The sequence below is a fragment of the Phoxinus phoxinus genome (genome assembly GCF_949152265.1).
Source record: "Phoxinus phoxinus genome assembly, chromosome: 16".
In the NCBI taxonomy this organism is placed as follows: domain Eukaryota; kingdom Metazoa; phylum Chordata; class Actinopteri; order Cypriniformes; family Leuciscidae; genus Phoxinus; species Phoxinus phoxinus.
The window spans coordinates 3,388,552-3,460,640 of NC_136891.1; the positions used below are offsets into that span (position 1 = coordinate 3,388,552).

At 36.9% G+C, this 72,089-nt stretch overlaps 4 protein-coding genes and 1 long non-coding RNA gene across 6 annotated transcripts in view; 2 read left to right on the plus strand and 3 right to left on the minus strand.

Moving 5' to 3' along the window:
• Nucleotides 1–607: 607 nt before the first annotated feature.
• Nucleotides 608–2,804, minus strand: LOC306983773. Its single transcript, XR_013794433.1, has 3 exons — nucleotides 2,751–2,804; nucleotides 1,319–1,487; nucleotides 608–859 (listed from the first exon to the last, which is right to left on the minus strand). It is a non-coding gene; the product is annotated as an uncharacterized lncRNA (long non-coding RNA).
• Nucleotides 2,805–6,817: 4,013 nt separating this feature from the next.
• cpsf2 (cleavage and polyadenylation specific factor 2) lies at nucleotides 6,818–37,373 on the minus strand. Its single transcript, XM_079584811.1, has 15 exons — nucleotides 37,076–37,373; nucleotides 36,203–36,359; nucleotides 34,998–35,157; nucleotides 33,873–33,978; nucleotides 31,913–32,042; nucleotides 30,992–31,107; nucleotides 29,787–29,974; nucleotides 28,204–28,494; nucleotides 20,907–21,007; nucleotides 16,988–17,191; nucleotides 16,352–16,504; nucleotides 14,628–14,853; nucleotides 12,607–12,918; nucleotides 9,707–9,841; nucleotides 6,818–7,190 (listed from the first exon to the last, which is right to left on the minus strand). The coding sequence occupies exons 2-15, from the start codon at nucleotides 36,349–36,351 to the stop codon at nucleotides 7,098–7,100; spliced, it is 2,364 nt and encodes a 787-aa protein (XP_079440937.1). The 5' UTR covers nucleotides 36,352–36,359; nucleotides 37,076–37,373; the 3' UTR covers nucleotides 6,818–7,097.
• A 216-nt stretch (nucleotides 37,374–37,589) lies between these two features.
• On the plus strand, nucleotides 37,590–38,734 carry ndufb1 (NADH:ubiquinone oxidoreductase subunit B1). The gene is made up of 3 exons (XM_079584812.1): nucleotides 37,590–37,717; nucleotides 38,354–38,498; nucleotides 38,582–38,734. The coding sequence occupies exons 2-3, from the start codon at nucleotides 38,359–38,361 to the stop codon at nucleotides 38,616–38,618; spliced, it is 177 nt and encodes a 58-aa protein (XP_079440938.1). The 5' UTR covers nucleotides 37,590–37,717; nucleotides 38,354–38,358; the 3' UTR covers nucleotides 38,619–38,734.
• Nucleotides 38,735–40,335: 1,601 nt separating this feature from the next.
• riox1 (ribosomal oxygenase 1) lies at nucleotides 40,336–52,126 on the minus strand. Of its 2 annotated transcripts, none has more exons than XM_079584814.1 (16): nucleotides 51,992–52,092; nucleotides 51,688–51,860; nucleotides 50,796–50,936; nucleotides 50,563–50,717; nucleotides 49,492–49,591; nucleotides 49,298–49,411; nucleotides 48,397–48,503; nucleotides 48,207–48,314; nucleotides 46,860–46,894; nucleotides 46,580–46,758; nucleotides 43,809–43,913; nucleotides 43,576–43,717; nucleotides 42,029–42,149; nucleotides 41,077–41,176; nucleotides 40,913–40,999; nucleotides 40,336–40,804 (listed from the first exon to the last, which is right to left on the minus strand). In XM_079584814.1, the coding sequence occupies exons 2-16, from the start codon at nucleotides 51,757–51,759 to the stop codon at nucleotides 40,736–40,738; spliced, it is 1,635 nt and encodes a 544-aa protein (XP_079440940.1). In that variant the 5' UTR covers nucleotides 51,760–51,860; nucleotides 51,992–52,092; the 3' UTR covers nucleotides 40,336–40,735. The 2 variants fall into 2 exon arrangements, with proteins under 2 accessions (XP_079440940.1, XP_079440941.1); XM_079584815.1 differs by having other exon boundaries at nucleotides 40,499–40,804; nucleotides 51,688–51,768; nucleotides 51,992–52,126.
• Nucleotides 52,035–72,089, plus strand: part of extl3 (exostosin-like glycosyltransferase 3) — a 32,371-nt gene continuing 12,316 nt past the window's right edge. The window contains exon 1 of the mRNA XM_079584813.1: nucleotides 52,035–52,260. The gene's annotated coding sequence lies outside the window, so the exon portion shown is untranslated. The remainder of the gene's footprint in view (nucleotides 52,261–72,089) is intronic.

The following is a 72,089-nucleotide window of genomic DNA, read 5'->3' on the forward strand; positions in this document are numbered from 1 at the left end:
TGTGTGTAGAATAAATGCAGGAATTGAGGAAGGTAACCTTTACTCTCAGACAAACACAGACCACAAAGGTTATTACTCACAGTAAGAGTGCATTTAATCTGCAGTGACGGTGTCGTCGTGATAAAGACGCTAACAAATGGGTTTCTTGTGTCTCTACTGCAGTTTAGGTCAGAAGAACAATGAACAAACTGACTTTGAAAACAATTTCAACGTTGTACCATGGTATTCTTTAACATTACCTGGAGAACAATGCAAATACCATGCTATGTAAACGCATAGCCATTTAGTACCAGCCCTCTCGAACCATGAATATAGCAGTTGTCAATTGTTATATAACATCATTAAGATATTAAATAATTATGATATAATTTAATTACACATATAGTTGTCACGTAATAGAAATATATATGTATATACTTCAAAGAACATCATTATTGTGGTGCATGTAAAGATATTCATAGAACTATTAATACCATAGTAGGTCCATGAATATTTTGACATGCACCACAATCCTGATGTTCTTTATATATATATATATATATATATATATATATATATATATATATATATATATATATATGAAGCTTTTTGTAATTATTTTGCCCTTTTTATTATTGCCCTCTCTTTTTTATAGGCCTATAGAATATTATCTAATATCTACACTGCCATATCTCTCTCTCTCTCTCGCAGAAAAATGTCAGTGTCACCTTACCCATAATGCACTCAGCTCCCATGTTGTATAATACTGATAGAGCAGGGCATAATTCATTCTTCTTCCTGCAGAAACTGACAGCTATTTCTGTACTATCCTGCATATTGCAAACTCCATCACCTTGGGAACAAGCGTTCAGTCGATCATCTGCAGTTCAAGCACATGGTGAATATTATCAGCGGTGCAGCCCATATTTAACTCACGGGTTTAGTGCCATAGCATATGCATGAGTAACTGTACCCAGATATAATCAACAGAATGAGATATGTTCATATTTACATGCTACTCCAATGCATGTCAAAAAATGTTGGTATTTTACAAAAATGGGTAACAACGATGCAAATTTGTGCAAATATCATTGCTCATGTTTTTTTTAAATAATTTGTAGGCCACATTTTTTTTTTTTTTTATCTGCTAAATGATTAAAGGGAAATGAGAGGGATAAAGCGTTATCACGCATGATTCTGCTGACCGGAGTTGAAAATCACAGCCAAGTTTGATAAGCGTCGTTACCAATTCACACATCATTAGCTGTAATCTCACCAACCAACACAAACCGTCCAAATGTTAAAACTGTTGGCAAAGGCGAGCATGCACTCAGATCACCTTCATATCTCTACAGCATCCTGCATCATTTTACTGAGGATTGTGGGTAAATCGATTGAGCTTTGAGTTGGTGCACCATTAAAAGATCCCACACGCAGTGATGTCATTCGCTGGCTCAAAACTACAGTTTTGATTATCGGTGGGCGAACACAACAATCTCACCCACCTGCTAAGAGATAGAAAACAAGACAAGTTACTGAGAAAGCGCTTTGTGCATTTTGAAAAAAAATAATAATAATCTTTCTCTAAACTAAATTCTATAAAGAAAACACTGTTGGTTTTAAATGCCATCAATTAAAGGTCAAGGTTGACGGATTATATATTACGGCGACTGTTGTGTGTAAATAAGCTCCTTACAAACAAGTAGATTATCGTTCATTGTGCCAGTAAATGTAAATGTGTTTGTCAATGTAAAATAGTGTAAGAATGCATGTGGCCAAAAGTGATGTCTGGTCTAGGAAAATTGACATCTTCACCCTTTATTCAAATGTTATTAAAAAGGTGTTAAAAATTTTGTAAGCATACTTTACATTTAAGAAGTGACCGTGGGAAAAGAGAGCTTTATTGGCAGACCTGAGGGACTTATAGCTGAATTAAAATAAATAAGATTAGAAATATAAGATGGGGCTTGTCCATTACGGGCTTTAAAAACAATCAGCAAAATTTTACTGGATTCTAAAAAAGACAGGAAGCTAATAAAGAGAAGCAAAAAGTGATATGATCACGTTTTTATTTTTATTTTTTTTGCACAAGTTAAGCACAGCCACAGTCTGCAAACATGCCAATAAAGATTGGGGAAGACCTAGATACAAAGAATTACAATAGTCCAGATATGTTGAGATAAATGCATGAATATCTTTTTCCAAGTCACTTCAGTTTTCTGTTAAACTGGAGGAAATTATTTGCTATCCAGCATTTAATATCCTCAAGACAGTCCATGAGAGGCTGCAGAGATTTTAATGGAAGGTACAGCTGAGAATCATCGGCATAGAAATGAAAAGAAATCTAATACTTCCTAATGATATTACTGAGCGGAAGCATGTCCAGATTTAAGAGTAATGGCCCCAAAATAGACCCTTGAGGAACCTCACAGGAGAGAGACAGATGATGAGAAAAAACTGGCCATTAGACACTGAGAACTTCCTAGATTTAAGATATGACCCAAACCAGAGACTAGTTATAAATAGTTATGTTTTTAATGTAATCTTCTCCCTTTAAATACTTTGGTCAGTTCAAGAATAATTTAAGCAATTGTATATTGTTTATTTTGTGTCTTTCCTTGTATTGTTTATCTGATCAGTAGCTATGGGATTTAGAAAGTAATTACAAGTAATCCAATACTTTAGAGAGAGTAGTACTACAGTATTCTAATTACACTGTTGAAAATTTAATTATCAAGCAAGTAATTAATCACTTTTTTAGAGTAACTTACCCAACATTGTGAGGAGATGAGTTTTACTGTTTGGTGTGACGTCCCTGTCCCTGTAGTACCAAACATATCTTTAGTTTAGCCCATACTATTTTCTATGTTCCCTTGTATTATTGACTTATTCACTTGTATTAGGCCTATTGCATTATTCACTTGTAGTATTTTTTGTTCTTTATCTGACACTTTAAAACGGCTAAACAAAAATCTGTATTTGACAATTATCGAACTAAATACAATAGAACAAAACAAAAAATTAGCATGAAACAGGATTCAGGAGATTCTATTACAACTCAAACCCAATGTGTTTGTCATTAGCATGCTTGCTAAGGCTTATGGCCTGTTCACACCAATGATGATAGCCTAACTAACTATAAAGAAAACGAGAAATACATCGTTTTAAAAATCCTTCTGAGTATTAAAGAATAGTAGCAGAGTTCACAACACATAAGCCACAGAGAAACGATATCGTTGAATAATTTCAGAACGATTTTTATCGAGCTGATGAACGCGCTTTAAATAAACAGAACGATAATATAGTTACCTTTCCAGTTATCGTTCTTGGTGTGAACGGCCGTAAGCTGTTAACATGATACATGAACATGATACAATGCATTCCGGGATTGTTGAGGAATCATGCAAAACTGTCTCAGAATTTGGTTAAAAGCTTTTAAACAGGTTTTGCGTTGGGAATTGATGCCTTATGGCGCTGAACAGAGCTTATGTCGCCATCTGCGGTCACTACCCCACCAGAGAGCCGATGCTGTGGATGAACGGGTGAACTCTCTCTGTGCTTCGGGAACACAACGGGCTGGTTGTACAGCTCAGCTGTCGGGTCCATTAAAGCCGCAGAGTCAGCATTATGGACGCTAAGAGGATTAGCTGATGGACATTTCTGCCGGTCTCTGTCACTTATCAGAATGAGAGGTGGAGCTGGAATCATGCTCTTTACCGAGGAATCTCACTCGTCTTTTCGAAATCTCTCCAACTCTTTCACAGAGAGGATTATTTACTCCGGGGGACATAAAACACGAGGATGGATGGACAATGTTCTGGCATACACACATGACGTCTATATATTTAAATATCTTTAAAGTAGGCTACAAAACCAATATGCAACAACAGTGAGGAGGTGCTGAGGTAGATTTGTCCGACTCTGCACTTTACTTCTGACGCAATCCACATCTACTATTAATCTCTTACAATGTGCAAATTACACATATATCCTACAAACATTCATGCACTTTTAGTTATAACTTAGCCCTGTAAAGCCTGACATTAAAAACAATAAGTCAATGCTACTATGCATGTATAGGCCTACTCTGTCAAGTGTTTAGTGTGTTTTAATTCATGTTTGTATTTCAGTCATTTTGTGTATTTCTCGTCCAATCCCTGTTTGATACTCACTGATTTGATTTGAGTTTTTGTTCAGGTGTGTCTTGCCAATTATCTCATTAGATCCTTGACCTCTTCAAGTGCTTAGGAAGATTAGAGTTCGTTTAATAAGTTTAACAAAAGTAGGGTTTTTTTTTTTTTGACAAATGTATCCTACATTTATTGAACCTTTTTAGTCAGAATATATACATATAAAATGTGCATGTCTTTTTTGAGTATTATATTTGAGACTTCAGGCTTCTATGGCTCATAGTATGATAAAATGAGAATATGCAGCTCATACTTAAACATTTACATTTTTATGGCCAAAAAGTAAGATAGCTTGTAATGTAGGCTAAATGAGATCTTTACAACAATATAGCAGACTACTTCCATAAAACACAAACATATCAGTTATCATCACTCTATATCTGCAAATAATATCTTAGTAAGATGATAAATGCTTAGATTTATGATCAAAGCTCTGTAGCTTTTATTATAGGGGGGAAAACAATGCAATGCAAGGCTTTAGTAATGTGCGTATTCAATACGACAGTAGGCTTTATGGGGTTAAAGAGCTTAAACACTTCTGCAGTATATAAGCGTATAGGTTATGCACACTCACAGCTGAAACTGAGAATCAGCACATCATTATCATTCTTGTTTTCAGCATTCAGTGCCATGGTCAAATTACCTTAAGATTTCAGCACAAGGAGCTTCATGGATTGAGATCACTGGGATGGTGCACAGCTGGAAGCATCTTCTCAGGCCTGATGATGGGTCTCACACACACACACACACACACCATCTGCGAGGAAGGTTCAACAGATGCCCGGCCAACTGTAACAAGTTGGAGCTTGGTGGATTTCGGGGAAATGCAACCTAAGGCTGTTTTTTTTTTTTATGATTCAAGCAAGAGAAACTCTACTAAACACAGATTTGGATCATCTTGCTTTTAGAGGATTCTGTGCTTTGCAAAGGGCACTAAGAAAAACAAAACTAAGTGCAGACCAAACGGAAATAAAAGCATAATCTTCTGTACCCAGAATAGCACACTATAAAGTCTGATACACTTTTAGTTATTCTGGCAAAATTAAAATGAAGAATTTTTTTTTTTTTACTTTTTACTATGTTACTATATTTAACTGAAACTAAAACCATAAAAAAAAGTTTTTTGCTTGACATAAATTAACTGAAATAAACTTTTTTTCTTATGTAAGCATTAAGAAAATTACAAAATAAACTGTTTGTTCTTTCTATATTAGGATATTGGCTGTTTATTAGTACTATTAGCACATATTAAAGTCTTATTCTGCATGACCATATTCTACCCAAAACCTAAACATAACTACCTTACTAACTATTAATAAGCAGTAATTAGGAGTTTGAGGCAAAATCTGTAGTTAATAGTGGTAATTGGACCCTAATTTAAAGTGTGACCGAATTTCCTAATTCAAATATAGTAGAAAGAGTGAAAAAAAAAAAAATGTTTTTGTATTAATAGTGTCTATTTTGCATAGATATGCAAATAAACTGTAAATATATCTAGGCCATAATGTTTGCTGTGTTGCAGATTTAGTGTTCAAACAGCTGACTCAGGATCAGCCGTGCTGGATATATTTATGACATCGCAGGAAGCTTTGACCCTGATCAGTTATTCAGGTCAAGGAGAGAGGGCATGATGTGGATCAGTCATGAGCTGAAAGACGATATGAAGGACAACAATGCAGTTAATATAAGGACGCAGAGTATATCAGTGTCATCTTTGTGTAGCGTGTTAGAAATAACTTATCCCAGCGCTAGACGTGGCGAGGTCAAGGGCTCGATTCCTATATGATATACATTCATCCACACACAGATGAAACGTAGAGCTCAGAGATTGTTCAGAAGGAAATACCAGCACGCTGCATAATGTGCGGTATACATTTCTTTCCATTGAATAATGGAGAGAAAGTAATTTCAAAATTACGTCAATGCATGTTTAAAGGATTTGTTCACCTCAAAATGAAAATGTCCTGATAATTTACTCACCCCGATGTAATCCAAGATGTCCATGTCTTTCTTTCTTCAGTCGAAAAGAAATGTAGGTTTTTGAGGAAAACATTCCAGGATTTTTCTACACAGAATGGATTTCAATGGCAACCATCTATCCCAATGATGTCCAGATGAACAAGATGTCCAGGACCTCTGGCAGAAAATTAGGCCCACAGAGGAGGCCCTCAAAAATCCTGAAATGTTTTCCTCAAAAAACTTAATTTCTTTTCCACTGAAGAAAGAAAGACATGGTCATCTTGGATGGCATTGGGATGAGTAAATTATCAGGAAATTCTAATTTTGAGGTGAACTAATCCATTAATTCGGTAAGTAGCATTTATTTTTTTATTTTTGTTCCAAGCTAAAGTTTTTTTTACTTTACATTTAATTTTTACAAATATAATGTCTGGTGTTATTTCTGGTTCATTCGTCAAATTGGAAATGGAAGGGAGAGCATTGCATTGTGGGATATACTGTAGTACCAATTATGTTCAAATGTACATTTTGGCAAACGTAGTAGATATTCCATGCAAACAGAAAATTAGCATAGTTTGCACAGCATACACACTGCATATGATAGTGTCCTATTCTGAACAAGCACAAGTGGCTTTAGATAAAAGCATCCAAATGAATAAAGGTAAACACACAAACCCACACTGACAACATTTCATTACGAAAACCGAAGTTTATCTGTGAACAAAATAAGGGTTTAGTAAAAAAGGCTTAACGTTTCTTTGCATCCAGCACTTCTGAACAAAAGTATAGTAGCGACGATTCTTCTACAGTCCAGACAGACGCTCTCATTCTGGGTCACTTCGAGAGAGAGAGAGCATCTGCCATTTAAACGTGCAGGGAAACAATAATAAAATATACACAAGTCAAAAGCTACAAAAGGAAATGACGCGTACGTCTGCCGCTGAATGAGAGCCGTTCAGCACTGAAGAGCTAAACTACAGCGTACTGCTGATACAACAGCTCACGGATCCTGTAGTAGTCATCACAATGGCAGCCTTCCAGACAGATGCGGCCCGCTTCCGTCTGAGAGAGAGAGAGAGAGAGAGAGAGAGAGAGAGAGAGAGAGAGAGAGAGAGAGAGAGAGAGAGAGAGAGAGAAGAGAAAAGAGAGAGAGAGAGAGAGAGAAGAGAAAAGAGAGAGAGAGAGAGAGAGAGAGAGAGAGAGAGAGAAGAGAAAAGAGAGAGAGAGAGAGAGAGAAGAGAAAAGAGAGAGAGAGAGAGAGAGAGAGAGAGAGAGAGAGAGAGAGAGAGAGAGAGAGAGAGAGAAGAGAAAAGAGAGAGAGAGAGAGAGAGAAGAGAAAAGAGAGAGAGAGAGAGAGAGAGAGAGAGAGAGAGAAGAGAAAAGAGAGAGAGAGAGAGAGAGAGAGAGAGAGAGAGATGTCTGTTTTAATATTTCTGAATTTATGATTTCATAAAAATTTGTAAAAATCGGTGGTAATCAAAAAAGGCATAAAACACAATTTAATGAACATTAAATAATGAACATTCTCAGGGATTCATAAAATATACTGCTTTATATTAGCACAAAGTAAATAAATATTAGCACAAGCCCATGAATACTGCATAGATACCATAGTATTACCATCTGATACCAATACTGCACTTCACTGTAAGAACTCAAATTAATTTCCATTTATGGATTTGGCAACGGGAGGTCAACGCCGGGGTCAGAGTTACAGCACGCAGGGAGGCGTTCATACAGAAACAGCTGAACGCTGGAGTCTCAAGATGATTTTACACAAAAAGGAAGCTAAGCGGTCACTTTTTGAGGTAGTTTCCTGATGTACTGTTCCAAAGACTTTAGATATACAAAGACGGTGCGTTCACATCTGCAGTTCGGTTCATTTGGTCTGAATGACTGGTACTTTGTAGCATTTTTCAGCCGTTTTGGTTCCTTTTCACACCACACTGATATTGCTCTGGTCCGAATCAGTTGAGTTGATGAAACGAACCAAAATGCAGTCACGTGACATCCACATCACTCACTGGCCAGATGTGTCTTGAACATATTTTCATAACTGCACTTCAATTGGTCAGATTTAACGTGCGGGGAAATTCCAACAGAACTCTTTGGAAGTAAACAATGAGGAGGAAAATCCGTCAGACAACACGCCGATTTTTACTATGGACACTTTTACGCTGCTTTTACTTACTTTTTACCATTCTAAAAGTGCAAACTGTCAACAAACATTAGTCCTTATCCCATAATGCACAGCGCAGGTTTAGTAAATTTTTCCTGCTATCTTCAGTTTTCGTCGGCTACGCGGGAACCACCGGAACTTCCTGTAAATGCTCTAAAAGTCCGAACCATACAGAAAATGCTTTCACACTAGAAACGAACTAAACCTTTGTTCAGTTTGACCCGGACCGAGACTACCGTAATTTCCGGACTATAAGTCGCATCGGTCAAAAAATGCGTCATGAAGAGGAAAAAAAAACATATATAAGTCGCACTGGACTATAAGTCGCATTTATTTAGAAATGTATTTCACTAAATCTGAGACCAGGAACAAACATTTAATCTGGAAAGGCAAGTTATTCAGCTCCACACTAGCACACAGAACAACAGGCTGAATAGGTGTCCGGTGTGTTAGTGTAACACATTAACAGTTATTCAGCTGCACATTAGCATAAAGAACATATACCTGGGAGGCTGAATAGACTAAACTAACATTAGCCAGCGAGTCCAACAAGTTACCGGTCAGCAAGTTCACCAAGCTCCCGATCTCATTCCTCAACACTGAATCCATTGAGTTCTTCCTCGGTGTCGCTTCTGAACCACTCCGCTAACTAGAGCGCCCTCTCACGGCTGTAGACGGTAATGTTTTCTCTTGGTTCATCTCAGTCAGTATGAATTAATTTTGATATATAAGTCGCACCTGACTATAAGTCGCAGGACCAGCCAAACTATGAAAAAAAGTGTGACTTATAGTCCAGAAAATACGGTACCTCTTTTCATCAGACCAAATTTCATCTGTTTGGTCCGGACCGTGGTCCTTAAAGGCCATGTTGCAGGTTAACCACCACTGTCGATTAATGGGTACTTAAATCACTCAAGATATGTATATAATTTTTAAAATGTCTCAAAAATGGTCTTAAATACCAGTTTTTTACGTTTTTGGTATTAACGTTTTTTTTCACGCAATTCGGTGATGACGTCATGTTGGGGAGAAGAGGAGGAAAGCTAGCCTGATGGCCGTCAAAGCCGATGAAATGCATGGTCCGAGGAGAATGAGTGGAGTGTTGGTGAAGTGTCCTGGTGAGTTGCTATCATTTAGCAACGCAGCAATGAGATAACGACACTTTTTTTTTTACTGTCATTGAATAGCACCGAGTGAAAAATAAACGCGTTTTCTTTATAGTGGCGGTGATGATCATGACGTTAGTTCAGATAAGTAACGGTAGCCTTTGTCATAGTACTGGTAAAGTTTGTCTTTGTCATCTATAAATAGAAGGCATCGTGCTAGCTATATGGGCGTTTCTAAGCGTTTCTCTTCCTCCGGTGAAAATGTTGTTGCAAACGTATCCGATTCCACTCACCCTCCTGACAGCGACCATGTTATTACACACCAGAACTCCTCCCACAAACTCCGCCTGGATCCCTTCACGCAGCAGAACCTGCTTAAAGTCCGACAGTCGAGGCTCGTTGATGAACACGGACTGATGACCTGGGACCTGTGAAGAACACGTGTTATTTCACATGTTACTACCCATGCGTACTCAATAAGTAAGGGATAATGTACATCCAGCTGGCTGTTATTGCAAAACCGTCTGGATGGACATTATCCTGCTTATTGCCACATAACATTTACATTTATCCAAAGCGACTTACATTGCATTTCAAAGTACACATTTACATTCTTATCAGTTCTTGCTTTCCCTGGGAATCGAACCCATGACCTTGGCGTAGCAAGCGCTAACGCTCTACAGTTTGAGCTACAGGCAAAATATGTTTAAATTAGTCTTGTTTTAAAGAAGATATTTGCCAGATTATTGTAGAAGTGAAATAAATTATGAAAGTGAAACAAAAAAAAGATTTATAAATGTGAGTTTATGAAAATGTACAATGTAAAAATATAATTATTTATATTTTATATAATATATATATATTACAAAATATATTTTACTCTAAAACTGCAAGAAAGTTAAAGTCAAAAATCTAAACAAGTTGTGTTCCAAATTTTAGGTTGATATCTCAAAAAAAAATTAGCTTTCAATAAGTTTTTATTTGGGCGCAGTACCAAACTTTTTCACTAGATGGACAGCCAAGCTTCCTACTGACCATATAAGGGCGCCTCCATTTTCATATATGTTTTTTTGAGTGATCTGAACCATAATTTTCATACAATTTATGAAGTAGACATCCTATTCAGAAGTAGAGTGGGTGGTTTGGCAGTATTTGATTTGAATTCAACCTCTAATAAACGCATAAGAAGAGCACATGTGCGTTATAGCTCGCAGTCGCATCACAAATCGAGAATCCATAATATCTTTCTTTATATTCAAAACATTTTCAGACCTTTTATTCTAATAAAATTTAATTGGTGCTATCTTTTGAACTCTTGGCATGAAAACAAACTGAGGTTTCTACACTTCTTTCATGATTTTTCATGTATAAAGGCCTAAACACGCCTAATGAATATGAAATATTCTTGTTGCAAATTGATAAATTACTCTCATTTATTTAAAAAGAAAACAGCCACCAAATAAAACCTGTGGGACGGTGACAGTCAAGGGGTTAAATATTTTCAGCTCATTAATAAACACAAAGCTTCTACAGAGAAAAACAGTTTCGAGCAAGCAGCTTTGAGCCCAGAAGAATGAACAACTTCAAACAAGGCAGGCATTAAAGGGATAATGTACAGTCATAACACTTGTGTTCATATAACACAGCTTTACACCACACACTCCAAATAATGACAGGGACATGAAATGCTGATCTAAGAAGAAACTGTTTTAACTATTTTATAAATCCATTACTTTAAAAATATTACCGTAGCCCTACTAATACGGTCCAGTTATATATTACAGTAAATACAGTCAATAACACAGAGGTGAAAGATCATGGCACCAGACGCTTCAAAATCAAACGAGTGAGAGCACGTCTATCCGCATTATGATTCGAGAGATATGAAAGCAGAGCCGGCCTTGAATACCCGGATGAGCATCATTCATTATTGGGCAATAACTGACCTTGTAATGTCACACCTGACCAATCAGAATCAAGCATTTCAGAGAGCCATGTAATATAACACCTTATGTGTTCACCTCAGAGCCTGTGGAGTGTTTGATGAGATGTTTCATCCTGCTTCTTCAGTCAGCAGATCTATTTTAAACTCTTTTCTCTGATGTCTGATGAATTGTAGCGTACACAGTTTTTTTTAACCTTCATCATGAGCTCAGTTTATCCCAGTTTATATTGTAACTCACTCTCTTTGTTCCACTTAGGGCTGCAGGACTCCTCAACATAAACCCGAAATTGCAGTATGGCAGAGCTAGAATCAAATCGCAAAGGTTACAATTGACCGTTCGCTAAGCCACGCCCCCCAAAAAACGCCACTGGCCAATCGTGGCTTTACTGGCTTAGCAACCGTAACTAGGCGCGGAGGTCTGGCAAGCTTTCGATCGAGGGAAACATGCCGAAGCAATTTTTATCAGGATTTCTTTTTATTTTACAGTGAAATACTACAATAGTAATATTTATTTTTCTGTTTTTATTTTGAAATTGTTATATTTTTGTTAAGTAGTAGTAATAATAACAATTATTATTAGTTCATAATCATTAATTTAAATGTAATATTAATTACCGGTAATATAATTATTATTATTTTATAGCGACATTGATTAATAAAAATCACAAAAGTTTGTAAATCACAATAAATTCAATATTAAATTGCATCGTTTTTTATTTTACAGTGAAATGCTACAATATTAATACATCTTTTTATATTGTAATTGTGCAGCTGTAATGTAAAATAAAATTAATATTATAATACTTTTACACTTCTACAGTGAAATATTAACAATAGCAATATTTATTTTGCTTTTATTTAGTAATTTTATATATTTGTTTGGTAATTATAATAATTATTTGCCAAATTGTGCAGCCCTAAAACAAGTAAAGCAAACCTAGAATTTTCTTAATTTCAATATTAAATCGCAATCACAACTTATCAAAGAAAAAAATATAGATATTTGTAGGGTATATTTTATTTTTTATAGACCTATATTTATATTTTATATTATATTTTTTAAATATAAAAATATATATATATTTGGGCTGCACGATTATTATATTATTGTTTGGGCTGCAAATCGTGCAGTCTTAGTTCAACCTCATTTATTTCCCCTATTTTCTCTCATTTTCTCTAACAAACAAGCTGTAAATCACATGATTTCCACGCTAAACTTCTCCTTATGTAGTAATTGATCTCCCTCACCTCATGAGAAGGCAGCGGCTCCAGCGTGGGGATGACGTCGCTCTCCTCTGAGATTTCCCGGTCATCCTCTCCAAACAGAGTCTTCATGGCCCGCTGGGTAGCAGTGACGCTGGGCTCAGTCGAGAGGTCCGGTGTGACGTCCATGGCCGGTTCTCCATCCTCCGTTTCCTCTTTCGCGTCTCCCATCTCTGCGATGACACCCGTGTCCACTTTTTCCACCCGCATGTCCAGAACGCCGTCGATCCAGGCCAGCTCTGTGTCTTTAGCTCTACAGAACTGCAGTGAGCTGACCAGAGAGTCCTTCAGTCTGACCTACAGCAACATTTAAAGATGCATCAGTCTCACAAGATTTCAGAAGACTGGACACTTTGTGGTTAAAAATTTGAGTGATATGTGATCCTGGATCATAAAACCAGTCATAAGTTGCACGGGTATTTTTGTGGCAATAGCTAACAATACATTGTATGGGTCAAAATTATTGATTTTCCTTTTATGCCCAAAATCATTAGGATATTAAGTAAAGATCATGTTCCATGAAGATATTTGTTTAAATATATAAAACATATATTTTTTGTGAGTGGATGCAGCAAAAGCGCGAACATGATCAACTTTTAAGGCGATTTTCTCAATGTAAATTTTTTTTCACCCTCAGATTTTTCCCAGAAAGCTTATTTATTCAGCTTTTAGATGATGTTGAAATCTCAATTTTAAAAAAATTACCCTTGTGACTGGTTTTGTGGTCCAGGGTCACATATCTAAAGGGAATTATATAATGAAAAACAAGACTTTTTTTCTCTTTTGAAACATTCACAACTCAAAGCTCCCAGAGCATTTGATGAATACATCTTAATATTTTTATATTGAGCAATAAAATTGAGTTTAGCATGATGTCACACTGCAAGACATTCCCCAAATATATTTTATTGTAAATATCGAATATCTAAATAACCTCATATATTAAATGAGAGTAAATTGAATATTTATATTTTTTTAAAGTTAACTTGTTACACCATTTTAAAATTTGTAAAAAAAATAAAATAAAAAAGTGAATTAGAAAGGTGCTTAGAAGAATTAAAACAATAGTATTAGGAATAAAATACAATGTGAAAAGTGGTTTAAAATAATCCAAACATGTTTTCATAATGTTTTCCACTAAATAAAGAAGACATCTAACGTTTAACACTCAGGTTGTGTTCGGGTCATTTTGAATGGAGAGGATTTTGTTTTTCCCAAAAATGCAAGTTAACGTTATCGCATTGGACTAAAATTTAAAACTAAGAATTTAAACAGACTTTTTGTGATAACCTCGATCAGAATCGAGTATTCACCCAGACCATGGTATAACACCAAATATTGGATTCAATCTTTCTCTCATCTTGTTATCTTTCAATTAGCACAGATTTTGTATGTATTTTAGAAACGGACTGATCGTAGGCCTCATTAATCGGAGCTTATACTGGTAAAAAATGAGCATCCATTGAAAACGAATGGGGGATATTGAAAATAAGAGAAAGATTAAGTGTTCATGTTCATCATGTCCATTGTCCCTTTTAAAAATAAAGACCTCGGACCGGTGCGTGTGTGCCGTGGATACATGCACACTCGCACTACCGTACACACACAAATTGACAAAATATAGCATAACGAGAGATTTATAAGCCATTTCGGTAACACTTCAATTTACAGTGTCCTTGTTACATATGTTACATGTACTTACCATAGTAATAACAGTAAATTATGCATAATTACATGTAACTAACCCTCAAACAAATCTTAATCCTACCCTAACCCTATAGTAAGTACATGTAGTTGCTTAATATTACTCAGTACTTAAATATATATTTACACTGTAACAATGACACCTTAAAATAAAGTGTAACCGCCATTTCTTTTGTAGGCCGGACATTTTGGACTGGGAACACCACAAGTGTGACTTTTTTTTGTTTTGTTTTCCAATTTATATATAAATATAGAAAAAATACATATTTTGAAGCTTAAAAACATACAGAGAGAAGTGTTACCTGGTAAATGTGGGTCTCGCTGGTGGCGTCCACCGTCTCCTGCAGTTTCGGCATGTAAACTTTCATTTCTTTCCCGCTGAAGGCCTTGCAGGACTCGGCCAGGTCCTGACTGGCATCAAGCGGGCCGTGAACGATGACTAGCTGTCTGGGTTTCATCTGGTTTATGATCTTCTTAATGGAGTCCCCGTCAGAACGGCCCTCATAATCGATGTACGAGACTCGAGCTCTGAGACACAACAGATGAAGGAATGAGTCTCAATGCTGCATATCTGGGTCATTCTACCAGAAGTATGACCAAGCCATACAATATTCATGAAAAAAATAAAAAAATGATCACCACAACACATACAAAGATGAATTTGACTAATTACAGTAAAATTAAATTTATAGAATAAATAAATAAATTCTCTTTTTTATACTCAAAGATGCAGTTCAGACAATGTACCCACAATTAAACTTGACATTTTTACCAAAATATCAGTTACAGATTACTCTTATTTTAATAATTTCTAACACAAAACAAACATTTATCATGGAAAATAGTAAATGTTAGCAGATATTTAATATTATTCAACTAATTCTATTTTAATAATCTAAAAGCATGTCTAATAAATTTAAATCATAAAACTTTAACAACTTATATATATATATATATTTTTACAATTATATGACCATGTGTTGTCTGTTTTAATTTTCAGAATTTACGATTTAATAAAAATATAAATAAAAAATGGTGGTAATCAAAAAAGGCATAAAAGCAAATTACAATTTAGCCAAATTAAAATGTAACAATTCTTTTTATTTATTCAACAGAGATTCAGTGTTAAAATTAAAACATGGAAGAAAATAGTGTGATAATGCCTTTAAATTGTGACAAAAATGTAGCCCATTTCTATTGTACAGAGGAATGTACTTCTTAAAATAATAATAATTGTAATGCAAATATTTAAATGTTATTTTTAAAGTTAAACTGAACTCTTATTTTGACGGGTTGTCGTGAACTCCTTTGAGTTTCTCTATGTATATGACCATAGTTTTTATCAAATGAAATCATGTCCTCATTTAGTGAGAAAACCAAGAGAGTCACACGTGCTTGAGTCTGTGAGGTAATGATTTTTTTTTATTTTTTTTTTTTAATAACTAAGCTTTGGAATTGGATTAATAATTTGAAAATGCTGTAAGTGTACTTCCATTACATTAAACTCAATATTTTCTCAGCTGATTATGGAGTCTGAACTCAAATGATGTACCAGTTCAGCTGTGCAAATAAACATGTAAGCCACAGAAGAGAAATTCATTAGAGATGGATGAAGGCTTATTAGGCGTGTTATTAAGGACTCGAAATAATTATTCTATTGTTAAAACTGACAGCAGCGTAATGGCAAACACTGACATTTGGGTATACGAGTGTTTGCAGGAAACATGGGTATTTTTTAACTGACTGTAGGATACTCTATGATATTATCTCAGCAGAAGCCTGACATTTTTACTCTGATTTGTGACAATCTAACATGCTGGAGGTAGAGCGACCCCTGCAGGCCACAATCAAGCATGACACATCCTGAACACTGCAGAGGTTTTAAAAAATACATCGAATAAATCCTGAACACTGCCGTAGCAACTCATTTGCTAATATTCATTCAAGTATGAAAGGATTTTTTTCACTCATCTATCATAATCCGTCATTTCACGATGGTCTTGATGTCATGATGTCAAGTCCTCACCTGATCTCCAGTGTTTGTGTAGTACTGGTGCATTTGGTGGGGACGTCGGACAGGTCTTGCTCCATGGGCTCGTCTCCGTTAATCAGTCCAGACTCCAGTTTGCTCTTCTCCTCTTCAGTGGCCTGGAGTTCAGGAACCAGAAAGTCCTCTGGCCTGAGGGTCAGGGGTCAAAGGTCATTCACCAGAAAGTACAGAACATTACACAATAAACAGAAATGAAAGCATTTTGAAAAAAAAAACAACAACAACGATACAATCTCAGGGATTCATAAAATATACTGCTTTTTATTAAATTTAGAGAGAGAGAGAGAGAGAGAGAGAGAGAGAGAGAGAATGTAAATTTTTCTGGATTTATGATTTAATAAAAATGTATAAAAATCGGTGGTAATCAAAAAAAGGCATAAAACATGACCAATTTAATGAACATATTAAATAATCGTAAAATTTACTGCTTTTGATTAGCTTATAGAGTAAATAAATATTAGCACAAGACCATGAATACTGCATAAATACCATAGTATTACCATCTGATACCATTACTGCACTTCACTGTAAGAACTCAAATTACTTTCCATTTATGGATTTGGCAGATGCTTTTATCCAAAGCTACAACGTTTTATAATTTGTCTTGCTCACCTGATGATTTCTCCGTACTCATCCCACTTGATTCGCTCCTCGTGTGTTGGGAACATGGGGTAGGACTTCTTGGCCTGTTTGAAGAAGCTGCCCTTCCTCCCGCCCTCGCCCTTCATCATCAGGTCGTGATGTTTGGTCTTCACCACCACCGGCTGCTCCAGATCGTCCTCCATATCGCTCTCATCGCTCGAGTCCAAGTCCACCCTGACCAGGAACACAGATTGCTGTTACTGAACCTCAAACGTAAAGCCGTGAATCAGATCGTGAACTTGTGATATGGCTGAATGGGATTATTAAACCACAAATGGCTGAGATTACCATCGACGAGGCGTAAAAGTGAAGAAACGACACAGAGAAGTAACATGCTCATGAACTGTGCTTTTCTCAGCACGGTTAGGTTAAAACCAACCTGAATGTATAAATGAAACTGTATATTTTAGGTTTATCCCCCATTTTTAATGACCTTTTTGAATTCAGTAGTTAATTTAAAGGGGTGGTATAATGCCCTTTTCACAAGATGTAAAATAAGTCTCTGATGTCCCCAGAGTGTGTGTGAAGTTTTAGCTCAAAATACCCCAAACTTATTTTTATATAACATGTTAAATTTGTACATTTTTGAGGTTGAGCAAAAACCATAGACTGTAAAAAAATATGGACGTAGTGTCCGTGACGTCACCCGTAGGTTTCTGAAGAGCATTTTTGAAGCCTAAAGTGGGCGGAGCCGGCCGTCGCCATCTTGGCCTCGCGTCACCGCTCGTCACTCCCGGATAACAGAATATGGGCAAAGAGGCGGAGCTTTTGAGCCTGGCTATCTGAAACCACGCCCACCTAGCGCGACGTTATGGAGTTAGCAGGCTTGGGAGCTAATGCTATATGCTACTCACAGTACCAAGTCTGCGACTGCACACGGGCTCGTGCTAAAGTGACACTGACAGTTGATGATTAAAATCTGAATGGCAATTAAAAGGTCCTGTTTTTGCCCTTCGAAATATTGTAATAGTTAAAAGACATAGCTACAAGTGAGACTGTGTATCGCGATTCTGTGCAGCTAAGTTATTCTGCTTGTTGAAAATGTATTATGCAGTAACTTTACAATATTACTCCGAGAGTGTGTGTGTGACCGTGATTATGTGCATGTCAGTCACTCTTTATTACAGTCTATGGTCCGTCAGCGCGGCATCGCTCGTCAAGTTCGTAGAGAGCTTGATTATTCAGTCCATTTTAAATTCTGATTTTGGCCGCATCTCAATTCTCAAATGGGTCAAAACATAGATATATTACCTGTGAAGTTCAAGTAAATGCGCTAGAAATACGCGCTCATTCAAGGATGTGCATTTATTGCATGAACGGAGAAACACACCTGCAGGATTTCATCTGACGGAACATAAGCATGTTATAATCTGTCCAGAGCAACGGCACCGCAGAACGAGTGTAGCCTTTAAATCTATAGACGTTTTTAAATCTGAAAACTCCAAAAAGCAACGAAATTGTCAGACATCACATCCATTAGTGCATGTTCACCGAGGAGAACGACTGGAATACAGCGCTGGCTGTTCTCTCGAACGACACTCGACGAAAAACGGCGGAATCTAAAGCCGTGGGCGAGGTAATGGGTGTATTAAATTATATGAAATAATCCAGAATAAAAGCACAAACACGGCAGAGATGGCAAATTCAGCAGCTGGAATTTGCTGAGGTGAAGTGACGGCTAACCGGCTAGCATTTACATCAGCGGGACTCCACCTGTCGCTCAAAAGTGGACACACCCTTAATTTTGCAGAACTTTAAATATCAATCAACTAAACGGGTGAGTTATAAAAAAATGCACCCCCCTCACAGTTGTTATGAAGGGCAAAGTTAGCTTTATAGACCAAAGCCACAGAGAGAACCAGGCTGTAAACATGTTTTTTTCTGCTGTAAAGTTGGGCATTTTAACACGGGGGAGATACAGATTTGACTCCCTTCTGCAGCCAGCCTCAAGCGGCCAGTCGATGAATTGCCGTTTAATTCACTTCCGTGTTGGTTTCAAGAGAGAGACAGGGAGGTTGCCGCTTGGCAAAAACGCACCGTTTTGTGTCTGTCCCTTTAAATGCAAATGAGCTGCTGCTCCCGGCACAAGGGGCGGAGCTTCATCAGCTTGCACTCACACACACATGCACTGAAAAGTTCAACAACTTTTAGCCTTTTATGTTTAAACCGGAGTCAGACAATGATGGAGAGACTCAAGAAGAAGTGACAACATGTAGACAACATTTCTGAATGGTTACTTGATGAATTTATGAAGCTTATGTGTAGTTATCTTCTAGTCATTGATTAGCATATTCTGTCTTGATAATCTATAAATCGTGTTCAGGGGGCGGGGTTTATGTAAATTCTAGGATTGGTGGTGTCACTAACCCGGGAGGAATGTCGTGTAGTTCCTATCAGCCGTTTGTTGTAGTCCTTTCTAAAAACTATTTCTTTAAAAGCAAATATCTCCCTTTGCTTTGAACTTTGAGCGTTGTAACTTTGCAGATGTTGTTTATGATCAAACTGCAACATTACACACTAACTAAAGTTAGAAAAGTGAAATCATAATCAACCACCCCTTTAAATAGTTGCGTGATTTTTTTAAACGCAGAATTATTCCGTATAGTCTCTTAATTAATGTGGGGTCACAACTGACTGTATAATTACTAGTTTTAGACAAAGTATAGCATATTGCATGACATTATTAGGACATTTCAACTTTATATTACAACAGTATAATAAAACCGTAATAGACATATGAATAATAATAACATTATTAATTAAATAAAACAATAATAGTTGTAGATATGAATAAATTGTTGTTTATATAATAAAAAATATTGTGTACTGTGATATTTTATTAATATGAATATATTACATATGTAACAATTCACGATTGTAATCATGTAAATAAAAAACAAAGGTCAATGTACACTACCATTCATAAGTTTGATGTCAGTACGGTTTTCTTTTAATTATTCAGAGCAAGGATGCAATAAATTGATTATAAATGACAGTAAAGACAGTTTAAAAATATTTCTCTTTGAAATAAATGCTGTTCTTTTGAACTTTCTATTCATCAAAGAATCTTAAAAAGACAAAATGTATCAGTTTCCACAAAAATATGAGGCAGCACAACTGTTTTCAACATTGATAATCAGAAATGTTTCTTGAGCATCAAATCAGAATGATTTCTGAAGGATCATGTGACACTGAAGACTGGAGTAATGATGCTGAAAATTCAGCTTTGATCACAGAAATAAATTACATTTGACTATATATTTTCACATAGAAAACAGTTATTTTAAATTGTATTAATATTACTGTTTTTACTGTATTTTTGAACAAATAAATGCAGGCCTGGTGAGCAGAAGAGAGTTTTTCTTTCAAAAACCTTTTAAAATCTTACAGACCCCAAACTTTTAAACCGTAGTGGACAATATAAAAGAGAACTGGGTTATTTTTCATTCAGCTCACTTGTTTTGGGTCCAAATTGGTTCTTTTAAGGAGCATAAATGTGTACAGGCATTTGCAACAGTGCGTGGGTAAGATATGAATTAATTTGGAGAAAAAAAAGCATGTTTTGCTCACCCTGATCAACATGAGAGCTGCTGTTTCAAAGTGAGTTTATTCCTTTTTAAGTAGCGGCAGCGAGGATGCTGAATGTTTAACATAACTTTTTGACCCAATCGTGCAGCTCTAGCGTGAATGATTCATGAAATATTTATAGCTATAGATTTTTTTTTTTCAGCGAGGATCTGTCCTTTGAATATTTGCAGAGAATTACCCAGCCTACACTTGATAAATAATGCTGAAAGAACGACTTGGTTTGATAAGCAGTGCATTCTGGGAGAATAAAAGCAGTTTTTCATTCTGACAGTATTTTAGTCACAAACTCATTTCCACTCACTCTTTCGCCTGCTCCAGTTTTTTGGCAGCTTCTTTCTTCATTTTCTCTTTCTCCAAGTATTCCTCTAGTTCTCGCCCTTCCAGTCGGCAACGTTTTCTTATCTGGTTTAGTTAAAGAAAAGAAAAAAAGCTTAAAACACATACAACACACAAAAATGTAAAAATCAAAAGCACTACAGAAGAATTACCAATCACAAGATCTGCCAAACATTTGTGGGATCTAATCGTTGATATTCAGAGATTTGTCTGAGAGAAATAAGCAAGCTATTTACGTACAAGCAAATCAGATTCAAATCAAGTTGTAGTCGTCTTTGGTAACACTTTACAAAAAGGTCTCATGAATAATTCAGTGTTTATTAGCAAAAGTCAGTGTCTTCTCATAGGATAAGGCCACACAATCTCATGAATAATTATTAGATGTGTCATTGTACTATAGTTTCGCCATGTTGACACGATATAAATATTAAACAGACTAATGTTAACAAATAAGACCTTATTGTAAAGTGTTTTTTTGTCACACTTTAGTTTAGGGTCCAATTCTCACTCACAATTAACTAACTATTGCCTCAATAAAATTACTGCTTGTTAATAGTTAGTTAGGTAGTTGTTCAGTTTAGGTATTAAGTAGGATTAAGAGATGCAGAATAAGGCATTGATTATATGACTCCGATTGGCCATTGTGTTCACATGCTTAACATATATGACTCCGATTGGCCAGTGTGTTCACATGCTTAACATATATGACTCCGATTGGCCATTGTGTTCACACGCTTAACATATATGACTCCGATTGGCCAGTGTGTTCACATGCTTAACATATATGATTCTGATTGGCCATTGTGTTCACACGCTTAACATATATGATTCTGATTGGCCAGTGTGTTCACACGCTTAACATATATGACTCCGATTGGCCATTGTGTTCACACGCTTAACATATATGATTCTGATTGGCCATTGTGTTCACACGCTTAACATATATGACTCTGATTGGCCAGTGTGTTCACATGCTTAACATATACAGGGAACTACACTGCGACCAAAATGGTCGCATATGCAACCTTTTGAAATGCCATTGCGACCCTAATTTTTAATGGGTCGCAAATGTATCACTGATTATTTTTGTACCTTATGTTTTAGGCAATATGCTATGATTTACTATGAGCATTTATTAACAGAAATGTGTATTTTAAGAATACGTTTTATAACGTGCTCTGAGCATTCAACACATAAAGTTGGCTTCAGCCCCGCGACTTATAAAGAAATCGGGTTGATGTGCGCGTTTATATGTCACACGTTTCCCGCTGTTCGCGCATAACCATTCTCCTCTATTGGCTCTTTATTTGTTTTAAACGGCAGACGTAATATTAATCCGTCACTGGTCATGATTTGGAGACATTGAGCATTGAACCGTTTTGCCGTGCTGCTTATATTTATCACGCAGTAAAAATGCCCCTCCTCGCGGCCAAAACCAGTCGTCTGTGGATGAGAATCCAAAACAATTAGTGGGATGTTGTCCTGCTTCACTTCACAGGCGCTGAGTGACATGAGAATTTTAGAATGACGGGACACTCATTTATATGACACTTTATTCAACAGGAAGAACAGCTCGTTCCGCGCGTCATTGTACGCGCAGTCCTTTCAGTTTCGGTTTTCAATCCGATCAAGTGTTGACATGTTCTCTCGATCGCATTACAAAAGGAATAAACCACCCCTTTCAATCCGATCGAAATTGCATTCGGATCGAGCTCAATCCGATCGATTAAGGCGTTTACATGAAGATCTTTTTAGTCCGATTATAAGTGTCCATGTAAATTGAAGCTTCACAATGACAGTATGAAGCACGCGAAATGTATAGACATGTACATATCCTGTGACGCAGCAGCACTCCCCACTGCATTTCGGCGTCAAGCAAACAGAGCAAGTGAGGAATCTGAATTGATAATTAAGTTCAATGTAGCTTATAATATAGCCTTATTTGTGGCTTATTATATTTCACTTAATTGTGAAGTAGACACGCATTTTTGTATTATCTTTAATACTGAATAGTCAATAGCTGCTGAAAATCTATTATTATTTTATGGATTATATTTATTTTATTTTAAGAGTTCAGGAGTCTGCCCATCTGTGGCAACCATAGCATGTTGAAATCCAAAAGAAATTAATTTAGCACATTATTGTGTACTGTATTTTCTATTGCAGTAAATCTATCCCAACCAATGTTAAAGAAAACAAGGCGGCATGTGGTTTAAAAGATGGAAAGTAAAATAAAAAACACACCTGTATGCAATACAGTTTCATTATTGTTCATTATTATCCAGAGCGGCTTACTATAAATAATTTGTGCGACCAAATCATGTTTTGCGCCAGTAACTGAAAAAGTTAGTAGCGCAAGTGCCACCAGTGGAAAAGGTTAGTGTAGTTCCCTGATACATGACTCTGATTGGCCATTGTGTTCACACGCTTAACATATATGATTCTGATTGGCCATTGTGTTCACACGCTTAACATATATAGCCGCGTTTCCACCGAAATTACCCGGAACAATTTGTCCCAGGAACTTTTTTCCCAGGAACTTTTTTTGCCCCAGACCGGTTGCTTTCTGCGTTTACACCGCGGTCTAAAGTACCGGGAAGATTATAAACTGCGCGCGTCTGCTCCTCCCAGTCTGCGACGCACAGTAATCAGTTTTGAGCGCCACATTTATAATAAGTATGGAGGAGATTAAAATTGTGCTGCAGTTGTGTTTGTGATGTATTGCGGACATGAATGTGAGATGGCTGGGACGAACGCGCAGAAAATTTCCTGTTACACAAATACGTAACCTCGTCGTCGGTCCAGCTGTGTTTAAAAAAAATAATTAAATTCCATATTTGCAGACGGACAACTCTCGCGCATGAAGCCACGAACCGCAATAGATTTATAAAAATGCCGGTTAAAATAGAATGCTGCGTGGAGTCATCCAGTCAAAATGTGGCGTGAACACAACCAATCAGCATGTTCAGCGCACAAGTCCCACCCCCGAAAGTTCCTGAACTTTGAAAAAGTACTACCTCGCCAGCAGGGACTTTCTGAGGGGGAAATATTTACCCGGAACTTCATTTAGACCCTGGTTCCTGCGGTGTAAACACACCGAGTACCACCCCAAAGTTCCTAGTTCCTGGGGAAAGTTCCCGCGGTGGAAACGCGGCTTATGATTCTGATTGGCCATTGTGTTCACACGCTTAACATATATGACTCTGATTGGCCATTGTGTTCACATGCTTAACATATATGACTCTGATTGGCCATTGTGTTGACATGCTTAACATATATGATTCTGATTGGCCATTGTGTTGACATGCTTAACATATATGATTCTGATTGGCCATTGTGTTCACATGCTTAACATATATGACTCTGATTGGCCATTGTGTTCACACGCTTAACATATATGATTCTGATTGGCCATTGTGTTCACACGCTTAACATATATGACTCCGATTGGCCAGTGTGTTCACATGCTTAACATATATGACTCCGATTGGCCATTGTGTTCACATGCTTAACATATATGATTCTGATTGGCCAGTGTGTTCACATGCTTAACATATATGACTCTGATTGGCCATTGTGTTCACACGCTTAACATATATGACTCCGATTGGCCATTGTGTTCACATGCTTAACATATATGACTCTGATTGGCCATTGTGTTCACACGCTTAACATATATGACTCTGATTGGCCATTGTGTTCACACGCTTAACATATATGACTCCGATTGGCCATTGTGTTCACATGCTTAACATATATGATTCTGATTGGCCAGTGTGTTCACATGCTTAACATATATGATTCTGATTGGCCAGTGTGTTCACATGCTTAACATATATGATTCTGATTGGCCAGTGTGTTCACATGCTTAACATATATGATTCTGATTGGCCAGTGTGTTCACATGCTTAACATATATGATTCTTATTTGGCCAGTGTGTTCACATGCTTAACATATATGACTCTGATTGGCCATTGTGTTCACACGCTTAACATATGACTCTGATTGGCCACTAGTGTGTTCACATGCTTAACATATATGATTCTGATTGGCCATTGTGTTCACACGCTTAACATATATGATTCTGATTGGCCGTTGTGTTCACACGCTTAACATATATGATTCTGATTGGCCATTGTGTTCACATGCTTAACATATATGACTCTTATTGGCCATTGTGTTCACATGCTTAACATATATAATTTTGATTGGCCATTGTGTTCACACGCTTAACATATATGATTCTGATTGGCCATTGTGTTCACATGCTTAACATATATGACTCTGATTGGCCATTGTGTTCACACGCTTAACATATATGATACTGATTGCGCTTAACATATATGATTCTGATTGGCCATTGTGTTCACACGCTTAACATATATGATACTGATTGGCCATTGTGTTCACATGCTTAACATATATGACTCCGATTGGCCAGTGTGTTCACACGCTTAACATATATGATTCTGATTGGCCATTGTGTTCACACGCTTAACATATATGACTCCGATTGGCCAGTGTGTTCACACGCTTAACATATATGACTCTAATTTACACTGGCTTCCAGTCACATTTAGGATTGATTTTAAAGTATTATTACTGGTATATAAATCATTTAATGGCCTAGGACCTCAATACATTGCAGATATGCTCACTGAATATAAACCCAACAGATCACTGAGATCATTAGGATCACATCAACTAGAAATACCAAGGGTTCACTCAAAGCAAGGAGAGTCCGCTTTTAGCTATTATGCCAGCCGCAGCTGGAACCAGCTTCCAGAAGAGATCAGGTGTGCTCCTACAGTAGCCACTTTCAAATCCAGACTCAAAACACTTCTGTTTAACATTGCATTTACTGAATGAGCACTGTGCCGCTGTTCGTCCGACTGTTTGCACTGTATTTTATTTTATTTTTTTAGCTTTGCATTTACTGAATGAGCATTGTGCCACTGTTCGATATTAAAGTTTTAGTCTGAGAAAGAGCTAAGAATGTGAATGCTGGGCTAAGGAAAGTGAAAAGAATGTGCAAGTAAATGAAAGAGAAAAGAAAGTTGATACAGGGAAGTCGTAAGAAGATTGAAAGAGAATAGAAAGTTGATAGATGGTAAGTAAGAAGATTGAAAGAGAAAAGGAAGTTGATAAATGGTAAGTCATAAGAAGATTGAAAGAAGATTGAAAGAGAATAGAAAGTTGATACAGGGAAGTCGTAAGAAGATTGAAAGAGAAAAGGAAGTTGATAGATGGCAAGTCGTAAGAAGATTGAAAGAGAATAGAAAGTTGATAGATGGTAAGAAGATTGAAAGTCGAAAGAAGATTGAAAGAGAATAGAAAGTTGATAGATGGTAAGAAGATTGAAAGAGAAAAGAAAGTTGATGCATGTAAGTAAGAAGATCCTTTTAAAAGAAAGATCTATAATAGCTACCGGTCGATATAAAATACGTCCGACTGTTTGCACTGTATTTTTTTTTTTTATTTTTTTTTTCCAAACTGTGATTCAGGAAGATTTTATTAATTTTTAGGGCTGTCTGATTGGAAGAGATTTTGAAGGGGAACGGGAGAGCTTCACTCCGACGAGGCGAGTGAAGATTAGCTATACTATGGAGAGTATAGAGGTTCGCTGTTTGTTTAAAACAGCAAAAGTGAAACGTGCTCTGTGGGGGCCCAGTGGGGCAATACTGGTGTGGTACACCACCCCAGCAGAGGACGTCCCTGGATTAGGTCCAGTGGCACCGCAAACCTGCTCAATCGCTTCCATCTCAGATAGGGGTGATTATTAATTATCAGGGCTGTCTGATTGGAAGAGATTTTGAAGGGGAACGGGAGAGCTTCACTCCGACGAGGCGAGTGAAGATTATCTATACTACGGAGAGTATAGAGGTTCGCTGTTTGTTTAAAACAGCAAAAGTGAAACGTGCTCTGTGGGGGCCCAGTGGGGCAATACTGGTGTGGTACACCACCCCAGCAGAGGACGTCCCTGGATTGTAGGTCCAGTGGCACCGCAAACCTGCTCAATCACTTCCATCTCAGACACGGTTTTAATTATTCTTATTTCTTTTGATTATTTTAATTTCTTCTATGTAAAGCACTTTGAATTACCACTGCTTAGCTTTGCATTTACTGAATGAGCACTGTGCCACTGTTCGTCCGACTGTTTGCACCGTATTTTATTTTCTAAACTGTTTTAATTATTCTTATTTCTTTTATTATCTATGTAATTATTTTTATTTTTATTTCTTCTATGTAAAGCACTTTGAATTACCACTGTGTATGAAATGTGCTATATAAATAAACTTGCCTTGCCTTGCCTTGCCTAATTGGCCATTGTGTTCACACGCTTAACATATATGACTCTGATTGGCCATTGTGTTCACACGCTTAACATATATGACTCCGATTGGCCAGTGTGTTCACACGCTTAACATATATGACTCCGATTGGCCATTGTGTTCACACGCTTAACATATATGATTCTGATTGGCCAGTGTGTTCACACGCTTAACATATATGACTTTGATTGGCCATTGTGTTCACACGCTTAACATATATGATTCTGATTGGCCAGTGTGTTCACACGCTTAACATATATGACTCTGATTGGCCAGTGTGTTCACACGGTTAACATATATGACTCTGATTGGCCAGTGTGTTCACGCGCTTAACATATATGACTTTGATTGGCCATTGTGTTCACACGCTTAACATATATGATTCTGATTGGCCAGTGTGTTCACACGCTTAACATATATGACTCTGATTGGCCAGTGTGTTCACACGGTTAACATATATGACTCTGATTGGCCAGTGTGTTCACGCGCTTAACATATATGACTCAGGTTGGCTACAATGATCAACGCTTCAAAACCATGTTGTAAATAGACGCCCTTTACCGAGCGCTTACACAGATACACACGGGAGCGTTTGAAAGCAGGCGTCTATTAGCGGATCCGTCTATAAGTGGATATATTAGGGATTCGCTAATAGACGCCTGCTTTCAAACGCTCCTGTGTTTATCTGTGCAAGCGCTCGGTAAAGGGCGTCTATTTACAACATGGTTTTGAAGCGTTGATCATTGTAGCCACACTGGCCAATCAGAGGTGTTTAAGAATCCATTGAACATGCTCAAAATGCTAGAGGGAAATGATGGTATAGTCACATTTTTTAAATTTCATTACCATTACCGACTTTTGACAACAATATTCTGAACTAGTCAGTTCTTAGCCAGAAAAGGGCTGATCTAATAATGTAGGAGCCTCACCTCCAGGTCCATCCTCTTCTCCCCCGGGTTATCTATGAGGTCGCGGGCCAGCGTTCCTGGTGTGGTCCTGTAGGTGAGGATGACCGAGTTCTTGGCGTCCTGGCACCACTGTATGAAGAGCTCGCGCGAGAAACCCGACTCCAGATCGGGCTGACTGCACAGAACCACCTTCGGGCTGGGCACGCGGGACAGATCGGCCAGGCTGTGACACAGCGAGAGGTGCCGGAACTGGAAAGGGTTGTTCCGCTTGTCCTCGAAGCATCGCATCAGTTTATCGCTCATCCACTCGACCTGTGAGAGAACATGGGAACGTTATATCTGAGATATGACAGAGAACATTTTCACTCTTTGTGTAATGTTCTCATTAGGGGTGTGTGATATTGGGATGACTGGGATTTTGTTGATACCGTTTTTTTTGCTTTTGGCTTTTATAACTAAAGGCTACACAAGCGTTTTTGTTTGGTTTTTGCAAAGCGAGTGACACTATAATGCCAGCTCACACATTTAAAACAACAATTGTGACCCTGGATCACAAAACTAGTCATAAGTCGGACGGGTATGTTTGTGGCAAATAGCCAACAAAACACTTTATGGGTCAACATTATCGATTTTTCTTTTATGACAAAAAACATTAGGATATCAAGTAAAGATCTAGCCTGGGAAAACCCAGACCACTCTCAGTTGTAACTGAGTTAGGGTCTGGCAAAGCTCCATAGACTATTCATTTCCACAGGGGCGTCACCAACGGACGTCGCTCAAATGGCTCTGGGCGCAATTGGATAGATCTCAAACCAATCAAAGCGATGAAGGACATGACGTATGCAGAGCCCATTCGTTTAGCCACCAACGGGGCAAGCTGGTATATCAGACTTTTTCCGAATCCAGTTGGTAAGACAGCAAACACATGTTTTTTACATATGAAGGCTTCGAGTGCTGTTTTTTGCTCGGGTTTTAACGAAAATTACCATTTTAAATCGCTTGAAACAGACGCGACAGCTGATTCGAACGAGTGATGTTCCACGGCGGCATCCATCTTTGTAATGTACAAAATCTGCGTCACCGTCGCTGCTCTGTCGTCATCGTGTACAGCCCGCCCCAACGTTTCTGATTGGTGCCGCGATTTCGACGGATTGGAAATGGGTTTCAATGGGCTCTTTGCCAGACCCACTCGCAGAGCAAATCTAAATCTGCCGGAAGTGGTCTGGGTTTTCCCAGGCTAGTAAAGATCATGATCCATGAAGATATTTTGTAAATATATCAAAATTGTATTTTTGTGAGTGGATGCAGCACAATCGCCAACAGAAATGCACAACTTTAAAGGCGATTTTCTCAATGTTTCGATTTTTTTGCACCCTCAGATTCCAGATTCTCAAATAGTTGTATCTCGGCCAAAAGTTGTACCTAACAAACCATACATCAATGGAAAGCTTATTTATTCCGCTTTCATGTGATGTATAAATCTCAATTTAAAAAAATTGACACATAAGATGAAAGGTTTTGTGGTCCAGGGTCACAATTGCGATATTTTTGTAAACAACACAAATCGCACACCCCTGCGTAGGATTTGACTGTGACAGCGAGACCTGGGACTTTGAGAACTCCACCACGTTGTAGCTGACGTTGTTGAGCAGGGCGAGCGAGTAAACGCCCAAACCTGCGTCTTTGGTCCTCCAGATCTGATCCAGGAGTTGAGCCAGCTCCAGCACTCGTCCCGCTGTATCCACTGAGATCAGCACGTTCCCGTCACCGCGGAGAGTCTCCATGACATTGGCTGGAAGAGAATGTAAAACGTCACACTTTGTCCAAGTGCACACAGTGTTCGTATAGATACTGTAAAATTTTAATTCCAGGACTTTCCAAGCACTTCTGTTTTTGGTTTTCAAGGAATACAATCAAAAATCTCACTTACCAAACAATATCTTTATTATCTTTCAAATTTTAAAAAAGGTATTCCAGAAATGCAATTTTAATAGTTTTTTCAAAAACCCATTCAAGCCTGTCATGAAATCCCCTTAACCATTGAAAGGATACTATGACAAAGATATCGCTTTCCCTCATTCAAACAGATTTATTTCCCCATGAATATATGATTGACCTGAAGAATGAAAGTTGTATCATATACTGGTACTTTGAAATACAGGTGAAACCCGAAAAATTTGAATATCGTGAAAAAGTTCATTTATTTCAGTAATTCAACTTAAAATATTAAACTAATATATTATATAGACTCATTACATGCAAAGTGAGATATTTCAAGCCTTTATTTGTTATCATTTTGATGATTATGGCTTACAGGTTATGAAAACCTTTTCACAATATTCTAATTTTGAATTTGGGGTTTTCATAAGCTGTAAGCCATAATCATCAAAATGATAACAAATAAAGGCTTGAAATATTTCACTTTGCATGTAATGAGTCTATCTCTATAATATCTATATCAGACAGGCTTCAGCATAAATTTTGCGTGAAAAGATTGTCCTTATGTTTAAAAAACAAAACAAAAACAAAAAACACTAATTTCATATGTATACATGTACTATATATAATTTGTCTTTCAATAATTCAATCACTTTTCAAGTGCATATTCATAAATATGGCTGTTTTCAAGGGTTTTCCAAGACTTAAATACATTTAAAAAATCTAATTCAAGCACCTTACACGAACCCTGTGAACAGCATTAGGAATTCTGCTTCACTGTAGCTGTGGGTTTGAGAAGTTCTCTTTAATTTGATGACAAAACATCATCATTATTATTTTCAGGCGGACTATTGGGTTTGTTTGAACTTACTGAGCAGTTGCTCGTCACGCTGTTTCCTGCGAGGCTGTACATACGAGGCGTTGAAGGAGTCTGTGATGAGGAGAGACGGTCTGCTGACGTTCTCCAGCAAGCAACCGTTCAGATGACTGAGGACAGCAAAACATTCTGGTTTACATTATGGCATTCTGGTTTACTCTACACCTAGATCAGAATGCCTCAGATATTTAGAGTCCCCCTGTAGTTGATAGTTTTATTCCTTAAAACTCATCTCTGATCACCAAAATTATATATTTAAATGTTTTCATGCCTTAAAATAGCTTGAATGTAACTCGAAACCCTCGCCTCATTTAGTATCCGCGGTTCTATGAATATTCAAATGAGCCCCGCCTCCACTCACTCACTAAGCTCAGATATCCACTCGTTGACGATCACACGTTGATCTGATTGGTTACAAAGTAGTTTGTGATGTCAGAAACACCAGCGATTTCACACCGTGTTTTTGAGACTTTTTTCATTGAAGTTTTAAAGAGAAAATACTCAGCAATGCTGTCGACTTATGAATTTACACATGGTTTGTCTTAAAGCATATTAAAAACACCATAAATAACTTGATTTTCACCAAGGGGGACTTTAAAATCTGTATTTAATTTACATTTAATCATTTAGCAGAGGCTTTTATCCAAACGCGACTAGAAGCAATCAAGCCAACCAAGTACAGTTGAGCTCTATGTATGTTCGCTGATCAATGTTTATATGTGAATAAAAGCCTAAATGAATCTGTTCATCATATAAAGCGATCATGTCTCTTCACAAGACTTGGATTAAACCACTTGTGTGTGAATAGACTTTCAATGGAAGGACAGAAATCTCTCAGATTTCATTAAAAATATCTTCATTTGTGTTCCGAAGATGAATGAAGTCTTATGGGTTTATGATTTCTTTCATACTTACATCTCCCTCTTGTGGTTGAAATCCACAGCATAGATGATCTCTTCTTCGCCGTCTTTCACTATTTTCCAGATAGTGCCACCAATCATGTGACCCGCAGGAAGTGGGGTGATGGACAGACCGTGACCTTTTCCTGTTCGTTAATAAATTATGATCAACTTTCAAGATACCAAAAAGGACACATTATCACTGTTATGGAGAATTAAAGGAACACTTCACCTCTGGAAAGATGAATGTGTATCTAAAATGGGTCATTTATGTAGAAGAAATGTGAAATTATTTTTGAATTTGGAGCCTTCTAGACTGAGAAAAGCCAGAAAATGTATTTTTGGCTTATGGGGATGAAAGACAACAACTCCCAGAATGCACTTGCTTCGCTACCCTAGGAGGCCACGCCTACCGGTAAGAGATCGCAGTAAACAACAAGGCTATGCTACTAGTGAGTCTGCCCAGTATTTTGATGTCGCCCAAAATGTCCAGGATTCGGCTTTTGCGTTCTTCAGTCGCCATTCCTCATGTTTACTGTGACGAGTAGGAACGAGACTGACGGCCGCGGAGAACGATGCGAGGCCGGTGGCGTGATTACTGATGAGTGGCGCCGGCGCCTGTGAGACGCACCGGTCTCGTATCTCTCACGGAGGAGCGGGAATTTTCCTAGCAATGTTAAAACGCACATCAAACGATCACTTGTTTAGCGTTCATGTAAACACTACATTCAGATTCACCAATCGGAATGAATTCAGTTAGATTGAAACAAAAGGTGTGCATGTAAACTGTGAATGCGACTGCAGAAAGCAAAAGCCGAATCCCGGACATTTTGGACGATCTCGACGGCCGGACATGTCCGGGAAAAAGAGGATGGTCACCGCTACTACTCAGCTTTCTCCACAGAATAAGAAACTTTTAGCTTAGCTTCCAAATAAAGATGGCTGACACTATATGTACATTCTGTGAGTGAGTGAGATCCCTCTATGGGCGGGTTGAAAACATGCGGAACAGCGCCTTCTACTGGATAAATGATGAGCTAGTGTTTGTAGACTTACCCTTATTCAAAGAAATTTGACTTCCTGCTTTTTATGACGCAAAATGACGATTTTTGCGTCATAAAAAGCAGGAAGTGGAACACTTAAATCCTTATTTCTCCCATCTCAGGGGAAAATAAGGTAATAAACCATGACCATTCGAAAATGTGACTGGGTTTCTAAAGATACAAAGTCTAATGCAAATGGGTGAAGTGTTCCTTTAAAGCTTCATCATTTCTTAGGACATGTTTTCCGGCCAGTTGATAATTCCTAGAATATCAAAATCGAATGCTGGTGGTAGATCTTTTTTCTATTTAGCACTAAAACTTTGGAACAATCTTCCTAACATTGTCCAGGAAGTAGACACACTCAGTTCAAATCTAGACTAAAAACACATCTCTTTGACCTAGCATTCACATAACACATTATAGACTTCTATAATTCAATGTTAGGCTGCATAGTTTAGATCAGCCGGGACCGGGAACACTTCCCATTAATCCTGATGTACTTGGTACATCATAAGAAGGATGGCATCTACGCTAATAATAGTCTCTCTGTCCACCGGATCCAGGCCGTATCCGGATCTGATGAAGGACCTGTGCCTGGACATGACGACAACGCAGCCCTGAAGTGCCACTAGTCTCTCGCCTGTGAAGGCCTCCCTCACTTCCCTTTACCTCTGTACAGATAAAACGTTGTCAGGATAATTCCGGTTTGCGTGGCTATGCAGAAGCGATAAACAATTCTGTATTATTTATTTTTCAAGGCTTATACCTTGGAAACTATTTCATGGTTTGTGTTCTCGAGACACCAGGCACTGTTTTTTTGCAGATGTGAAATGATCACTGTTAAGCTGCTTTGAATCTATATTGTTAAAAGCGCTATATAAATTAAGGTGACTTGACTTTTCTTGTCATTTAAAAAAAGAAGGTACATCTCACCTTTCAGGTTGACGATCTGAGAGTATTTCAGCTGCTGGATTTTGTCAAAAGCTGAATCGACATCATCCAGTGTGAACAGAGAGAAATCTTCAGTGTTGTGTCGAGACTGAGATCCAACGAGATTGAACATAATTAATGTTTCGTCATCAGAATGTTTCTCTGCCTCGTTCTGATATTTAATTTGTGCAAACAAACTGAATAAATAGCAAGAAGTGTTGTACACAACACATTTTTTTAAAGAGGATTCAACTAACAATTCAACTATGATTCATAGATCTCTTTCATAATATATATATTTTTTTATTTAACAGAGCGGTCATTACTGCATGCTACCATTAAAAAAAAAAGTTATTTGCTCCCATCTGACACATTTAAATAATTTACACTGGAACAATTATCAACAACAATAAGGGTGAAACTCACAAAACCCAAAACTGCATAGTGACTTTATTTTCATGATAATTAAGCATATTTTAGCATATTTTCCAAAATAATAATAAAAAGCATTTAGCATTACTGTAATGCGAAAATAATTCAAACTATAATATTTGTTATACAGTTTTTTTAACTGTATTAAAGCAAAGCCTCTCAAAAGTTAAACATCTGGATGCATTACAATAATAGTTGTTTTTTTGGGGAAAATGTGCTTAACTGTCATAAAAATAAAAATGTTACTAGTCCGAAAACTAATTTTATAGTGAAATGTCACTCATTTAAACTCGGTCTCTTTAAACAATGATTCAATTAAATGAAAATAAACATATTCAAAATAAACCCAACACAAACATAAAATCAATTTAAGCTTCATATTCAAAAATCTCAAATATCCTGCCATAAAATATTCTTTAAATTATTATTTATTCTAAAAATTATTGATTATTTTAAAAATGATTATTTTTAAAACAAAACTGTTATTTTGATTATGATTATGAAAATGACTTGATGTTTGTGTTATTAATATATTAGTTAATACATTTTGATTATTTGAGTTTTATGTGACTTTCATTACATTAAATGTTGCCAACTTTTTCTTTGTAAACTATTCATTTGACAATTAAAAAGTAGTATTTCAGATTCATACGACAAATCACAAGCAGTGCTTCATTTGAAGCCCGTCCATCTCACCTGATAGAGATCGTACATGAACATCTGTCCCATCTTGTAGACGGGGATGGTGGCGTAGATGGTGCAGTTGAGCCCCAGTTTGCCCACAGCGTACGGTAAAGCTCCCAGATGCAGAGGATCAGGGTGAGAGAGCAGCACGGCGTCCACCTGATGGATATACCTGACAGAGACAGCACGGCAAATAACACAATCACATACAGGATTTTATATAGTTGAGTTGACGATCACACGTTGATCTGATTGGTTCGTTTTGTGACATCAGAAACACCAGTGATTTCAAACCGCGTTTTTGAGTTTTCACTGCAGTTTTAAGGAGAAAATACTCAGCAATGCTGTCAACTTATGAATTTACACATGGTTTGTCTTAAAGCACATTAAAAACACCACATAGACATATAAACAACATTAATAACTTAAAGGATAATTCCGGTATTTAACACCTTGAGTCTATATTGTAGTTTGTTTTGGATGAACAAGAGTGGTGGACAACATTTTTTTGACAATGGTTCCTCTCTCGAGTTTTTGACTATAATAGAATTGGCCATGGACCCATTTAACATTGGAGTCAATGGGCATGTCCGAAAATGTCATTAAAACAACCTTTAACATTAGTTTTCAAAACTGTGCAACTCACCGAGTGATTAGTGATGTTAGTTGATGTTCCAGAAACAAAAAGTGTTGCGAAATACAGTTTCTGACGTGTTTTATTCGTCATTTTGTAAAATCCCATTGAATTCTGTTGAAGGACTGAGTGCTGGTTAATATAAATGCGCTAACGGAAGTGGTCGGGAGTGTGCTAACGCTTCAGATTCAAATATTGAGCGGAAGTTACACGGTTGTGAAGTGTCTGAAAAAATAGTTCCACTATAGCAAAATAAACGGATTGGAATCATATATTGCGACGATATATTGTTTATAATCATCAACGAACACCACTAACCACTCGGTGAGTTTAACAGTTTTGTAAACGAACATTATTGGCTGTTTTAATGACATTTTCGGACATGCCCATTGACTCCAATGTTAAATGGGTCCATGGCCAATTCTTTTATAGTCAAAAACTCGAGAGAGGAACCATTGTCAAAAAAATGTTGTCCACCACTCTTGTTCATCCAAAACAAACTACAATATAGACTCAAGGTGTTAAATACCGGAATTATCCTTTAATATATAAATAACACCACCTCATTGTCAACTTAACGTACCGCTTCAGGGAATCTATGATGTCCATGGAGAAACTTTCATCCCAGCCACAGTCCAGTAAGAAGCGAAACTCGTCCACCTGTAACAGGTAACACAGGGCCGACTCCTCCTGGACCCCGGAGAGAGCCGTCAGCTTGATGATGGACGTCATTCTGCCGTCTGAACGATGGATGGACAAGAGAGCATCAGTAAACAACCACTATAAACCTATCACACTCTTAGTCTGTTTAAATGAAACCAAAATTAATAGTTGGTAAAATCCTTTTTACTAAAGGTATTCTTTGAAGCAGACTGGTATATAAATATGTAAGTCGTTCGGTATTATACCAGGGCTTTGCTTTTAAATATTTGTAAAACCACTGTATTGTTAAGGTACATGTACCACAGTAATACAATGGTATTTATTTCAGTATTACAATACTATGGCATGATACATGAATATGTCAAAAATACATAACAATGGTATTTATCCAAATACCATTGTTTTAGTATCTGATATACCAGCACTGGCCCGTGGTTACCACCACAGTAGGCTTTGAAAACATTTTTTAAAAAAAAGTAAGATTCATAAAGCCAATTATAACATAATACTACAAATCTGTATTGTGTTATAATTACTAATAAATGTGTAGGTAAAATAACAGAGCAATATGTAATGAACAAACCTGTAAGATTTGAGAAAGAGAAGAGGCAAATAATGAATGAATATGAGTATTCATGAGCCTTTACACACTAAACAATTTCTAAACATTAGGATAAATCTGACATTTAAACTTAATCTGAACTAACATTAACTGAAAACACATAGCAGCCAAACAACTGAAGAGCTTCTCTATAAAAAAATACATAATTGATGTACATAAACACTTGCATACCCGTATCTTTGTAATATCACTTTTGATTTCAGCAGGTTTGGTCACTAATAAATGTTGAAAATTGCTGAAATATCATATTAAGTTAATTTTAATATATCCGATTGGCAGCATGAGAAGAGACCAGCAGCCATTACCGCCGCTGTCGACGTCACTGGACTCTACCACTGACAGCACTAGTAGAGGGGCGCTTACAAATAACTAACAAAAGTCCCGTAAAATGTAACCATAAACGATTTTTTTAGCATACACATTGCACATTCGGGTTAAAAATATCTCTATAATGAAGTTTTTGATAATAAAACTCTAAAAATAACTAAAAATAAGTAATTGCACCTATTTATTTCACAAGTCTGACTTTTTTCCCTCAGAATTGCGAGTTTATATCTCACAATTCTGACGTTATAACTCGCAATTCAGATTCCCCCCCCCCCCAACCCCCCACCCCCCCCCCCCCCGGCAATATATTCCATATTATATAAAAAAAACATGCTTTTAATGTGCATTTTTAACACGGGAACGATTCATAGTAGAGGAAAGGAAAATAAAAGCACCTCCCTTCAAACTGTCATGATGTTAGTTGGTACAGTCCAAAGCCCTCTTACCCTCTCTGCTAATGCTGCTGTGCTAGGAAACTAACGAAAGGTACATTTAAATTCATATATATTTAGTTAATAGACGTGTTTATATATTTATTTGTGAATATTATAGTTAAGTAAACGTTTGTACGAGTTTTCTGCAGAAGTAATGACATTAAAATGTCGTATTTCTGAGGACAGTAACGTTAACGTTAGCAGACGCGGGCCCTGTACGGTCACCTTCACATCTACACAAACATTGATAATGCGATGATTTTCATTTCGACATTTCTATTTCTTTTATCTATATCAGTAGATATTAATGAGGTGAGACCAAGTTTTGCAGACAGACAGATCAATGAATGCTGCAGAAAGCCTTTAACTCCACATGACTGACACCATAATCATACAGTATATATGTATATACACACACACACACAGTACATATAATTGAATTGATTAAAGACACATGTAATGTAGTCCACATTATAGACTACAATACCAGTCAAATTGTATTCATTTTTATTATTTATTTATGTTTAATATAGCCTAACTAAAGCAGAAGCCTTTAGTTCAAAATGTTTTCAAGATGATGAGAAACATACAATTAGCCAACTGTGAGTGTGCGCACACTAGTATCCATTAGAGGTGAAGTGAAATCATTCAACTTAATCATTCATTTGTCTCTTGTCTTTAATCGCAGGCATCATGGTGAACTTTGCAGCAGCGATTCGTGAGCACTGGGTCAATATTCTGGTCCCTCTGGGTTTCGTCATCGGGGTTTATCTGGACCGAAGGAGTGATCAGAAACTCACAGCATTCAGGAACAAGAGTGCTTTATACAGCAGGTCTTATGAAGTCTCATAAAGATGTTTTTAAAATCAGTGTCTTTGCTAATGAATGACTTCTGAATCTGTAACTGTGGTTTCAGGGAACTGAAGCCGGGCGAGGAGCACACCTGGAAGTGACTCCTGCGGGGATATTTATTGGACCCACTGTCCAGAATGTGTATATTGTCTGTTCAGCCATCATGTCTTTGATTGCAAGCATGTTGGTGCAATAAATGTTGCATTTAGTTCTGTAATGCCTTGTATTTTTTATTTACATGACAGTATTTTGTCAGTTTTGACCACATTGGAATTTAATTAGTCCAAACTCCACATCACAATCATAACGTAATTAAACATCAGATAGAATTCTGATTTGGTGTTTTTATTGCATCATATGTGTTGACTAAAAAATAAAAACATATATATATATATATGCTTTACTGGGTCTATTAAGATAATATGGCCAAATATCATTTGCAATGACATCTTTTTTCATGCGATAACATAATTTGTCAGAAGACACCAATATTTAACTGTTTTAGCAACTTTTCAGTAATATTTGTTTTCCCAAAGTTTATGAATGGCTTTGGCAATGAATAACAAACACTGATTAAATATAAGTGTTCGTATAACTTCAGCTATTATGTAAATAGTATTTTAAAAAGTAGTGGCCAGAAGTGATATCCGACTTAGGAAAATGAAGGTCTTCACCCTACACCATACAAAGATTTTGTAAGCAAATTGCATACTTGTGCTTGGAGTCAATTGATTTATTTATTTATTTTATTTTACCCTTACCAAATTCAGTATTTTGTTGTTCCTTCATATTAAAAAATATATTTTCCTTATATTTTGATAGTTTAACCCTTTAGCTGTCACTCCCCTTTTTGAGAATGGACATTAAAATGCACTATTCAAGCTAAAATGGTTGTAATTCAAGAATGCTTTGGAGTATAGACCTAAGTTTGGTCTTGTTTTAAAGGGAAAAAATTACAGATTATTGCTGATGTGAAAGCACTTCAAAAAATTAAAGTATAAAAAAGTTATGGAAGTTTAAATTTACATTAAATCCAATATAATTTATTTAATATTTTTCTTTTATATAAAATATATATTTTACAAAATAGTTTTTACTATAAAATTACTATAAAATCAAAGCCAAAAATCTAACCAAGGTGTGTTCCAAATTTGAAGTTGATATCATAAAAATTGAAGTTCCCATGAGATTTTGTTTAGGCGTATTACCAAAAGTAGCCTCCGGGTGTCATTAAATTCCATTGAATTTAACTGTATGCATTCTGCCATAATAAATGTATCAATTTCTGTCCAAATATCACTTCTGTCACAAAATATGGAACATTGAGACTCAGACCTTTCTGACAATATGTGTTTTGTCAAGATTAGAAAATATTTTGATCATAAATTATGAAACATAATGATGCCCAAAAGGGGAGGAGCCTGATACAATAATTTAGAGTAATGTTTCTATGGTAACACAATGTCCAATTTCAAAACAGTTTTCACAGGATGAATTCTGAGATCGTAAGCTTTCAAATGATACCTAATTTATGATAACTACTAAAATATGTAATGTAATAAAAAAAGGCGATAAAAAAGATAATATCATATTTTAGAGGATAATATATATATATTATAATTTTTAGAAGATAATATAATTTTATAATTTTTTTATTGACAAATACTAGATTATATGTTTTCTTATGAAATTTTAGCATGAAAACCAACATTTTAATGACTAAAAGTGTGTGCGTCGACTTTTTTGTGACAAAGGTCAGAACTCCTGTTATGATGTAGATTTTTTTGAGGTGCGCTCTTGTCATAAATTCATCTATTACTGTTCCTGCATAATTTGTAACAAAAAACAATGCTGAAATATCTATTAAGGAGTGTTAGACTTTTCCAACAATATATAGTTTGTCATGATTAATTTAGGATTTAATTGTAATATAGTGAGGTAAACGTAGGTGTCCCGTATACGGGACAGTGACAGTTAAAGGGTTAATCAAATTAGTAGGTTCATTGAAAACAAATATCCCCTCCAGACATCACTTTTAGCCATTTATATATATACACACACACATTCATCACAGATCTGGTACAAAGAAAAGAAACCTCAAAAATACGCATTGGTTTGCTTTCAACAGATGTTTTATACACATTGGATAATTTTAGTTAAAAAACAATTGCCGCTTGAACAGATGACTTTCATTTTCTTTGGCCAACAACTAATATTTTTATTTAGCGGTCAAAGGTTCGGCTGTGTGGATCATTCCCTTCTCGAAGAGCAGCTCAGCCAGAGACATCTGCAAAACGAGATTCATTTCAAACACAAAATAACACATGTGCATAAACACATACATGCAATTTCAACAGGTCATATTGGGCTTAAGTCGATGATATCCACACGGTACCTTAGCCTCCGCCGTCTCGCATGGTAAACTGGCCACAGAAACAAACTTGGGATAGGAATGAATCAGAAACTCCATGGCATCTATGTGCTGTTAAAACACATGATCAGTCAAATGCTTAATAAAGGTAAAAGCTACAGTCATTAGAGACAAGCTTGCAGGTTTACCTCTGCTTTCATCTCTATGTTCTTGGGTTCTTCTTTATGATAGACTCTAGAGTTCTCAGTAGTGTAATAAAGACGCACAGTGTCTCCATCACTGCACAACCTATGAAGAAAAGTTATTTTTTTAGTCTAACACATGGCATATACCATTTAACACAACTAAATGAATGTGTATCTTAATCTGAACATCCATCTGGAGTTATATTATTTTGAGTTCTCTCATCACGTTCAAACCAGACTCACTTTATGCACCTTAAAATAACACACCGACTTTTTGGGACGTTAGCTTATTCCCCGTATCCCCCAGAGTTAGATAAGTCCATACACACCCTTTTCATCTCCGTGTGTGCCGTAACTCTGTCTACCCGCCGCTAGCCTAGCTTAGCACAAAGACTGGAGGTAAATGGCTCCAGCTAGCATACTGCTCCCAATAAGTGACAAAATAACTCCAACATTTTCCTATTTACATGTTGTGATTTGTATAGTAGCGTGTACAAATAACAAGATCACATGAGACACAGCCATCTTCAAACCATATACTGGGAACTATATTCTCAGAAGGCGAAGTAGCAGTACTTCACCTTCTGAGAATATAGTTCCCAGTATGTATACGGTTAGAAGATGGCTGTGTCTCATGTGACCTTGTTATTTGTACACGCTGTGACTATACAAATCACAACATAGGAAAATGTTGGTGTTATTTTGTCACTTATTGGGAGCAGTATGCTAGCTGGAGCCATTTACCTCCAGTCTTTGTGCTAAGCTAGGCTAGCGGTGGGTGCGTCAGATAGAGTTACGACACGCACAGAGATGAAAAGGGTGTGTATGGACTTATCTAACTCTGGGGGATACGGGGAATAAGTCGGCGCGTTCCTTCAAAGGAAAGTGAAATATAATGTCTTTTGCTCTGTAGATTGAGAAGTGTTACAGGAAAGTAATGTTCTGGATGAGGTACCTTGCCGCTCCGGCCCGCATCAGTCTGATTTTGGTTTGGCTCTTCAGTTCAACAGTGACATTAAGGGCCTCACCGCCTCCCCATCGAGCCGGAGCCCCGTACACACTGCCGGCCTTCTCCTCTACAAAACACACACAAATGCATTTTATTAAACGGACAGTTTAACATACAGTACCAAACACAGAGCTTATATTATTGCAATATCTGATACAACACAACAACTTGTTTTGAGATGTCTAATTTCTATAAAAACAGAATTTGCAAACATATATTTTCTGAAATGCACAGAATTGGTTGAGACTGATTTCAATACGGATATTTTAAAGCAAATAAAATGACACATTTCACCTTTAGTTTTAATGTTACTGATAGTTTTCAGTCATGTGACTGGAGCACAAAACATCCATAGAGCTAATTTTCCATCAATTTCAAACCACTAATATTTAGATCACCTCTCAAAAGAAGAATAACCAAAATATGTGGACAAAAAAGCAAGATTTGGGCACTTGTGATCCATATGCTGCTGTCTATGCAGTCTAAGAAGCTTAACGTGAAAAACACTTAATGTGCCTTAAATTAAAACAGTGATATTAAAAGATCAAATTCCGCATACACCTTATTGATGATGCATACTATGTACATGCATTCAGATGCGTCCAGAAATATGCAAATATGCACTTTCAGATAGGTAGATTTATATATTTATAACAAGCATTTTGGGATGTCTATGCACAGGCATTTTAAATAATTATTATATCAAGTACTTTATGTAGTATAGGTACTTTTAATTATTTTTAGCTCTATGTGTCTGTTAGTTGTTATGTTTTTTTTTTTTTTTTCTATGTCATGGACTACAGATGGAAATTAGCATTGTGCTAAATCTGGCGTATTTACATCAACTTATATTGTACGTTCATCAATATGCACTGTCCCATCCAAATAAATAAAAATGAATGAATGAGAATATGAATGCAAATGCGAGTTGCATTTATATTCTGTTTTCGTCTGCATGCATGTACATAGTACGCATCTTAAATAAGGTGTATATTGAAATTGGTCTTTTAATATCACTGTATTAAGAGTACATAATAAAAAGGGAAATAAATTGTATTTGGTTTTCTTGACAGATGGCAGTTAAAAAAAGGTGTAAAGTTTGTACTTTTTTTCTTTCTTCCCTTAGTAATATTTACAGTCTTTACTATTTTGTATATATATTGCTACCATATTGTACATGCATACTACATTACTAGTATTTCTACTCGTATTATTGTGTAATGTACTGGTATGTTTTGAAGTAAGCATTTATAATCCTTTTTTTTTTCTTTTCTTCTTTTTATTGAGTCAGAGAGTAAGAAATACATCTGTTTAATTTCATCTGTATTTTTTTTTGCGCAATATGTTGAAACGAACATTGTATTGATGTTTTACCAATCAGAGAGGTAATAAAAAGAGTTAAACTAATATCACTGTATTACTACATTAGTACTTAGTAAAGGGAGAATCAGGGTGTGTGACGTCACGTGAAAACCATGAATTGTAAGACTCACCAGAGTTCAGCAGAGGAGGAAGGCAGTCGTGCAGAAAGTCTTTGGCTTTCTGATCTACAGAAGCATCAACTGGCGCTAATTGTATGAGTTTCTTCATCAGCCCCTGAACGTGTGCAATGAATTTGTCTCTTCGTGGGTCTTCCTGTTCACATGCACGAGTCATTTCAGTGTCAATATAGATCAGGAATGAACAGATCGGAGCTTGTATATTATTGGAGTATAAATACAAGTACCTTCTCTGAGTTCTGAACTCCCATGAACTGAAGGTAATCGAGCGGCAGCCCCTTCCTGAACTCCACATCATCTTCCATCGCGATCTCCAGAGCTGCTGGCATCAACTGCAAATCAAATATATTCACCAGAGTGACAATATCTGAGTGAATCTGGGTCTTTTATGTCTTACATAACAAATATATAGAGCACATTTCACACCAAAAATCAGAAGAAATAAAGCAGCAAACAGAGATTTTTAGGAGTGCATATAATGCAAATGAATGGTTGATGTTTGTAAAACACACAGCAATCATGATGGTAATCTATACGAGCTCTATCTCGTCTCGTCAACGAAAACGTCTCGTCATGTTTTAGTCACCTTGGAGCCATTTTTAGCTAGTCATCGTAACGTTATCGTCATTAAAAAAAAAGGTGCGTCAACGAAATAATTGCGTTATCGTCATCGTTGACGAAAACAACATTGGTGCATATAATGCAAATTAATGGTTGATGTTTGTAAAACACACACAGCAATCATGATGGTAATCCATACAACCCCAGTGGATGAATCAATGTCTTCTGAAGCCAAATGACAGGTATGTGCAGGCCTTGACATTAACTTATTGCTTATCAGTGTTGGGAACGTTACTTTAAAAAAGTAATTAGTTATAGTTACTCACTACTTGTTCCAAAAAGTAACTGAGTTAGTAACTGAATTACTCTATAATAAAAGTAACTCGTTACCAGAGAAAGTAACTATTTGCGTTACTGTTAAAAAAAAGTAGCTATAATCCAAAGAATTTGGATTTTTGTGAGCAGTTTTCACAAGTCAGTTGAAATGAGTAGAACAGACGGGGGTTTGTACATAACTTTCGATATTTATTGCACGTCGACAGACAGCAAGAGGTTTATCCTGCACTTCAAGTATTAATTTATCTTTGTAAGAAAAGTAAACGGTTACACCATATAAAGTGCATAACTCTAGCAAATTAAATCAAACTCTCTCAACCAGAGACAACTGGCGAACTAGCATCTGTGGTGGAGGTATCGGTGTTTTTTGCCACTAGCTTTGTAGATGCGCGTGTCAATGAGATGCTTCATTAAATTAGAGTTGCTTACAACGGATGTCGACAAAGTCTTCGCTCCTGGACATAATGTACACATTACATGCACGTTCTTGCCTTTGACAACAATGAATTTGAAGTAGTGCTTATATCTCCACCAACTTTTCATCGGATTGCTCCTGACTCGCCATCTCTGCTGCTCCGTCAAATCTGTTTAGCGCCGCGGTTGTGTGTGTGTGTGTGGCGCCTGGCGCGTGTGCTGGCATATGTGTAAAAACATTGGCTCTGATTGGCTACCATGAAACATGACTCTGCCTTAGCCAATCATAATCGCTTACATCGTTATTAACCCACCTCCTCACTAGCTGTGAGCCAGGGGTGCGTTCGGAATCGGATTACACAGTTTATTCAATCAATGCATATAATGCACCGCATTTAACATCCAGTATTGTTAACGGCGTTGTAACGACGGGAAAAGTAATTAGTTAGATTACCCCGTTACTGAAAAAATAACGTCGTTACCTAACGCCGTTATTTTAAACGCCGTTATTCCAAACACTGTTGCTTATTACTGGTTTTCCATAGTTACTAACCACTCAGCATTTTCACTGGCCACAATTTTGACATTGATACCATGGGGAAAACCTGCCATATAGGTATTTTTAATATAATCTCAAAATTTGTCATCAGGTATATTAAGCTGCTGTCACTTTAAGACCTGACACATTATACTGTTACACGTATGTTTTCTTTCTCATCTGTTTGTTTACTTAAATCACAACTGACTGTGTTTACATGAATACTCGCCAAGACAGGCCTTTTGACATTATTTTGTGTGTGTTTGACTGATGAAGCGCAACAAGCAGCGAAAACAAACTGAATTTAGTACTGAGAGGAGGCTTTATGTTCACGTATCTTGGGTTTGAGCACAAAATCTGCAGGAATGAGTCAAATTATGCACAATATGCACAATCCCACATCGGAATAAAAAAAATTATGAATGATACATTTTTGTATTTTATATTATATATATATATATATATATATAAAAATATAAAAAAAATTATATACTTTTTAACCACAATTGTTTGTCTTGTGCTGGTCTGCGACGCGCCACGTATTACGTCATCATGTTGGAAAGGTCACGCGCCACATCATCTATCTAAGTTATTTGTCTGTGTACTCCAATTCAAAAAGTAGGGAAGGCCGAAAAACTCCATCTCATTTTCATCCTCCAACTTCAAAATCGTCCGACATATTTGTTTTAATATAAATAAATAAAAATCGTGACCTTTCCAACATGATGACGTAATACGTGGTGCGTCGCAGACCAGCACAAGACGAACAATTGTGGTTAAAAAGTATATACATTTTTATTTTATTTTAGAAAATGGCCGATCGTTTCGCTAGATAAGACTCTTATTTCTCGACTGCGATCGTTTCGAGACTTTGAAGCTGCATTGAGACGGACATTTGAACATTGGGATATTTGGTTGCCATTGAAGTCCGTTAAATGGAGAAAAATCCTGGAATGTTTTCCTCAAAAACCTTAATTTCTTTTTGACTGAAGAAAGAAAGACATGGATATCTTGGATGACATCGGGGTGAGTAAATTATCAGCAAATTTTTTTTTGAAAGTGAACTAATCCTTTAAGTAGAAGATGTTTTGACCATTTTTGTGAAAATCATTTATCATAAAGCACAGAAGCAGAAGTAAAGGCTTGTACCTTCAGGAGCAGATCTCCCCAGCTGTTCCTCTGGTAGGAGGAGACGGTGATGTGCAGCGAATGAACGTCGGGCAGACAGTCACCCTGATGAATGAAGCCACGGGGAAAATACAGCAGATCCCCAGCTTCCAACACCACGTCCAGGATAGGCTGCCCGATCTCCTTCTGGCTGAAATTAGCTTGAGGAGAAATGCAACAGGCAAGAGGGTTTATTCCCTTTATAAACAATCAAATACTTTTATTTATCAAGGTTAGTTAATATGACCAGCTATGTACTTACGACTGGACCCCAGCGGCAACACTTCCTCTTCAGAACTGAGGGAAGACAGAAGAGCTACTAGTTCATTTCTTCTGAGGTGCTGAGTCTGATATGTTACAGTCCTATTATGCTTTTTTCTATGTTCATCTTTCTTTAGTGTGTAATGTTGCAGTTTGAGCACAAAGTCCCTCCAGCGGGAGTTATTCTCTATATCAGTGTCTCTATAACTCCTGAAACGCCTCCATTGTAGTCTAGAGTTTTCTTCTGGGAACAAACACGCCACCAGGGGCGTCACTTGGCCCTTTTTAGGGGGGTTTCAGCCTAAACTTCTGCCTAGCCCCCTTAAAAATGTGTGATTAAGTGTAGGCTACACAAATTCGTGTTCGCTTCCGTCTTGTTATAATCAGATTTAGCGCGTTCTTCATCTTCAATCCGCAGCGGCGCCGAGCAGAGCGCACGCCAGAAACAGAGGACAGGGTGTGTGTGTGTGTGTGTGTGTTCATCTGAGCCTCATTGGTCTGTCACTGCTCGTCAATGTCAGAATATTTGAGATGACCAATCAAATCAAAGTAGGCGGGCTTTATGTTCACAGAAGCGGCTGAGCGCATATTTTAGCAACTCGACTCGACACTTCAGTTTACGGTCAAGTGCGAGATAAGATGCAAGTAGCTAAACTATTTGACAGTTTTTTAGGTCATAAATGTTAAACGAATCACAAAAATAATCAGGCAAACTAATAAACTTTTGTCTAATTTCGCCATTAATTTTCTCGGGGGAGACGAGCCCCCTAACTGGCCAACCTCACATTCTGGACCTCAGTGATTATAAAACCCTGCTATATGCTTGTTAATGAATATAGGTAATAGTGAGCATTCGATCCTAAACTAAAGCTACTTTTATTTGATTTTATCATTAACCCTCATTGGGGACTGAGCCCCCCTAAAATGAAAATCCTAGAATCGCCCCCACACGTCACAATATTCCTCATTTAAATAATTCATACGCAGAATAAAGGGGCGGGGCCTGGTTGAGTTAGTTAGTAGTGTGTTGAAACTGGCGGTTATGGTAAAGGGCGGGACATTTCCTAAACACACTCGAAGCTCTTGACCAATCACAACACACTGATCCAGCCGACCAATCAGAGCACAGTGTGCTTTTCAGAAGGAGGGGCTTCATAGAGACAGGAACTAAACAGAGCGTTACTGACAGACTGGGAAGAGAGGAGCTGCAACAATGGAGAATATGGGGAAAATAATGTGTTTTTTAAACATTCAAGCATGAAAACCTATTCTAGAAGACCTAAAAACAAAATCACGACTTTGAAAAAGGGCATAACATGGCCTCTTTAAAAAATAACTGATCACTCACCGAGGGTTGTACACTCTCCAGTGCTTTTTGCCCTCGAGCTGCACAACGAAAGCCTCTATGTCATCATAGTGTGGAGCAAAACCCTGCGTCCCCGGTGGTGTTAGATACCTGAAAAACATATCACAGGTAAATGATAACTGACAGTGAAGAATCTAATACTTATGAATAAAGTTTATGCATCACCACATACATGTTTGCGCCTGCCATACTACCAAACTTCTCCTGAAGAATGGAGAGCACTTGCCACACAGTGGAGGAAAACGCTTGAGGATTGAGCATCCGGAGAGAGCAGCCGCTCTGTCAACACACAGCAAACAACATCTGTCAATAAACTGCACACTTTCACAGTCGGATAATAACTGAGGCTTTACAGAAGTTTTATGAATATTGTAACGACAGCCCTACTAATTTTAATAATGTTTGCAAAACAGAATGTGAACAAATTTGCATCTTTTACATGATATTGCCTCCACTATTGGTGTTATATGTGACCCTGGACCACAAAACCAGTCACATAGGTCCATTTTTTAAAATTGAGATGTATATATCATCTGAAAGCTGAATAAATAAGCTTTTGATTGACGTATGGTTCGTTAGAATATGACAATATTTGGTCGAGAAGATACAACTATATGAAAATCTGGAATCTGAGGGTGCAAAAAAATGGAAACATTGAGAAAATCTCCTTTAAAGTTGTGCATTTATGTTCACGATTGTGCTGCATTCACTCACAAAAATACATTTTATATATTTACAGTTGGAAATTTACTAAATATATTCATGGAACATGATCTTTACTTAATATCCTAATGATTTTTGGCATAAAAGAAAAATTCATAATGTTGACCCATACAATGTATTGTTGGCTATTGCCACAAATATACCCGTGCCACATGTGACTGGTTTTGTGATCCAGGGTCACACACACACACACATATACATTATATATATATATATATATATATATATATATATATATATATATATATATATATATATATATATATATATATATATATAAATAAATGTAATACCAGCAATCATACAACACATCAGTTTCAATGAATTAGGGAAATGTTCATGATCTGTACCTCGTAGAAATCCCACACCGTGTACGGTAACGCTCTTCCTGGAGGATTGTGTGTCTCTCTTTTGCCATTTGTGTAGCTCGTCACATCCAGGTTTACTCCATACTGCACATCATCCTGAGCAAAACACTGAACATTATATAATCTGACGGCGGCTTTAGATATACCGATCTAATCAAAGAACAAAAATTGCTTACGTTTCTTAAGATCTGGTCAAACTCAGCGGTAGAAAAGAGTCCTTTGTAATAATCTGGATTCTGCCGTTGGATCAGCATTGGTTTCTTCTCCCAATTATCTCTATAATGTAGACAAAACAAGACATCTCTGATCCAAAGCAACTTCTAGTAACCTTTCTGGATGACTTACTAGGTCAATCTAATGCAAACTGCTTAAGAAAAATTATCAGATTTCAATACCAATATCAAAAGAAACATTCAATATCATTTTCATGAAAAAAGTAGTTGACTGCAATTTAGAGCTGCATGATTAACTGTTAAAAGGTCGTGATCTCGATTCAAACAGACACGCGATCTTATTCCTAATGCTGGGTACACACCAAAATATTTTTTTACATCTTATAAGATTTTCAAAATGTGATAGACCACAAACATGAGGAGAAAAAATCCTAGATTTAACCGTTTTGCTCCTATAGTATGTGGTTTTCAACCAGAGTCTCGACTGTAAACACAGGAGACTTCAGAATAAGTAATAATAAGAAATGGACTTTATGCACAGCTGCACTACTTCCTGAACTTTAGCCAGCTCCTTTGTTTCCTGTCTGCCATTATTGGACAAACTGATTTATCCAGGTGTGTCTGATTATTGTTGTTGGTCAGGCACACCTGGATTAATCAGTTTGTCCAATAATGGCAGACAGGAATTAAACAAAAGAGCTGGCTAAAGTTCAGGAAGTAGAGCAGCTGTGCATAAAGTCCATTGCGATGATAGTGTTTGGAACCTATAGATTGGAATGATTTTCACAGAAAATTCACAGGGGAAAAAACTTGTCGTCACTTGGACTATTTTAACGATGTCTTTACTAATTTTCTGGGCCGGCAAGTTTCAATCCCTTAAGAAGCCTATGCAGGAGTGAGACACCTCTCAGAATTCATCAAAAATATCTTAATATGTGTTCTGAAGATGAACGAAAGTCTTACGGGGTTGGAACAACATGAGGGAGAGTAATTACTGACACAATTTACATTTTTGGGTGAACTAACCCTTTAAATTCAATTGAGCTATAAATGTGTGTGTCTGTGGTCTCAAACCTGAGGAAGCTTTTGTCTTGGACTGGGTGAATCAGCCACTGGAACAGTCTGTTAGCTCTCTCTCTGCTGTTGTTGACCTTTGCCAGATCCGTCAGGAGTGCGTCAAGAGCCGGACTGTCAAATCCTTCACCGTCATCTGTCTCACAGACCTTCTCCTGGAAAACACAGCACATCGTGAGCTTCACATCTCCACTGATGCTCCTGTATCTGTTGTTGTACAGTTAGACACTTACGCCTTTAGGTTTATCAGTGCTGCTGGGCCTCACGCGGGGTTTCAGAGGTTTCATTCTTTTCTTTTTATTTGATTTCTTGTTTACCGGTAATTGGATGCCATTCTCCTTCTTTTTGATTTTCTTTGCTGCTGGTGCCTTAGCCTGCAAAACAGAAGTCATGCTATTCAATTTTACAGTGCTTACAAAAAATTAATGGTGGTAATAACATGGTATTTTTCTAATTCAAGGGTTTTCAATCTTATATTTGGACCCATGAATGTGATTATTCTGGTGCAAGGGCCCCCATCCTAAAATTTAAAAGGCAGCCATATATTTGTGTATAAATATCACATTTATAGGGTGAAATATTAATATTATAAACATGCATATTTAGAAAATGTTTAGTTTCTATGCTTCTACATTATTATTGTTTTTCTAATCAATATTATACTTTACAGTTAAATGTATTATTTATTAATTTAATGCATTATATGTACTTATTTACATCAATGTACTTATTTTAATCTATTTTATTCAAACCATTCTGTTAGTTAGCCAGGATAAACTTATTTTTTACTGTAACATTTTTACACAGTTTTTCTCTAAACTTTTACGCTCCCTTGCAGACCCAGTTTTAAGCTTCATAGTATTGAAGATAGTCATGGTGTATACAATTTATTACATATTTCTATACAGTGGTATTTAAATGGTACTCAAATACGTTTTTGTAAGCTAAAGAACAGAGAGGTTTTGCACAACATGTCTGCAATATATTCTATATTCAGTGTATTTTCATTATATTAGAAATCAATATTGATGTGCGCCTGGTTTAACAACTTTTAAACCAAAAACCCCCGTAAGAAGCTTTCAATCACGCAAAAAAATAAAAATGTCTCAAATGCAGCCTTTTTACCTGCACTTCAGATGTTGCTCCTTCTGATAATGTCTGATAAATAGATAGTGCGGACATGTGTTTTCTATCCATGGCTCAGTTCTGAACAGCAGACATGAGACACATGAGAGCTTTTCTTCTGCAGGAGACAATGCAAACAAACAACGCTCACACTGCCACCTACAGGTCTGGAGCTGCAATGACATGTTTAAAACAATTCCCCTTTACTACATCCGCCCATGTATAATACATAAAACACAATACGATTATCAGTGCATTAATTATCCTAAATTTATTTTAGGATGACGTATTACCAAAAACCCACCGGAAATAATTGTAAATCGAGCTCTCCGCTCTAAACGCTAGATGGCAGCACACGAATGCAATGAACAGTTACACCGCGCGAGCTCCCAGGTCGCTTTGTGCGCATGCGCATTAACGCCGCGGCTGCTGTACGCGTTTTGCTGCACCGAGAGACGGAGGGTTTTCAGGAGACGTTTACCGGGCCGTTTCTGTCCGTTACCGACACCTTGTACACGCTGAAGACTAGGAGTCTATGAGGACTGACGTACTGTCTGATGGATTTATTCTGAGGTAAAGTAAAATACGGTTTGTCGTTCGTTAGCGGGTCGGTTAGCAGCGGCTAACATCAAACAAACAGATGGGTGAAATATTCCTGTATTTTTTTCCACATATGACTCTCAAATGGGAAATATTGTAGTTATGATAATGCTCTATTAATAATGAATAATGTTGGTCGTTGGTGGGACCTTGTCCTTTTTAGATTTATATGTGTCTAAAGTACTGCAGGCAATCAGTGTAAGTTGGTCATTTAAATGACGCGTTGAACAAATCCGACTGACTGGATCTGATCAATAATATCAGACACACACTGAGCTGATTTATTAATAACATATAATCTGAATAGCAATATCAGGCACACTCTAATATTGTCATTTTATAGCTTCTGATCTGATCAATAATATCAGACACACGCTGATCTGATTTATTAATAAATAAATAAGATTTTAATTTGGTAAATTCTAATATGAGACGCTAATCTATTACATCTAATCATCATTATCAGACACACTAATGTTATTAATTTATAATATTGAATCTGACTTATAATATCAGATAATCTGATCTATTAGATATAATAACATGCTCTGATGAAACCAAGACACACTGAGGATGTAATGACAGTCATAATATGATGTAAGATCATTCAGACTGTCTCATATTGAGAATATCTTAATCTGATTGTTGGAATATCACATACGCACTTCTGTGATCTGATCTCACTTGACAGACTCAGAATATTGAATCTGATTTGTTCTCAGAGAGTTTGACTCAAGAGATTAGATCCTCACAACAAGCCTTGCGTGACGTGAACATGGATTCTGTATGAGATATTTTTAGTCTGACACTTAAGATCAGATCATATCTGATATTGTTGATTAGAACCGATTGTGTCTGATAATTCAGACTCATATTCTGTATATAAGACGTTATAAATGACGGTGAATGATTATTTCGAGCAAGTATGATAATGTTATTGATTAGGTCTGCATCTGGTATTCCAGCTGACAGATGAACAGATGTGTCTGTCGATGAGTGCGAGTTGTGTTGAGGTGGTCATTGATTTCTTTCTTTTTTTCGGGTGCCGACATGTTCTCTGTGTAGTTGTTTTCCTCCTCACCCATCTGTGAAGGTGTCATCTCATTGCACGTTTTATTTGTGAAGGAAAATAAAGATATTTTGTCTCTCTGCCCTGCTGACCATCTGTGCAAATGTAGTGCCAGTTTAGGCGTGACTAAAAGAAACACTAAATCACCAAATCGTTTTATTAGTCTCACAGCTCTTATTATATGTAGGTGTTGTGTGGAGTCTTTATTTAGGCATTTTATTTATTTAAAGAGAGCCACATACCAACATATATTGGTTATTATATGTCCACATCAACGTGTATGTAGGATTCTGGTCTAAACTATAGGCATGTCTTCTCTGCTGTTCCAGGTCATTGTTGGTACTAGTCTGCTTTGTGATTTTGAGCATCATGCAGTAATTCCCCTCAGGCGAAAGGACCAATCACGCGAGCTCCTCACCCGCTATCCGTCTCTGTCCAGCGGTGTGGGAACGTTGAGGTCTGGCAGCTGTTATAGGGTCTTAAGATTTTACTAGTGTTAAATCTGTGATCCGGCATAAGGCTGGGAAAGAGCCTGCTGGGTTTGTGCTGCACTGGATGGATAACGCTGGCGGGATTTGATCCTATGTGGATCAGGTGCTTATGAATATGGCAAATGCCATGTTGGGGGTTTTGAGCTTGGTTTGTTTTACGACAATAAAATCGGGTTGTTAAAGGGAAAGTTCACCCCCAAAAAAATTCTGACATTAATTACTCACCCATTACTCAGGTCCTTCCAAACCCGTACGACTTTTTTTCCCCATCTTCAGAACACAAATGAAGATCTTTTTGATGAAATCTGAGTTTTCTGTCCACAGCTACGCGTAACTACCACTTTGACGCTTCAAAAAGTTCATAAAGAGATCGTAAAGCTAATCCATATGAATTGAGCGATTTAGTCCAAATTTGCGTTGGACCAAGCTTTATATGACAAACAGATTGAATTTAGGCTTTTATTCACATATAAATGTTGATCAGAGAACATAAAAAGAAGCTCAACTGAACCTGCTTGACGCGCAAGAACAAACGTCATTGGTTCTTGCTGAAGCTCAAACGTGCTGCGTAACACGAGGATGAATCTCATTGGTTCTTACAGAAGCTTAGGGGGGGCTACATAGCCTATAATAAAAGATAATGAATTTCAACCCTGAACCAAGCATATTTTTATTCAAAGATCAACAGTCTGTCATTAGTCTTTAGTCTGCCACAAAAAAACAACAACATTAAAATCATGAACTCAAATGTCATCAACAGTGCGTAAATCACACCTTTCAGGCTATAGCCTACCGCTAATAAGCCTTATGCCACAATTATTATTACAACCAAATTGTCGGTCATTAAATAAGAAAACTAAATAATTGTGTAGATGATTTGCTTTGTGTTACACAGTGCCGCGAGTCCGCGACCAATCAATCACTCCTTTACGACTGGCTGCCTGCTCATTCACTGTCCTCGCGAGGCTGCTGCAACTTGCATCAATGCATATCTAAACTCACGCCAACGGTATCTTTGTAGAAATAAAAAAAGATGCTGCAGCCATTGCCACAGCCTGCAGGACGACTCAACCTCCACGGACAGTTTTTAATGTTTTATCAGACAATAACTCCGGTACTCAATATTTTGCTTTAGTATAATTTTCAGGACGATTAGGGCCGGTTTCGGCATACGGGACAATAGCTTAGATTTCGGGACTGAATTTTTTGGGACGTCTGGTCACCCTATTTTAATCATATAAAGTGATCGAGTCTCTTCAGAAAATTTGGACTAAACCGCTCAATTCATATGGATCATGCTTTCCTGTAGCTCAAACAGTAGAGCGTTGGCGCTTGCAACGCCTAAGTCATGGGTTCGATAACTTCGATTCCCAGGGAAAGCAAGAACTGAGAACTGATAAGAATGTAAAATGTGTACCTTGAAATGCAATGCAAGTCGCTTTGGATAAAAGTGTCTGCCAAATGCATAAATGTAAAATGTAAATGTGGATTAGTTTTACAATCTCTTTATGAACTTCTTGAAGAGTAAAAGTGGTAGTTGCTGCGTAGCTGTCAATGGAGGGACAGAAAACTCTCAATTTCATCAAAAAGATCTTCATTTTAATTTTTTTTATTTTTTATTTTGATATATGCTAGCTCGTTAGTTAATGATTTGAAATGACTAGAAAGATGCTAAGATGACATTTGCGTGGACAAAAGTCTTGGTGGTTTGGAACGACATGAGGGTGAGTATTTAAGAGTAAATTATGACAGAATGTAAATTTTTGGCTGATCTAACACTGCACTAACACACTAAGCTGTGTTTCCCTCGTCATAAACGCGCTGATGTGGGGGAAAACCGCTAATAGATGGGCATTTATTAGAGTCTCATGTCTAGTTTCACAGATCTATTCTGAGTCCTACACCAAAGAGAAGTTGACAGAGCTGTTTTTGTGCTGGAAAATTGCATTCTGTGTCTAAGAAACTTGCTCTAATTGTGAACAAAGCAGACACTTGTCTGTTCGTTTCCTCAATCCTGTCTAATATGACTTCCATCAGTCTGATGTACTTAATTTAGTCTGAGTATTATGTTCTTTATTTTGGTGCTTATAATTCACACACAAAAGCAGAAGCTAATAAAAATCATGCCACATTTCCTCAGCACAGACTTCTGGCTGGGTGAGATATTTCCACAGTGTGAAGCTGAGAGTTTGTTAGCCATATTCTTTCTGACATCTCAGAGTACGTCAGCTCCAGGTTGTTTGAAATGCTTTCATTAGGAGTTATTTTTTGCCATATGCCAGGAAAGGTAGGGCAAGATTTTCCATCTGTTTTTCTCGCTGTCTTCCTTGGCTCTTGTTGTTATCAGTCGCAGGTTCTGGCCTAATTAAGATGACCGCACTTTCACCTTACTTTACTCAGAAAGTGGACCTGATACATTAGGCAGACATTTAAGTGCTTCTCAAGGTTTCCGAATCATTCTGTCCTGGAGGCAAATCAGTCCTGACTTATGTAATATATAATTTATACTGTTTGACATTAGAGTTGTAGGTTGTTGCCAGAGCATTGCTATTCGTTGCTATTGAAAAGTGAGCGTGTTTGTTTAGTAATTTTGCTATTTACCGTATTTTCCGGACTATAAGTAAAAAAATTGCGTCATGAAGAGTAAATAAAAACATGTATAAGTCGCACTGGACTATAAGTCGCATTTATTTAGACATTTATTTAACAAAATACAAGACCAAGAACAGACATTTAATCTGGAAAGGCAAGTTAGGCTGAATAGGTGTCCGGTATGTTAAACATAACACATTAACAGTTATTCAGCGACACAATAGCATAAAGAACATATACCTGGGAGGCTGAATAGGCTAAATTAACATGCGAGTCCAACAAGATACCGGTAAGCAAGTTCACCAAGCTCCCGATCTCATTCCACAACACTGAATCCATTGAGTTCTTCCTCGGTGTCGCTTCTGAACAACTCCGCTAACTAGAGCGCCCTCTCGCGGCTGTAGACGGTAATGTTTTCTCTTGGTTCATCTCTGTCAGTATGAATTAATTTTGATATATAAGTCGCACCTGACTATAAGTTTCAGGACCAGCCAAACTATGAAAAAAAGTGCGACTTATAGTCCGGAAAATATGGTAGTTTTTGGCCCAGTAAATTAAAAGAGCAATCCCTAAATAAATAATATTCAGTGTAAATCTATGGAGTTGTTTCATCCAGTTTGTTATCCACCAGGCTTGATTCGTTTTGCTATTGGAGCAAATGGGAATGCAAAAATAATATTTATAGTAGTTGTCCATTATATTTCCATTCACCACTATGTGAAAAAGGTCCATTTAAGATATCGATCATGTAGCACAAACACTGCAGGATGGGCTAATCCCAAAAGATTAGTTTAATACGATGTGTGAGCAATAGTAATTGAGAGGAAGCTCTAATAAAGGATAATTTTGTTTTATTTTTATAGACTTGCTTAATAGTAGGATTGCTTTAAAGATTTTGATTATGATTTCACTTTTCTAACTTTAGTTAGTGTGTAATGTTGCTGTTTGAGCTTAAACAACATCTGAAAAGTTACAACGCTCAAAGTTCAAAGCAAAGGAAGATATTTGCTTTTAAAGAAATGTTTTTTAAGGACTACAACAAACGGCTGGTAGAGACTACACGACATTCCTCCCGGGTTAGTGACATCCCTAACCCTAAAATGTACATAAACCCCTCCTCCGGGAACGCGATTTATAGATTAGCATGACAGAATATGCTAATAAATGACTAGAAGATAACTAGAAGCAACATAAATTCATCAACTAACCATTCAGAAATGTCCTGTTGCTTCTACATGTTGTCACTTCTTGAGTCTCTCCCTTATTGTCTGACTCCGGTTTGAATATAAAAGGCTAAACGTTTTTGAAATGTTCAGTGCATGTGTGTGTGAGGAAAAAGGACACGAGCTGTTGAAGCTCCGCCCCCTGTGCCGGGAGCAGCAGCTCATTTGCATTTAAAGAGACAGACACAAAAACTGTGCGTTTTTGCTCACCCGCAAAAAGAGACAATTTCAGCATGCTATATACAAATATCTGTTGGGTATTTCGAGCTAAAACTTCACACACACACTCTAGGGACATCAGAGACTTATTTTACATCTTGTGAAAATGGCATTATACCACCCCTTTAAATTGGGTTTCACTGGCTTAAAAAAAGTCAACGTTTCCTTGTATTATTGTATAGTTTCATTTCTTTTTTGTTGCCTGTGTGCCAAATAGGCTTGCTGTGGTCGGTGTTACATACAGCAGTGCAGCAGGAGTCAGATTTCACTTATTATGTGATGAGATGAGTAAGAGATGACTGACAGGTCACAGGACAATGTTAGAGGATTTGATGCACAACAGATCAATTCAATTCAATTCAAGTTTATTTGTATAGCGCTTTTCACAATACAAATTGTTTCAAAGCAGCTTTACAGAAAATGCATTTCAAAATATACATACAAAAATACAGTTAGTTAATCATAAAATTTAGGGCATAACATATCGCCGGCGTTGGGTCGTCTCTTCACAGGCGTCGAGTCGTCTCATCACAGGCGTTGAGGCATCTGAAGTCTCCTAGAGAGGCTGGATACATAACTGGAGCTGACGAACTCTATGTGAGTTATAGGGACAGGCGTCCCGAGATAACAACAAAAAAGGCAGATGGGAAATAATTAGCGTAGCTGCTGTTCATAATATGAATGCATTTGATCTGATTTAACTGTAGTATAGAAGGTATGAGATGCATCATGTGAATGCTTGGCTAAAGAGATGCGTCTTTAATCTAGTTTTAAACTGGGAGAGCGAGTCTGAGCCTCGGACAATATCAGGAAGGCTATTCCAGAGTTTAGGAGCTAGATGTGAAAACGCCCTCCCTCCTTTAGTGGACTTAGTTATCCTAGGTACGACCAGAAGCCTCGAATTTAGCGATCTTAAAGAGCGCGATGGATTATATGGCGATAGAAGATCTCTTAAATACACAGGAGCTAAACCATTTAGGGCTTTATAGGTCAGTAACAATACTTTGTAATTGATACGGAACTTAATAGATCATTGTAAAATATCTTGTAAAATGTTTCCCTGATGGCCGCAAATGATCAGAATCTGAATCTGAACACCAACCTTGTTACCAGTAATACTACCGGTGTTTTGACTGTTTTCACAAGTTTATATTCCAGAAAACTGAAAGTTATCACAGTGACATCCCTAGTGCCAAACATAGGAGCCTCCCATCATGGTTGCCCTCACAAACGACAGAGAAACACCGCGGGTCTGATTCCAGTGGCATGTCTTCATGGAATTGGTTATTAAAGGTGTCAGATGGTGCTGAATCATTAACCCTTTTTTTTTTCCTTTTAACTTTCTCTTCTATATATCAACTCTCCTGGAAATGGAAAAGAGAAAAACCACAGAGCGTGCAGTCACGTTAAATTAAAGTGCTAATTATAGAAAGCACAGCTCCGTATCTGCGGCTGCAGTCCGGCTCCAGGCTAATGGATGTGTAAATGAAAAGCGTAACATCTCGCTAGCAGCCCAGCTCGGCCATAATGGAATCATTCAGGGTGGGTATCGGAACCACAACATCAGGTGATCACTGCTTTTCTGCCTCATAAATGTCAGAGGGATGTGAGCTGGAAAAGGCTGTCAGGTCACACACACATTGTGCTTTCACCCCTGGGTGATATCACCAGGCTTCTGTCTCTCGAAGAGTATGTCAAAAGAATGAAAGTACATTGAATTCTCACAGTTTAGAGACTGGTTTATTTTGGGTGAATAGTGACATTTGCTAAGTCGGGCATCACTGTTATTATTTTTTTTTTTTGTCTTAATTTTTTTTGCTGGATTCCATTTTAATGGTTAAATTAGATTTTATTTTAGTACTCAAAAAGTATGTCTAATCATTTGAATTCATAAAACTTTATTATCTTTGTATTATCAAAAACAGTGAAGGCATAAAACAGAAAAAAAAAAAAATCTTTTAAAATGTAATCAAATTCAATTGAACAATTCCTTTAATTCTTTGGCAAACAAAGTGCTGCACAACAGGTTACTGTTAAATTTAAAACATGGGGGGGGGGGGGGGGGATTATGTTAAAATAAAGTTGTAATAATATTAATAATTAAATTCAATAGATTTCTGTCACAATATCTTCAAGTTCAACCAAACTTATTGTGCCGGGTTTTTATGAAGACCGTTGTGTTTCTGTGTGTAGATGATAGGAAGATAGACGGCAAACATAATTGATTCAATATATGATATATTGATAGGCCTATTTCAATATATACGTGGCCAAAATCGTAGAAAAGTAAAATCACACCTCAACAATCCACAATTTGAGGTGTGATTTTTCTTTTGTAATAGATCAGACTAACGATTTTGGCCAAGTAGCCTATATATTGAAATAGGCATTTTAATAGAAAACAGAATATTGTAGAGATTTAAGGGTGGACTCTTTTGCCCATAAGTAACTACTTGATCGCTATTAGCAACCACTCAGAACACCTTAGCAACCCCATAGTATCTTGATAAAAAAAAAACTGAAAACCTTAGCAATGCCTTGGCAACGACCCACAACAACCAAGCATTATACAGATGAGTTTTGCAAATGGCGTTCACATTCTACAACGTCTAGTTTTAATAAAGATGTTCACATTTGCAATCTTGATGATTCCATTTTTCTTGAAAAATACATTTTGCTGTGTGCCTTGCACCAGACCAGTTGCCTCAGCATTTTCCTTCCCAGATGTGAGATGTTATGCAAGACAAGATAACACTTGACAAGCTCCCATAAACAGCGTGGATATTATTGAGCATATTCTGAATATTATCAGGCAAAAGATTCTCCAATACTGCTTGTTGGTTGGTTCACACATTGTGGTGATATTTCCTCCACTTACCTGTACTCCATATCTTTATCAGTTTATTTATACTTAATATCTATCTCCTGAGAGAAGGATTGAGTCCTCTTGTGACTTCTCTTGAAGCTGCCTGTAGGCTATGTGAATTGGCTGTCAGCTTTCAGAGCTGAATAATATTCGACTACAGCTCCGTTCTCCTCAGTGATCGAGCCCTGAAAGATGAGCTGGAACAGGTATAAAGCTATAAACACCTGGGGCCTCATTTATAACCGGTGCGTACGCACAAAACAGGCCCAGAAAGAGGCGTACGCCACTTCCGACGCATAAGTTGTGATTTATAAAAACAAACTTGACGGGAAAATGTGCGCACCTGCACGCAAACTCTGACCCATGCGTACGAACGTTTTGGAGACGGAGCAGTTTGGCGACACCGATGGTGAGCTGGAGTTAAATGTCTTTTTGGTCACTTTTAGACAGGAAATCGAAATAGAATGATACATAGGCCTATACAGAAAGATAATACAAATATAATTTCACTCACCAAGCCTATCACTTGAAGCAAATATCCACACCTTAAATGTCCGCGCCAGCGAGCGCGTTGGGCCGTTAGTGAAACTGACGCATATCTAACAGCAGATGAAGTAAAACTGTAGGCTAAATCTTCATTATGAGTCCTAATCATAAATAGGCTACAGTTTATTTAAAACAATGATTTAAACTATGTTTTATTTCTGATATAAACATTTAGATTAAATATGCCATTCCCATTAACGGAGTTAAACACTTAAACTACATGACATTTAGGCGTACTGAAAGTAAAAAAAAAAAAAGTAAAAAAAAAAAATATATATATATATATATATATATACAATAAATAGCCTATAAATATTTGTTGTGGATGCAATGCTTTTGAACACTTTTCCTTTGGCATGCTGTGTTTCAATGTTTTAACTACAGAGATTGCTTATCATGATAATAGCAGATTGTGCAAACATAATGCACAACAAGGTCTATCTGTTTCCATTACAAATATAAATCAATTAAAAAGACTATTTGGTCAGTGGAAAAGATTGAGAAAAACTTTCTCTGAAATGTATTTTACACTATTTGATTTATTTATTCAAAAACAAGGCAAGGATAGGCTACTAAATTATTTTTATTAATGTAATGTGACGCACATCCGTATTTCATATTTTCCTAATGTCTTGTACCGTTAAACATGTTATCACGTGGATGAATAATCATATGCAAATGATATGCAGATGAGGATATGCATAGTAAAACTAGCCGTTGTAAGCTCCATATATGGTTATTTCGGGGAGGAGACGCATGTGCGCACAATCTCCCGCTGAGTGGGATTTATAAAGTGAATTATGCGCAGGTTCTGGCGTGCGCACGCTTTTATAAGTCTGAATATTTTTTTGCGTACGTCATTTTTGGCTTTCGGGCGCACGTACACTTTTAGTAAGGATCCTACGCACAGTTTTATAAATGAGACCCCTGGTTTCCTTTAGAGAGCCGAGGTTACGTTAGGTAATTGGACTAGCCTAGTAGCAAACCAGTTTGCATAATATCGAAGATGAATGGTATGTCGGATTAGTGAAATCATAATATGTTGAAAATAGCATGTGGATGGGATACACCTGATTTTTCAAGTAAGAGTGGACACGGCCATTTGTAAATTTAACGTTTCTGGCTTCCGGTGTCGTCATTATTTTTAGCTGTACACAAAAGCTTGTTATGCTGCTAACTGGTATTTCTTACCCTATTATTTTAATGTAGTGTCTTAATTATAAACATGTTAGTTTGTAGCGCAAAGAGTTTTACCGTTTACTCCACTATAGCGACTAATGAACTGGAAGTCTCGCACATTTACAGAAAATAGTTTACTTGCTCGTTGAAAAATAAGATGGATACTATTTATGGTCTCAGGCTGTGTCCGAAATCACCCTCATTCACTCAAATGACGCTCGATTTGAAGGGACAGCATTTGTATTGGTGTCCGAAACCAAAGTGGACACTATCGAGTGCACTCATTCAATCCCGTAATTCACCGCAACAACGAATGTACAACTGAAGTGCACTCAGCGGCTAGAGAATACCCATAATACACTGTGAGGGTCGTGCCGAATGATTTCCCACGTCTGACCAGAAGATGGCGCCCGCATTTTCCAAATCGTTGGTCCAATGTGGTATACAGCGTGATATATCATACTCAATTCCTTTTTAATTGATTATTAAATTGTTTAATTAAGGCTTAGACATGTTAGTTTACATGACGGAGTTCAAGATAAATCTTTTCATTACTAATGGAGCTGCCAGTTTTTCAAATGATCATTAAACAGCGAGCACAAACCATGTCTGAATTCGCTCGCTCGTTTCAACTGGACTGTATTAGTGGAGTAATGTAGGGAATGAGGGTATATAGCTTGAGTCTGTGTTTGCCTTCTGGGCTAGTACTATAATTTCTTGAGCTACAGTGGAGATATTTTTTCATACTTCAGTAGAAAATGGTGATGACTGAGGCGAAGCTGGCACATTTAGGCTAAAATTAATTCATTGTGAAATTAAAAGGGAACTATAATGTAGTATAAAGTGAGCCCAGAATGTGTATGTGCAAGTTTCAGCTCAAAATACCCCACAGATCATTTATTACGCCATGCCCAAATTGTCTGTGTATATGTGTGTATATCTTTAAATGCAAATGAGGTGCTGCTCTCCGCCCCCCTTTCCAGAAGAGGGCTGTGCCTCGGATACTGCGGGAACAACAAAACAAAAAAGCTGTTTTGCATTGCTTTTAAAGCGCTGCTTTTCCATTACTTACTATGTAAACTAGTGCTAGTCTTTTTTTCTCCCATTCGGGGGCCATTTATTTATTCCTGAATTTTTTTTAAGGATTTTAATCTTCCTTTAACTTGAGCGCTGCGTATTTAAAGGGGTGGTTGATTATGATTTGACTTTTCTAGCTGTAGTTAGTGTGTAATGTTGCTGTTTGATCATAAACAACATCTGCAAAGTTACAACGCTAAAAGTTCAGAGCAAAGGGAGATATTTGCTTTTAAAGAAATCACTTTTTAAGAACTACAATAAACGGCTGGTAAGAACTACACGACATTCCTCACGGGTTAGTGACATCACCAACCCTAAAATTGATATAAATTCATCAACTAACCATTCAGAAATGTTGTCACTTCTTCTTGAGTCTCTCCATCATTCTGACTCCGGTTTGAACATAAAACGCTAAAAGTTTTTTCGTCCGTCTAGCACGTTTACATAGAAAAGCCATAGAAAAGTATCGCAGTCGATCGGAAAAACACATTCTGTGTTCATTGATGCAGCCAACCAAAGAACAGTTAGCCTAGATTGTTTATCACGTAGCTGAGACATTCTGTGTTTCCACTTGCTGCTCTAGCGAGGATCTAAGATAACAGGGCAGATTTTGTCACCAGTCTTGGCCTGTTACATTGTCTTAATGTGTAGAAAATGCCAATGACTCATTTTGAGAGACCGTTTATGATTTATGGGGAATATAAAAAAAAAGGAGTGGGTGGAATTTTACCATTATAGGGTGGTTGTGTTGTGTAACACAGTGTCGACGCACATTTGTTTAATCAATATAAAAGTGAATTTTGCATAACAGGTCCCATTTAAAATTCATCTTCTTAAAATTCAAGTTCTTAATCTACATTCCGGTCTAATTATACATGTAATTCCAAACGTGGTATCAAGATGGAATTTAATGATGTGGAAGTATGTCCCAATACTTTCTATTAACTCACATTCTCTGCAAAGTACATACCTTTAGCGCAGAGCAGAAGTATGCAAAGCATGCAGGCAGTCTTTCATTGTAGAAAATGCCTCACCTTGCTTCATGTCAGACTGTTAGGATGTCCACAAAGAAATGAAAGACAGAATAAAAAAAGTATTTAAAAAAAAAAATGTAAGTGCAACAAGATTTCAGGTGGAGGACGATTGTTTTTTGTTGCTATGCATATAGATAATTGTCTGTGGAAGACGTTATCATCTATCTAATGGGGCGTTTGCTACTTTGTTTGTGGTAAACAGCTTTGGAGCTGTGGCCTCTTTTGATAATGAACCTATTTTTAGGACCATTAAGCCTTTTAACATTGTGGCAACTTTTTTTTTTAACAACATAAGTACATTTTACTCTTATTCTTCATTCTTATTAGCATACTGTAACCAGATGATTACTTTAAGGCATATTTTTAACTTTTAGTTATTATATTTGTCTCCTTTAATATAATAGATATCCTTAATATTTATACATATTTGCAAAAGTGTAGTGAACTGTATCATCGTTCTTACAGTCTAAAAAATGCTGGGTTGTTTCAACCCAATTTTGGGTCAAATATGGACAAACCCAGCCATTGGGTTAAATGTTTAAATTACATTTATAACCCAACGTTTGGGTTTGTCCATATTTGACCCAAAATAAACAACCCAGCATTTTTTAGAGTGTAGACTAAAAAATTATCATTGTTAGAAGCAACCTTAATATTTATACATATTTGCAAAAGTGTAATGAGCTATATCGTCGTTCTTACAGTCTAAAGAATGCTGGGTTGTTTCAACCCAATTTTGGGTCAAATATGGACAAACCCAGCCGTTGGGTTAAATTTTTAAATTACATTTATAACCCAACGTTTGGGTTTGTCCATATTTGACCCAAAATTGGGTTGAAACCACCCAGCATTTTTTAGAGTGTATAACTCTCAGAAATAAGTAGTTACTTTTATCATATGTTTGATTATGATATGGAAAAGTAGTCTAGGAACTGAACATAATGACTTTTTTTACATGTATCAAATTTTATTTTTAGTCTATAGACTAAAAAATGATCATTGTTAGAAGCCAGACTTTGTCTCGTCTCTACAAATCACTCTGATGACTCGATTTCATAACAGGAATGTTATTTTGTCAGGCTTGAAATAAAGGTGGCCTTTTGGGATTGTGTGTTGCCCGAAGGAAGACATTGGGCGTATGCACCAAATCAGGGTGAAACAGAGAGAAATTAGAGTTGAATTTCTTGCTAACACTGACAGGGCAAATGCGCCTAAAGCCCACTGTAGGAGGTCTCACAGTGGGACCTGTTAGCGCATGCTAGACAAAGAAAACTATCCATGCATGGTCATCTGGCAAGATTTCTGAGGCATTCAGTCTGAGCAAGAAATACTAGATTTAAAGTGGAACCAATCGACAGAGAACATCTCAAAGGGAATTATACTGCGTGCGCTCTCCATGTACTATTTAAAGCCCAATGTGTGGCTTTTGAGCCAAAACTTTTGTCTAGGATATTTGACTAATGTTGAATTCAGTGCAGAATGTTCTGATAGATCAAGCATAAGTTAATTAAACACAGCTGTTTTACTTCCACGGAAATATTTTAGGAGCTTGACTTTTCCGTAGAAGAGCAGATAAGATGTGTGTGTGAACCAGGCGTTTCTAGGTCAGAGGACTTCAATACTGAGTTTATTTTTCCCTCCCTGCCAATACAACGTTAGCAGCGCAGCTTTCCTTTTTATTGATGACAGGGGAAGATCTATTGACCATAAAACTGAAGTTTTTCACCAATAATAAAAGAACATTGAGAACTTATTGGCCTACTTTGGCAAACTTTTTTAGATCGAAAAATGATGGCGGGAGTAAAAAGTAAGGGAGGAAATGCTTTAAAAAGTCACTTTGGAGCCTCACAGTTTTCTTTTACTTAATGTATTGTATCCTTTTTTTTGCATTTTACTCTGTCTTAACTTCATATTGACATCATGCAGAAGAATGCATCTGAGATAATTCAATGAGACAAGGCTGTATTATCTCAGTGGTCTATATTGTTTCAGCAGTGCATTAGGAAATGAGTGACTCATTGATTGAGTTTTGAAGATCATCTGGGAGAAAGTACTGCCAAATCTTTCCTGCCCGGAGAAAATGTCCCAAAGTGCAGCTCAACATCTGTCTGATTTTTAAACTGCTTTATGTAGAACATCGATCCAGCTAAAAGCTTGCCCTAGTTAAATTGTGTGCGCCGAATGCTTTGCCGAGTTATTTTATACAGTCTGGAATTTCATTTTGCCTTGGTATGAAATCTGAGGTTATATATTGAAGTTAGAGTGTTATGCATTATGTGACCCTGGATCACAAAACCAGTCACATGTCGCACGGGTATATCTGTGGCAGTAGCCAACAATACATTGTATGGGTCAAAATTATACATTTTTCTTTTATGCCAGAAATCATGAGGATATTAAGTAAAGATCATGTTCCATGAAGATATTTAGTAAATTTCCTACTGTAAATATATAAAACATGTATTTTTGTGAGTGAATGCAGCACAATCACAAACATAAATGCACAACTTTAAAGGAGATTTTCTCAATGTTTAGATTTTTTTGCTCCCTCAGATTCCAGATTTTCTAATAGTAGTATCTCGGCCAAATATTGTCCTATCCTAACAGACCATACACCAATGGAAAGCTTATTTATTCAGCTTTCATGTTATGTACGTCAATTTAAAAAAATGTACCCATGTGACTGGTTTTGTGGTCCAGGGTCACATATGTTACTTAGACTTCTTTACACAGCAGAGTTAAGGCTGTTCTGTGCATGTGTATATGGACATAATGTTACATAAAAGTTAGACCAAAGTATGCCTTCTCTGACCCACCTCAGCCCCTTGTGTCAAAGTATACAGTTGAAATTGCTGTGTAAGTGCATTTATACCACCTCTGAGCAGCATTAAACAGCCTGTGTAAAGACACCTAAATGAAGTGCTTCTATGCCACCTTTGCAGTGTAAATTTGCCATTAGATGTCAAGGAGAGCAACAACTCTGACAAGAACATTTGATAAAGATTCATTGAGACGTAGGGAAACATTAACTTCCCTACATGCACTTCCCTACGCATTTTTAAAGCCGTTTCAGGTTCATGCAAAATGCACAGATAGCACTACATTTTATAACAGTGTAAAACTCACTATCAAAGTGCTTGGCTGTTGCCAGGGCGCTAATAACCATTTGCTGAGGTGTGATGTTTGGCATGTAGTTTAATATTTAATAGTGATAGGGTTTTTTCAAATCACTAACCTAAACTTTAGAAATAATAATATTGATGTTTGCCTTATTGAACATCCCTTTTGGTAAGGAAGTGGAAAAAGAGGAAGGAGAAGGAAAGTTCTCCTGTGCTGTGCTGGTGGGGACTGATATTTGATTAAAGTACAGTCCTTTTTTTGTATTTACACTGGTGCTTCTTGGACTCTCGCCTTCAAAGCAAATTTCGCTCCGAGAAAATTGGTTACTCTGTTGTCGGGAAATGTCAGTGCTGCATAAAAAATATGCTCGCACCGATAATAAGGGATCCATAATTTCCTGCTTTCATCCGTATTTGCTGCTACTCGGCCGTGGCCGGACTGAAAAAAAAATTCCTTCCGTTTACTAAACTGGTCAAATATTGGCCTGTGGTAAATTTGCTTTGCCTTCACAACCCGGAGGCAGTGTGAGGATTAGATGGAGAGTTTTTATTCCAGAGAATAGGAATTCACAGGTCAGTGTGAAGAAGTTCTTCAAAAACACGTCCAGTTTCATGTTAATGTCCGGGCGATTCACAGAGACAGAGCTCAGGCATGCTGGGTCTTGCGTACCCACAGGGGGGAAACTATTCTGCTTTATAAGACCCATTTTCTACATCTTAGTGTTGTCACGACTCACGAGACTGGAATTTCTAACTTCGATATGATACCTTGAAAATATCAATACCATTTCCGATATCACAGGGAAAAACTTTTAAAATATTTTTTATATGATCCCATATTTTTTTCCATCCGTTGAAAATCTATTTGTTTTGTTTTTTCAATAGTGTCATTTTATTGCAATAGCTTACACGCACAGCACAAGGAAGCTTGATTTCAAACTTTGAATTGAATTCACAAAAAAGACAAGTAAACAAACAGTAATAAAAGAACAAAATGTAAAAATGACAAGTAGTAGCACAAATAAATACAATAGAATTCAGATACAAATTAAATAGACAGTGCTTTAAGTTTTTTAGGCATGTCTAATAACATTAGTATTCAGGTAAGAAGTACTACAGAAATTGAATAAAGTAATCAAAATAAAATAACACTGGGTCATTTTCATTGTAAAAAAATAAATAAATGCGGATTAATTCTTACAATTAAAGTTATTCAGTTAAGAGTAAGTGATTTTCTCTTTCTTGTTCTTTGATTAACACAGCAGCAGGATTATTAGGCTGTTGTCACTTTAAAACCTGACGCACAAATCCAATATACTAGTGATGCACCGATTATTTAAAAAAATTTATAAGCAAATTGGCCAATTATGATATTGGTTGCCAATATATTTTTTTTAAACTAGCCTTAAACAAAAAATATCTGTAGCCATTGAAATTGGAGGCAACCACTGCGTTTTAATCACAATCCAAACAAATTTGCTACACATGAGCAGTTGTTTTTGAATTAGATTTGTATAATTTCAAGATTTAAAACAAAAACACAATGGTCTGACACCTGCACAAAACAAAAACAACTGATTGACTGAATGAAAATGCAAATTCTCTCTCTCTGACAGTAGGTGGCGCTTATGGAACAGCAGTGGTTTCTTTGGATACAAAGCAGAGCTGTGCTTAATATACAGGTGAAACTCGAAAAATTTGAATATCGTGCAAAAGTTCCTTTATTTCAGTAATTCAACTTAAAAAGTAAAACTAATATATTATATAGACTCATTACATGCAAAGTGAGATATTTCAAGCTTATGAAAACCCCAAATTCAAATTTAGAATATTGTGAAAAGGTTTTCATAAGCTGTAAGCCATAATCATCAAAATAATAACAAATAAAGGCTTGAAATATCTCACTTTGCATGTAATGAGTCTATATAATAATATATTAGTTTCACCTTTTAAGTTGAATTACTGAAATAAATGAACTTTTGCACCATATAAAAATTTGTCGAGTTTCACCTGTTTACAAAGGTAAGAGGAAAAGAAAATGCCATCGAAACTTTTCTGAAGACAGTCCGTTCCCTTCAGAGATACATCCATATAAATTCCACCCCTAATTCAATATTTATATTTTTCTTCCTATATTTCGAGCATTGCGAACAGTGAGCTTGCTGCCTGTACAGTGTTTGCTCTGCTGCGTCTGTGTTCTCTTCTTTGCGTCCGACTCTGGCCTGTTAATGTCCTGTTTACAGACGTAACATTTCCACATAAATGACATTTTGGGAAATGATTGCAATGCAGTTTGTGTGCAAGTCCGGCATAGAGATCAGCCAAAATAAAAATGAAACACTACTACATTTTGTGGCTTTCCCCCTAGAAGTCCATAACATTAGTCAAAGTTTCTTCCACTAAAGCAGTCGTTTATTTTTAGATCCTTTTCTTTCTGACACTTTAATTAAACAGATTTGTTTTTTTTTTTTTGCTGTTGAACGTGGCGTTGTATATTTTGGAATAGCTAAATAAAGTTAAACATCTGTATTGCTACTAATGCATATACACTACAGTTCAAAAGTTTGGGGTCAGTAAGATTTGTTTTGTTTTGAAAAGTCACACCAAGTAAAAAAAAAAAATTAGTAAAAACAGTAATATTGTGAAATATGATTACAATTTAATATAATTTTCTATTTGAATGTTTTTAAAATGTAATTTATTCTTGTGATGGCCAAGACTTCAGAAAACATTTAGCATAATGCCTCCTTGCTAAATAAAAGTATATATATATATATAAGAAACTTTTGAACAGTGCACATATTAAGGTAACTTCTGATGTTTATATATCTATAAATATTGATTTCTTTGAATTGCATTATTTGCACACTGATATTTGTTAGTAAAATACTTGTATTTCAGGAATGCTAATGAAAATATCCTGTGTAATCGAGCAGACTGAATCTAAACTCCCAAGAGAGGAGAAATGGCCTGAATTGTTAATGGAACATTAACCCTGTCTTGCCTATTGCATAACATGAACACAGAGTTTAGCCTTTATGATCTAGAGTTTATATGCTCTCTTTTTTTAAGTACATCAATGTGACTAGCGTATGCTATTAGTCTGGTGTACAACCACAAATAACAATACAGCAGTGGAAGGATGCGAAATAATGGAGCTTTAAAAGGAAAGGTCACAAAGAATGATTATCCACTTCAGGTCTTCAGAGGGTAAGTGTTTTATCAGCCCCAATTTGTCCCTCAGTGTCTGTCTCTCATCACTTTAACGTTTCTCTGGAGATCTAGAGTAATTAATCTGAGGAGAGCAAGGTCTCGTAATCTTTAAGTAGCAACAGAGATCAGACTTGTGCTGAATCCCAATTTGTTTAGTACTACAAATGTAAAAAGTACATGCAAAAAATGTATGTACTACGCTGGTGATGGAAAGGGCATTTATTTATTTATTTTGTATGTAGAATAGAAAATGACAGCCAATGACCAACATATACATATTAACCATACTCTTCACAATATAAGAAGTTGTTTTATTTATATAGCGCCTTTCCATAGCTCAAGGTCACTGTACATTGTACATTACAATACATTTAGACACCCACACATACATTAGTCACCATATAGTCAAAAAATTATCCAAAATGCATGCTATATAGATATGTATATCATATACCATGCTTTGATGGGCACTAATATTGTGTAATTTTTGTATGGATAATATACAAATTTCAATGCAGCCTTGCTCTGCTTCTCTGATGTAACATTAGCTCCTTCATACCACTTTAGTTTGTAATGTGGAGACTGCCATGTCATTGTATTGTCCTAGTATAGGCTTATCCTAATGTGCACTATAGATTTTTGTTTTGATTTCTGAGATTTGGATGATCAGTACAGTGTATGAGCCAGACAGAAGCGTGTGATTGTGCATCTCTTCCCTGCTGCAGGATCAGTGGCTATGTCAAAATCTGTTCCATTAAAGGGAAAATCATCCCGCATGTCCTCTCATCCAGAGATAATGAAGCTCTCTGAAATCTTGCATGGCTTTTACTGACGGCTACATGGGCAAATCTAGCAGAGACAGTCACTTGAGGCGATTCACATGTTTCTTTTTTTCCTGTACGCATGCCTTATGGCGTGTTTGCTCTGTGAGTTTGCTTTAGAACAGCTGCTAATGCTTGAAGCTAGCTGTCAGCGTACCAGATAATGTGTTCAGTGAATAGGACAAGCCTGTGAGGTCATTCTGAGCGCTGCCAGTTGGTTTAGAATCTAACAAATGGGTGCAAACTGTTTTTTGTGGCACCCTGTGCAAAAACATCTCCTGCCAATTGCATAATGTAAATGCTAATTAGAACTGCGATTTGGCCAGAGAATCTCTTAGGCCAGAAACAAATAT

Coding starts and splice junctions, on each gene's coding strand:
- cpsf2 (XM_079584811.1), bottom strand. CDS start 36,351: ATGACGTCCATCATCAAGCTGACGGCTCTCTCCGGGGTCCAGGAGGAG. Junction 35,158..36,202: donor ATCATAGATTCCCTGAAGCG/GTACGTTAAGTT, acceptor TGTCTCTGTCAG/GTATATCCATCAGGTGGACG. Junction 17,192..20,906: donor AAACTGGAGCAGGCGAAAGA/GTGAGTGGAAAT, acceptor GTTCCTGGTCAG/GGTGGACTTGGACTCGAGCG.
- riox1 (XM_079584814.1), bottom strand. CDS start 51,759: ATGGATAGAAAACACATGTCCGCACTATCTATTTATCAGACATTATCA. Junction 43,914..46,579: donor GGGGAGATCTGCTCCTGAAG/GTACAAGCCTTT, acceptor TTTGATTTGCAG/TTGATGCCAGCAGCTCTGGA. Junction 41,000..41,076: donor ACATAGAGATGAAAGCAGAG/GTAAACCTGCAA, acceptor GTGTTTTAACAG/CACATAGATGCCATGGAGTT.
- ndufb1 (XM_079584812.1), top strand. CDS start 38,359: ATGGTGAACTTTGCAGCAGCGATTCGTGAGCACTGGGTCAATATTCTG. Junction 38,499..38,581: donor AAGAGTGCTTTATACAGCAG/GTCTTATGAAGT, acceptor CTGTGGTTTCAG/GGAACTGAAGCCGGGCGAGG.